The sequence below is a fragment of the Phaenicophaeus curvirostris genome, unplaced genomic scaffold, assembly GCF_032191515.1.
Source record: "Phaenicophaeus curvirostris isolate KB17595 unplaced genomic scaffold, BPBGC_Pcur_1.0 scaffold_330, whole genome shotgun sequence".
Lineage (NCBI taxonomy): Eukaryota > Metazoa > Chordata > Aves > Cuculiformes > Cuculidae > Phaenicophaeus > Phaenicophaeus curvirostris.
In genome coordinates this window covers 1-68,549 of record NW_027206933.1, presented here as the reverse complement: position 1 = coordinate 68,549, position 68,549 = coordinate 1, and the positions used below count along the sequence as shown (strand labels likewise).

The window sequence follows — 68,549 nt, the reverse complement described above, 5'->3', positions numbered from 1 at the left end:
CAGTTCAGTTCAGTGAGCTCCCAGTCCCCCCAGTTCAGTTCAGTGAGCTCCCAGTCCCCCCAGTTCAGCGCAGTGAGCTCCCAGTCCCCCCAGTTCAGCGCGCTGGGCTCCCAGTCCCCCCAGTTCAGTGCAGTGAGCTCCCAGTCCCCCCAGTTCAGTTCAGTGAGCTCCCAGTCCCCCCAGTTCAGTTCAGTGAGCTCCCAGTCCCCCCAGTTCAGCGCGCTGGGCTCCCAGTCCCCCCAGTTCAGTGCAGTGAGCTCCCAGTCCCCCCAGTTCAGTTCAGTGAGCTCCCAGTCCCCCCAGTTCAGCTCAGTGAGCTCCCAGTCCCCCCAGTTCAGCGCAGTGAGCTCCCAGTCCCCCCAGTTCAGCGCAATGAGCTCCCAGTCCCCCCAGTTCAGCGCGCTGGGCTCCCAGTCCCCCCAGTTCAGTGCAGTGAGCTCCCAGTCCCCCCAGTTCAGCGCAGTGAGCTCCCAGTCCCCCCAGTTCAGTTCAGTGAGCTCCCAGTCCCCCCAGTTCAGCGCAGTGAGCTCCCAGTCCCCCCAGTTCAGCGCAGTGAGCTCCCAGTCCCCCCAGTTCAGTTCAGTGAGCTCCCAGTCCCCCCAGTTCAGCGCAGTGAGCTCCCAGTCCCCCCAGTTCAGTTCAGTGAGCTCCCAGTCCCCCCAGTTCAGTTCAGTGAGCTCCCAGTCCCCCCAGTTCAGTTCAGTGAGCTCCCAGTCCCCCCAGTTCAGCGCAGTGAGCTCCCAGTCCCCCCAGTTCAGCGCGCTGGGCTCCCAGTCCCCCCAGTTCAGTTCAGTGAGCTCCCAGTCCCCCCAGTTCAGCGCAATGAGCTCCCAGTCCCCCCAGTTCAGCGCGCTGGGCTCCCAGTCCCCCCAGTTCAGCGCTGAGCCCCCTGTGTCCCCCCCCCCCAGATCTACGAAGACTCCATCGTCCTGCAGTCCGTGTTCACCAGCGTCCGGCAGAAGATCGAGAAGGAGGAGGAGAGCGACGGCGACGACAGCGAGGAGGAGGACGAGGGCGAGGAGGAAGGCTCCGAATCCGAATGTGAGTGGCCGCCGGCGTCCCCCGGCCCCCGCGGGTTTTGGGGGGTTCGGGGGGGGTTCGGGGACGCCGGTGACGCGGTCGTGCCGCCGGCAGCTCGCTCGGTGAAGGTGAAGATCAAGCTGGGGAGGAAGGAGAAGGCGCAGGAGCGGCTCAAGGGCCGGCGGCGCGCGGCACGCGGCTCCCGCGCCAAACCCGTCGTCAGCGACGACGACAGCGACGACGAGCAGGAGGAGGTAACGGGCCCCCCGGCTGCCCCCCGAAACCGCCTCCCGAGCCCCCGAATCCTCCTCGTCCTCCTGCCCCCCAAATCATCCTCCTTCCTCTTCCTCCTGCCCCCCAAATCCTCCTCCTTCCTCCTCCTTCCCCCAAATCCTCCTCCTTCCTCTTCCTCCTGCCCCCCAAATCCTCCTCCTTCCTCCTGCCCCCAAACCCTCCTCCTTCCTCCTCCTGCCCCCCAAATCCTCCTCCTTCCTCCTCCTCCTGCCCCCAAATCCTCCTCCTGCCCCCAAATATACCTCCTTCCTCCTCCTCCTGCCCCCAAATCCTCCTCCTTCCTCTTCCTCCTGCCCCCCAAACCCTCCTTCCTCCTCCTCCTGCCCCCCAAACCCTCCTCCTTCCTCCTCCTCCTGCCCCCAAATCCTCCTCCTGCCCCCAAATATACCTCCTTCCTCCTCCTCCTGCCCCTCAAATCCTCCTCCTTCCTCTTCCTCCTGCCCCTCAAATCCTCCTTCCTCTTCCTCCTGCCCCCCAAATCCTCCTCCTTCCTCCTCCTTCCCCCAAATCCTCCTCCTTCCTCTTCCTCCTGCCCCCCAAATCCTCCTCCTTCCTCCTCCTCCTGCCCCTCAAATCCTCCTCCTGCCCCTCAAATCCTCCTCCTTCCTCCTCCTCCTGCCCCCCAAATCCTCCTCCTTCCTCTTCCTCCTGCCCCCCAAATCCTCCTCCTTCCTCCTCCTTCCCCCAAATCCTCCTCCTTCCTCTTCCTCCTGCCCCCCAAATCCTCCTCCTGCCCCCAAATCCTCCTCCTTCCTCCTCCTCCTTCCCCCAAATCCTCCTCCTTCCTCCTCCTGCCCCCAAATCCTCCTCCTTCCTCCTCCTCCTTCCCCCAAATCCTCCTCCTTCCTCCTCCTGCCCCCAAATCCTCCTCCTTCCTCCTCCTTCCCCCAAATCCTCCTCCTTCCTCCTCCTTCCCCCAAATCCTCCTCCTTCCTCTTCCTCCTACTCCCCAAATCCTCCTCCTTCCTCCTCCTGCCCCCCAAATCCTCCTCCTTCCTCCTCCTTCCCCCAAATCCTCCTCCTTCCTCCTCCTTCCCCCAAATCCTCCTCCCTCCTCCTCCTCCTTCCCCCAAATCCTCCTCCCTCCTCCTCCTCCTGCCCCCAAATCCTCCTCCTTCCTCCTCCTGCCCCCCAAATCCTCCTCCCCCTCCAGCCCCCCAAATCCTCCTCCTGCCCCCCAAATCTCCCTTTTCTCCTCCTCTTGCCCCTCAAATCCTCCTCATGCCCCCCAAATCCTCCCCCTCCTGCCCCCCAAACCTCCCCTTCCTCTTCCTCCTGCCCCCCAAATCCTCCTCCTTCCTCCTCCTGCCCCCCAAATCTCCCCTTTCTCTTCCTCCTGCCCCCCAAATTCTTCTCCTGCCCCCCGAGTCTCCCCTTCCTCCACCTCCCGCCCCCCAAATCCTCCTCCTTCCTCCCCCTCCTACTGCCCAAATCCTCCTCCTGCCCCCCAAATCTCCCTTTTCTCCTCCTCCTGCCCCCCAAAATCTTTTCCAGCCCCTCAAACCTCCCCTACTGCCCCCAAATCCTCCTCCTGCCCCCCAAATCTCCCCTTTCTCCCCCTCCTGCCCCCCAAATCCTCCTCCTGCCCCCCAAATCTCCCCTTTCTCCTCCTCCTGCCCCTCAATCCTCCTCCTGCCCCCCAAATCTCCCCTTTCTCTTCCTCCTGTCCCCCAAATCCTCCTCCTGCCCCCCAAGTCTCCCTTTTCTCCTCCTCCTGCCCCCAAATCCTCCTCCTGCCCCCCAAATCTCCCTTTTCTCCTCTTCCTGCCCCCCAAAATCTTTTCCAGCCCCTCAAACCTCCCCTTCTGCCCCCCAAATCCTCCTTCTGCCCCCCAAATCCTCCTCCTGCCCCCCAAAATCTCCCCTTTCTCCTCCTCCTGCCCCCCAAACCCTCCTCCTCCCTCCCCCTGCTGCCCCCCGAGTCTCCCCGCAGCCCCCCATCTCCCCTCTCCCTCCAGGATCGCTCCGGCAGCGGCACCGAAGAAGACTGAACCCACATTCCAAGGCTCCGGCTCGTCCCCCCACGTGTCCCCCCCCAAGACCCCCAGAACCCCCCGTTTCCCCCGTAGCCGACGCGGCTCCCGGCCCCGTAGATCCCGTCAGCTGTACAAAATCTTCCCTATTTATCCCGACGGGAGCCGTTAGGGGCCCCCCACCCCCCCAAAAAAAGAAAAAATTAAAAACCCCGGCGCCCCCCTCCGCGGCGTCACCGGACGGTGCCGGATCCGGACGGCGCCGCGACTGTCGACGTCACTGGATTTCGAGCAGTAATTAATAAATTAATCCGACGGGAGAAAACGGCTCCCAGGGGTCTCTGGGCACTGGGGGAAGGGGGGGGGGGAGTGGAATTTGGGGGGCCCTGGTTTGGGGTACCCAGTGAATCCCGGCCCCACGGCTTCTCCACATGGTTTGGGGGGGGTCCCTGGTACCATGGGGGGGTTTGGGGGTCCCTGGTTCCCTGCCCCACAGCTTCTCCCCCCATTTTGGGGGTCTCTGGCCCCATGGGGGGGTTTGGGGGTCCCTGGGTCTCTGTCCCACAGCTTCTCCCCCCATTTTGGGGGACCCTTGGCCCCATTAGAGGGTTTGGGGGTCCCTGGTTCCATGTCCCACAGCTTCTCCCCCCATTTTGGGGGGTCTCTGGCCCCGTTGGGGGGTTTGGGGGTCCCTGGTTCCATGTCCCACAGCTTCTCCCCCTATTTTGGGGGGTCTCTGAAACCGTGGGGGGGTTTGGGGGTCCCTGGTTCCCTGCCCCACAGCTTCTCCCCCATTTTGGGGGACCCCTGGAACCGTGGGGGGGTTTGGGGGTCCCTGGCTCTGTGCCTCACAGCTTCTCCCCCATTTTGGGGGGTCCCTGAAACCATGGGGGGGTTTGGGGGTCCCTGGTTCCCTGCCCCATGGCTTCTCCCCCTATTTTGGGGGGTCCCTGGAACCATGGGGGGGTTTGGGGGTCCCTGGTTCCATGTCCCACAGCTTCTCCCCCTATTTTGGGGGGTCCCTGGAACCATGGGGGGGTTTGGGGGTCCCTGGTTCGCTGCCCCACAGCTTCTCCCCCTATTTTGGGGGGTCCCTGGAACCAGGGGGGGTTTTGGGGGGTCCCTGGTTCCCTGTCCCACAGCTTCACCCCATGTCTTAGAGGTTTTGGGGGTCTCTGGCCCCGTGGGGGGGGTGGTTTGGGGGGCTACCAGCCCCATGGGAGGTTTTGGGGGGGTCCCTGCACATCTTAAGGATGACACCGGCCCCATGGGGGGGTTTGGGGGTCCCTGGTTCCCTGCCCCACAGCTTCTCCCCATGTTTTAGGGGGTCCCCAGCCCTATAAGGGTTTTTTTGGGGGGCAACCAGCCCCATGGGGGCTTTTGGGGGGTCCCTGCACATCTCAGGGGGTTCCCTGGCCCCATGGGAGGTTTTGGGGGGCCCCCAGTTCCCTGCCCCACAGGATCTCCTCACGTTTTAGGGGGGTCCCCGGCCCCATGGGGGGGTGGGGGGTCCCTGGTTCCCGGCCCCAGAGCTTCACCCCACGTTTTAGGGGGGTCCCTGGCACCATGAGGGGGGGTTGGGGGACAACTGTCTGTCTGTCAGTCTGTCTGTCTGTGTCCCCGTCCCCCCCCAAATCAGTCTGTCCCTGCAGGTCTCTGTCTGTCTGTCCATCTGTCCCTCTGTCCCAGCAGGTCCCTGTCTGTCTGTCCCTCTGTCCCAGCAGGTGTCTGTCTGTCTGTCTGTCCCAGCAGGTCCCTGTCTGTCTGTCCCCCTGTCCCTCTGTCCCAGCAGGTGTCTGTCTGTCTGTCTGTCCCAGCAGGTCCCTGTCTGTCTGTCCCTCTGTCCCAGCAGGTCCCTGTCTGTCTGTCTGTCTGTCCCTCTGTCCCAGCAGGTCTCTGTCTGTCTGTCCTCCTGTCCCAGCAGGTCCCTGTCTGTCTGTCCCAGCAGGTCCCTGTCCGTCTGTCCCCCCCGTCCCCCTGTCCCAGCAGGTGTCTGTCTGTCCCCCTGTCCCCCTGTCCCAGCAGGTCCCTGTCTGTCTGTCCCCCTGTCCCTCTGTCCCAGCAGGTCCCTGTCCCCCTGTCCCAGCAGGTCCCTGTCTGTCTGTCCCTCTGTCAGTCTGTCCCTGCAGGTCCCTGTCTGTCTGTCCCTCTGTCAGTCTGTCCCTGCAGGTCCCTGTCTGTCTGTCCCCCTGTCCCTCTGTCCCAGCAGGTCCCTGTCTGTCTGTCTGTCCCAGCAGGTCCCTGTCTGTCTGTCTGTCTGTCCCCCTGTCCCAGCAGGTCCCTGTCTGTCTGTCCCTCTGTCAGTCTGTCCCAGCAGGTCCCTGTCTGTCTGTCCCCCCGTCCCCCTGTCCCAGCAGGTCCCTGTCCTCCTGTCCCCCTGTCCCAGCAGGTCCCTGTCTGTCTGTCCCCCTGTCCCTCTGTCCCAGCAGGTCCCTGTCTGTCTGTCTGTCCCCCTGTCCCCCTGTCCCAGCAGGTCCCTGTCTCTCTGTCCGTCCGTCCGTCCCTCGTGCCCCGGCAGCTCCCGCCCCGCCCCTCCCTCCGCTCTGTCCGTCTGTCCGTCCCGCCCCCTCACGCCACTCTGGCCCCGCCCCCGCGCCGCCCTTCGAACGCGGCTTCGCTCGCTCCGACCGAGCGCGATGGGTCCGACCCGACCCGGGACTCGAACCGGGGTCCGAACCGGGACGCGCATCGAGCTGCTGCTGCTGCTGCTGCTGGGGGCGACGGCGGCGACGGGTGAGGGGGGGGGCGAGGGGCGTGAGGGGGGGGGACTGGGTCCTGAACCCCCTAAACCGGGTCCTGAGCCCCTAAACCGGGTCCTGAGCCCCTAAACCGGGTCCTGAGCCCTCCCTAACCAGGTCCTGAGCCCCTAAAAGGGTCCTGAACCCCCTAAACTGGGACCTGAACCACTTAAACCTGGTCCTGACCCCTCCCTAACCGGGTCCTGAGCCCCTAAAAGGGTCCTGAACCCCCTAAACCGGGTCCTGACCCCTCCCTAACCAGGTCCTGAGCCCCTAAAAGGGTCCTGAACCCCCTAAATCGGGTCCTGAGCCCCTAAACTGGGTCCTGAACCCCCTAAACCGGGTCCTGACCCCTCCCTAACCAGGTCCTGAGCCCCTAAACCGGGTCCTGAACCACTCAAACCTGGTCCTGACCACTCCCTAAACCGGGTCCTGCCCCCCCTAAACCGGGTCCTGCCCCCCCTAAACCGGGTCCTGCCCCCCCTAAACCGGGTCCTGCCCCCCCTAAACCGGGTCCTGCCCCCCCTAAACTGGGTCCTGAGCCCCTAAACCGGGTCCTGACCCCTCCCTAACCAGGTCCTGAGCCCCTAAAAGGGTCCTGAACCCCATAAATCGGGTCCTGAGCCCCTAAACTGGGACCTGAACCACTTAAACCGGGTCCTGACCCCTCCCTAACCGGGTCCTGAGCCCCTAAACTGGGTCCTGAGCCCCTAAACCGGGTCCTGAACCACTTAAACCTGGTCCTGCCCCCCCCCAAACCGGGTCCTGCCCCCCCCCTAAACCGGGTCCTGAACCCCCTAAACCGGGTCCTGAACCCCCTAAACCGGGTCCTGCCCCCCTTAAACCCGGTCCTGACCCCTCCCTAACCGGGTCCTGAGCCCCTAAACTGGGTCCTGAACCCCTTAAACCCGGTCCTGACCCCTCCCTAACCGGGTCCTGAGCCCCTAAACTGGGTCCTGAACCCCTTAAACCTGGTCCTGACCCCTCCCTAACCGGGTCCCGAACCCCCTAAACCGGGTCCGGAGCCCCTTAAACCTAGTCCTGACCCCTCCCTGAGCCCCTAAACCGGGTACCTGCCCCCCTAAACCGGGTCCTGAACCCCCTAAACCGGGTCCTGAGCCCCTAAACTGGGTCCTGCCCCCCTTAAACCCGGTCCTGACCCCTCCCTAACCGGGTCCTGAGCCCCTAAACTGGGTCCTGCCCCCCTTAAACCTGGTCCTGACCCCTCCCTAACCGGGTCCCGAACCCCCTAAACCGGGTCCGGAGCCCCTTAAACCTAGTCCTGACCCCTCCCTGAGCCCCTAAACCGGGTCCTGAACCCCTGAACTGCATCCTGAACCCCTTAAACTGGGTCCTGCTCCCCCTAATCCGGAACCTGAGCCCCTAAACTGGGTCCTGCCCCCCTTAAACCTGGTCCTGACCCCTCCCTAACCGGGTCCTGAACCCCCTAAACCGGGTCCTGCCCCCCTAAACTGGATCCTGCCCCCCTAAACCGGGTCCTGAGCCCCTAAACTGGGTCCTGCCCCGCTTAAACCCGGTCCTGACCCCTCCCTAACCGGGTCCTGAACCCCCTAAACCGGCTCCTGAAGCAGGTTCTGCCCCCCTACGTGGGACTCACCCCCCCCAATAGGGTCCAGACTCCCCCATAAGTGGGTCCTGACCCCCCCTATAGGTTCTGAACCCCATAACGGGGTCCCGACCCCCCCCCCCACCCCCCAACAGGTCCTTTCCCCCAGCCGCTCCCCATCCCTGGGGTGATGGGCGGGGGGCGGGGCCTCGGGGGGCGGGGGGCGGGGCCTGTGGGGCGGGGGGGCGGGGCCTGAGCGAGGCTCCGCCCCCAGCGCGGTCCCGGCCACTGGTCATTGGGGGGGGGGCAGATCTTGAGGAGAGGGGCAGATCCTGGTAGAGAGGGGGGGCAGATCCTGGGGGGGGGGGGGCAGATCCTGGGAGGGGGGGGCAGATCCTGGGGGGGGGGGCAGATCTTGAGGAGAGGGGCAGATCCTGGGGGGGGGGGCAGATCCCTGGGGGGGGGGGGCCAGATACTGGGTGGTGGGGCAGATCCTGGGAGGGGGGGGCAGATCTTGAGGAGAGGGGCAGATCTTGAGGAGAGGGGCAGATCCTGGGGGGGGGGGGCAGATCCTGGGTGGTGGGGCAGATCCTGGGGGGGGGGGCAGATCTTGAGGAGAGGGGCAGATCCTGGGAGGGGGGGGCAGATCCTGGGGGGGGGGGCAGATCTTGAGGAGAGGGGCAGATCCTGAGGTGGGGGGCAGATACTGGGAGAGAGGGGGAACAGATACCGGGGAGGGGGGGCAGATCCTGGGGGGGGGGGGGGCAGATACTGGGAGATGGGGCAGATACTGGTAGAGAGCGGGGGCAGATACTGGGAAGTGGGGGGGCAGATCCTGAGGGGGGGGGACAGATACTGGGGGGGGGGGCAGATCCTGAGGAGAGGAGGCAGATACTGAGGGGGGGGGGTGGGCAGATCCTGGGAGGAGGGGCAGATCTTGAGAGTGGGGCAGATCCTGAGGTGGGGGGGCAGATCCTGGTAGAGAGGGGGGGGCAGATACTGGGAAGGGGGTCAGATCCTGGGGGAGGGGGGGCAGATCCTGAGGGGGGGGGCAGATCCTGAGGGGGGGGGCAGCTCCTGAGGTGGGGGGGCAGCTCCTCGTAGAGAGGTGGGGCAGATCCTGAGAAGGGGGGGCAGATACTGGGGGGGGGGGGGGCAGATTGTGGGGGGCAACCAGGCGAGTTAGGGGGTGAGTTTGGGTCGGGGGGTGTCCCCCCACTGACACCCCCCCCCCCCCCGCCCCGTGTTTCCCGCAGGCTCCGGCGAGTGCGGCCGCGGCGCCTTCGGCTGCGGCGACGGCTCCTGCATCCCCGGGGCCTGGGTGTGCGACGGCCGCAGCGAGTGCCCCGACGGCTCCGACGAGGCCCCCGCCAGCTGCGGTGAGCGCGGACGCCGACACGCGTGTGCCACGATCACGCGTGTGCCACGATCACGTGTGTGCTGGGGTGACGTGTGGGCCACGATCACGTGTGTGCTGGGGTGACGCGTGTGCCACGATCACGTGTGTGCTGGGGTGACGCGTGGGCCACGATCACGTGTGTGCTGGGGTGACGCGTGTGCCACGATCACGTGTGTGCTGGGGTGACGCGTGGGCCACGATCACGTGTGTGCTGGGGTGACGCGTGTGCCACGATCACGTGTGTGCTGGGGTGACGCGTGTGCCACGATCACGTGTGCTGGGGTGACGCGTGTGCCACGATCACGCGTGTGCTGGGGTGACGCGTGTGCCACAATCACATGTGCTGGGGTGACGCGTGTGCCACAATCACGTGTGCTGGGGTGATGCGTGTGCCACGATCACGTGTGCTGGGGTGACACGTGTGCCACGATCACGCGTGTGCTGGGGTGACGCGTGTGCCACAATCACATGTGCTGGGGTGACGCGTGGGCCACGATTACATGTGTGCTGGGGTGACGCGTGTGCCACGATCACGTGTGCTGGGGTGACGCGTGTGCCACGATCACGCGTGTGCTGGGGTGACGCGTGTGCCACAATCACGTGTGCTGGGGTGACGCGTGTGCCACGATCACGCGTGTGCTGGGGTGACGCGTGGGCCACGATCACGTGTGCTGGGGTGACGCGTGTGCCACGATCACGCGTGTGCTGGGGTGACGCGTGTGCCACAATCACATGTGCTGGGGTGACGCGTGTGCCACGATTACATGTTTGCTGGGGTGACGCGTGTGTAACGATCACGTGTGCTGGGGTGACGCGTGTGCCACGATCACGCGTGTGCTGGGGTGACGCGTGTGCCACAATCACGTGTGCTGGGGTGACGCGTGTGCCACGATCACGCGTGTGCTGGGGTGACGCGTGTGCCACGATCACGCGTGTGCTGGGGTGACGCGTGTGCCACGATCACGCGTGTGCTGGGGTGACGCGTGGGCCACGATCACGCGTGTGCTGGGGTGACGCGTGGGCCACGATCACGTGTGCTGGGGTGACGCGTGTGCCATGATCACGCGTGTGCTGGGGTGACGCGTGTGCCACGATCACGTGTGCTGGGGTGACGCGTGTGCCATGATCACGCGTGTGCTGGGGTGACGCGTGTGCCACAATCACATGTGCTGGGGTGACGCGTGTGCCACGATCACGCGTGTGCTGGGGTGACGCGTGTGCCACAATCACATGTGCTGGGGTGACGCGTGTGCCACGATTACATGTGTGCTGGGGTGACGCGTGGGCCACGATCACGCGTGTGCTGGGGTGACGCGTGGGCCACGATCACGCGTGTGCTGGGGTGACGCGTGGGCCACGATCACGCGTGTGCTGGGGTGACGCGTGGGCCACGATCACGCGTGTGCTGGGGTGACGCGTGTGCCACGATCACGCGTGTGCTGGGGTGACGCGTGTGCCACGATCACGCGTGTGCTGGGGTGACGCGTGGGCCACGATTACATGTGTGCTAGGGTGACACGTTTGCCAGGATCACACATGTTCCGGGGTGACACGTGTGCTGGGGTGATGCATGTGCCATGATTACATGTGTGCTGGGGTGATGCATGTGCCAGGATCACACATGTGCTGGGGTCACGCGTGTGCCAGGGTGACACGTGTGCCAGGGTGACACGTGTGCCAGGATCACGCCTGTGCCATGATCACGCCTGTGCCATGATCACACACGTGCTGGGATCACGCGTGTGCTGGGGTGATGCATGTAGCAGGATCACGCGTGTGCTGGGGTGACGCGTGTGCTGGGGTGACACGTGTGCTGGGGTGACGCGTGTGTTGGGATCACACATGTGCTGGGGTCATGTGTGTGCCAGGGTGACACGTGTGCCAGGATCACACGTGTGCCGGGGTGACACGTGTGCTGGAGTCATGTGTGTGCCAGGATCATGCATGTGCCAGGGTGACACGTGTGCTGGAGTCACGCGTGTGCTGGGGTGACACGTGTGCTGGAGTCATGCGTGTGCTGGGGTGACACGTGTGCTGGAGTCACGCGTGTGCTGGGGTGACACGTGTGCTGGAGTCACGCGTGTGCCAGGATCATGCATGTGCCGGGGTGACACGTGTGCTGGAGTCACGTGTGTGCTGGGGTGACACGTGTGCTGGAGTCACGCGTGTGCCAGGATCATGCGTGTGCCGGGGTGACACGTGTGCTGGAGTCACGCGTGTGCTGGGGTGACATGTATGCTGGAGTCACGCATGTGCCGGGGTGACACGTGTGCTGGAGTCACGCATGTGCCAGGATCACGCATGTGCTGGGGTGACGCGTGTGCCGGGATCATGTGTGTGCCAAGATCATGCGTGTTCTGGGGTGACGCGTGTTGCCAAGATCACGCGTGTGCCGGGGTGACGCGTGTTCTGGGGCGACGCGTGTTGCCGGGACCACGCGTGCCGTGCCGCGTGTTGCCGCGTGTGCCGCGTGTGCCACGGTTCCCCCTCGCGCCAGGCTCGGTGTCGTGCTCCCCGGAGGAGTTTGGCTGCGGGGGCCGCCGGCTGCGCTGCATCCCCGCGGCCTGGCGCTGCAACGGGCACCGCGACTGCGACGACGGCTCCGACGAGCACGGCTGCCGTGAGCAACGGGGGCACCGCGGGGGGAGCTGGGGTCCACTGGGGGGGCCGTGCTGGGATCCACTGGGATGGCGATACTGGGATGCACTGGACTGGGGCTGCTGGGATGCACTGGGATGCACTGGGTGGGCACTGGTGGGCACTGGGGCTGCACTGGGGCTGCACTGGTGGGCACTGGGGCTGCGCTGGTGGCACTGGTGGGCACTGGGGCTGCACTGGTGGGCACTGGGGCTGCACGGGTGGGCACTGGGGCTGCACGGGTGGGCACGGGTGGGCACTGGGCTTGGGCTGCTGGGATGCACTGGGCTGCACTGGGCTGGGGCTGCTGGGCTGCACTGGGATGCACTGGGCTGGGGCTGCCAGGATGCACTGGGATGCACTGGGTGGGCACTGGTGGGCACTGGGGCTGCACTGGGGCTGCAGTGGTGGCGCTGGTGGGCGCTGGGGCTGCACTGGTGGTCACTGGGTTGGGGCTGGGTCTGCACTGGTGGCACTGGTGGGCACTGGGGCTGCACTGGTGGGCACTGGGTTGGGGCTGGGGCTGCACTGGTGGGCACTGGGGCTGCACTGGTGGGCACTGGTGGGCACTGGTGGGCACGGGTGGGCACTGGGGCTGCACTGGTGGGCACTGGTGGGCACTAGGGCTGCACGGGTGGCACTGGTGGGCACTGGTGGGCACGGGTGGGCACTGGGGCTGCACGGGTGGGCACTGGGGCTGCATGGGTGGCACTGGTGGGCACTGGGGCTGCACTGGGGCTGCACTGGTGGGCACTGGGGCTGCACTGGTGGGTACTGGTGGGCACTGGGGCTGCACGGGTGAGCACGGGTGGGCACTGGGGCTGCACTGGTGGGCACTGGGGCTGCACTGGTGGGCACTGGGGCTGCACGGGTGGGCACTGGGCTTGGGCTGCTGGGATGCACTGGGCTGCACTGGGCTGGGGCTGCTGGGATGCGCTGGGCTGGGGATGCCGGGATGCACTGGGATGCACTGGGTGGGCACTGGTGGGCACTGGGGCTGCACTGGGGCTGCAGTGGTGGTGCTGGTGGGCGCTGGGGCTGCACTGGTGGTCACTGGTGGTCACTGGGTTGGGGCTGGGTCTGCACTGGTGGCACTGGTGGGCACCGGGGCTGCACTGGGGCTGCACGGGTGGCACTGGTGGGCACTGGGGCTGCATGGGTGGGCACAGGTGGGCACTGGTGCTGCACTGGTGGGCACCAGGGCTGCACGGGTGGGCACTGGTGGGCACTAGGGCTGCACGGGTGGCACTGGTGGGCACTGGTGGGCACTGGGGCTGCACAGGTGGGCACTGGTGGGCACTGGGGCTGCACTGGGGCTGCACGGGTGGCACTGGTGGGTACTGGGGCTGCACGGGTGGGCACAGGTGGGCACTGGGGCTGCAAGGGTGGGCACTGGGGGTGCATGGGTGGGCACCAGGGCTGCACGGGTGGGCACTGGTGGGCACTGGGGCTGCACTGGGGCTGCACTGGGGCTGCATGGGTGGCACTGGTGGGCATGGGTCGTCACTGGGTTGGGGCTGGGGCTGCACTGGTGGGCACTAGGGCTGCACGGGTGGGCACTGGTGGGCACTGGTGGGCACTGGTGGGCACTGGTGGGCCCCGGGTCCGACGGGCCGTGCCCCCCAGCTCCGCGCTCGTGCTCCGGGGACGAGCTGCGCTGCGGGGACGGGGGCTGCGTGCCGCTGCGCTTCGCCTGCGACGGGGACCGCGACTGCGCCGACGGGACGGACGAGGCCGCGTGCCCCCCGGCCGCCGCCTGCGGCCCCCACGGCGTCGCCTGCAACGGCTCCGGCTGCGTCCCCCGCCTCTGGGCCTGCGACGGCGACGCCGACTGCGCCGACGGCTCCGACGAGTGGCCCCAGCGCTGCGGGGAGCCCCCCGAGCCCCCCGCCTGCCCCCCGCTGCGCTTCGCCTGCCGCTCCGGGGAGTGCGTCCACGCCCGCTGGAGGTGCGACGGCAGCGCCGACTGCGCCGACGGCTCCGACGAGGACGGATGCGGTGAGAGCGGGGCGGGGGCAATGGGAGACACTGGGGGGACTGGGGGGGACTGGGAGGGACTGGGATGGGGATGCTGGGGTGGACTGGGATGGACTAGAATGGGGATGCTGGGATGGACTGGGATGGACTGGGATGGGGATGCTGGGGTGGACTGGGATGGACTAGGATGGACTTGGCTGGGGATGCTGGGATGGACTGGGATGGACTGGGATGGGGATGCTGGGATGGACTGGGATGGACTAGGGTGGACTGGGATGGGGATGCTGGGATGGACTGGGATGGGGATGCTGGGATGGACTGGGATGGACTAGGGTGGACTGGGATGGGGATGCTGGGATGGAGTGGGATGGGGGTGTTGGGATGGACTGGGATGGACTAGGATGGACTGGGATGGGGATGCTGGGATGGACTGGGATGGGGATGCTGGGATGGACTGGGATGGGGATACTGGGGTGGACTGGGATGGGGATACTGGGGTGGACTGGGATGGACTAGGATGGACTTGGCTGGGGATGCTGGGGTGGGGATGCTGAGATGGACTGGGGTGGGGATGCTGGGATGGACTGGGATGGGCTAGAATGGACTAGAATGGGGATGCTGGGATGGACAGGGATGGGGATGCTGGGGTGGACTGGGATGGGGATGCTGGGATGGACTGGGATGGACTGGGATGGGGATGCTGGGATGGACTGGGATGGGGATACTGGGGTGGACTGGGATGGGGATACTGGGGTGGACTGGGATGGACTAGGATGGACTTGGCTGGGGATGCTGGGGTGGGGATGCTGAGATGGACTGGGGTGGGGATGCTGGGATGGACTGGGATGGGCTAGAATGGACTAGAATGGGGATGCTGGGATGGACAGGGATGGGGATGCTGGGGTGGACTGGGATGGGGATGCTGGGATGGACTGGGATGGACTGGGATGGGGATGCTGGGATGGACTGCAGTGGTCTGGGGTGGGGATACTGGGATGGACAGGGATGGGGATGCTGGGGTGGACTGGGATGGACTAGGATGGACTGGGATGGTGATGCTGGGATGGACTAGAATGGGGATGCTGGGATGGACTGGGGTGGACTGGGGTGGGGGTACTGGGATGAACTGGGGTGGGAACGCTGGGATGGACTGGGATGGACTTGGCTGGGGATGCTGGGATGGACTGCAGTGGTCTGGGGTGGGGATACTGGGATCTACTGGGATGGGGGTGCTGGGATGGACTGGGGTGGGGAAACTGGGATGGATTGGGATGGAGTGGGGTAGGGATACTGGGATGGACTGGGATGGGGGTGCTGGGATGGACTTGGATGGACTGGGATGCGGATGCTGGGATGGACTGGGATGGGGGTGCTGGGATGGACTGGGGTGGGGAAACTGGGATGGATTGGGATGGAGTGGAGTAGGGATACTGGGATGGACTGGGATGGGGGTGCTGGGATGGACTGGGATGGACTGGGATGCGGATGCTGGGATGGACTGGGATGGGGGTGCTGGGATGGACTGGGACGGGGATGCTGGGATGGACTGGGATGGACTGGGATGCGGATGCTGGGATGGACTGGGATGGGGGTGCTGGGATGGACTGGGATGGACTGGGATGCGGATGCTGGGATGGACTGGGATGCGGATGCTGGGATGGACTGGGATGGGGGTGCTGGGATGGACTGGGACGGGTTGCTGGGGTGGACTGGGCTGGGCTGGGGACACTGGGCTGCCCTGGTCCGCCGGCTGACCCCGCCGTGACGGCGCCCTGCGCAGCCGCCGCGGCCTCGTGCGGCCCGGAGCAGTTCGGCTGCGGCGACGGGCGCTGCGTGTCCGCCCTGCGCGTCTGCGACGGGGAAACCGACTGCGCCGACGGCTCCGACGAGGACGGGTGCAACAACGGTACCGGGGGCACCCCCCACCCAGCCAGAGCGTGGCCTCTGGGGTCCCTCCTCCTCTCCTCCTCCATCTCCATCTCCTCCTCCATCTCCATCTCCTCCTCCATCTCCATCTCCTCCATCTCCTTCTCCTCCATCTCCTTCTCCTCCATCTCCTCCATCTCCTTCTCCTCCATCTCCTTCTCCATCTCCTTCTCCTCCATCTCCTTCTCCTCCATCTCCTTCTCCTCCATCTCCATCTCCTTCTCCTCCATCTCCATCTCCTTCTCCTCCATCTCCTCCTCCTCCTCCATCTCCATCTCCTCCTCCTCCATCTCCATCTCCTCCTCCTCCATCTCCTCCTCCAACTCCATCTCCTCCATCTCCTCCTCCATCTCCTCCTCCATCTCCTCCTCCATCTCCATCTCCTCCTCCATCTCCATCTCCTCCATCTCCTCCATCTCCTCCATCTCCTTCTCCTCCATCTCCTTCTCCTCCATCTCCTTCTCCTCCATCTCCTTCTCCTCCATCTCCTTCTCCTTCTCCATCTCCTCCATCTCCTTCTCCATCTCCTCCATCTCCATCTCCTTCTCCTCCTCCTCCATCTCCTCCATCTCCTTCTCCTCCTCCTCCATCTCCTCCATCTCCTTCTCCTCCATCTCCTTCTCCTCCATCTCCTTCTCCTCCATCTCCTTCTCCTCCATCTCCTTCTCCTCCATCTCCTTCTCCTCCATCTCCTCCTTCTCCATCTCCTCCTTCTCCATCTCCTCCTTCTCCATCTCCTCCTCCATCTCCTCCTCCTCCTCCATCTCCTCCTCCTCCATCTCCATCTCCTCCTCCATCTCCTCCTCCTCCTCCATCTCCATCATCTCCATCTCCATCCCCATCCCCGTCTCCTCTTTCTCGTGGGCTCGTGGGTTCCCGCTGGCGTCGTGTCCCCACCCGGCAGGTTTTGGGGTGTCGGGGGGTTCCTGACTCCCCATTTCTCCCCCCCCCCCAGGCACGACGTGCGAGGGTCCCCACTGGTTCCGGTGTCGCTCCGGCGAGTGCGTCCCCATGGAGCGAGTCTGCGACCGGCGCCGCGACTGCCGCGACTGGTCCGATGAGCCCCTCAAGGAGTGCGGTAATGGGGGTGGGGGGGACACCCCAAAAAATCCACCCCCCCTCCCTCAGGGACCCCCAAACGACACCTAACCCCCCCACCCAGGGACCCCTCAGGTGCTCCCAAACCACCCCGGAGACCCACAAACCGACCCCCAAACCACCCCAGGGACCCCCAAACCACCCAGACCCCCCCCCCAGAGACCCCCAAACCACCCCAGAGACCCCCAAAACCACCCAGACCCCCCCCAGAGACCCCCAAACCACCGCAGGGACCCCCAAACCACCCAGACCCCCCCCAAGACCCCCAAAACCACCCAGACCCCCCCCAGGGACCCACAAGCCACCCCCCAAACCACCCCAGGGACCCCCAAACCACCCAGACCCCCCCTAGAGACCCCCAAACCACCCAGCCCCCCCCCAAGAACCCCAAAACCACCCCGACTCTCCCCCAGAGACCCCCAAGCCGCCCCCCCAAACCACCCCAGGGACCCCCAAAACCACCCAGACCCCCCCCAAGACCCCCAAAACCACCCTGTCTCCCCCCCAAGAGACCCCCAAGCCACCCCCAAACCACCCCAGGGACCCCCCACAAAACCTCCAAACCACCCCAGGGACCCTCAAACCACCCCAGGGACCCCCAAACCACCCAGACCCCCCCCCAAGACCCCCAAAGCCACCCAGACCCCCCCCAAGACCCCCAAAACCACCCAGACCCCCCCCAGGGACCCCCAAACCACCCTAGGGACCCCCAAAACCACCCAGACCCCCCCCAGGGACCCACAAGCCACCCCCCAAACCACCCCAGGGACCCCCAAACCACCCAGAACCCCCCCAAGACCCCCAAAACCACCCAGACTTCCCCCCAGAGACCCCCAAACCACCCCCCAAACCACCCCAGGGACCCCCAAAACCACCCAGACCCCCACCCAGAGACCCCCAAACCACCCCAGGGACCCCCAAAACCACCCAAACCCGCCGCCCAGAGACCCCCAAGCCGCCCCCCAAACCACCCCAGGGACCCCCCCCAAAACCTCCAAACCACCCCAGGGACCCTCAAACCACCCCAGGAACCCCCAAAACCACCCAGACACCCCCCCAAAAACCTCCAAACCAACCCAGAGACCCCCAAACCACCCTAGGAACCCCCAAAACCACCCAGACCCCCCCTCAAACCTCCAAACCAACCCAGGTGACCCCCAAAACCACCCAGACCCCCAGACCCCGAAACATCCAAACCAACCCAGGCACCCCCCGAACCACCCAGACCCCCCCAAAAAATCCTCCAAACCAACCCAGGGACCCCCAAAACCACCCAGCCCCACTCCCAGCCCCCCCAACCCCCCCAAGCACCCCCCAAATCCACTCTCCCTGTCCCACCAGTCCCCCCAGGACCCCCCAGTTCCTCTCTCCCTGTCCCACCAGCCCCCACAGACCCCCCCCAGCACCCCCAAACCCCCCCAGCACCCCCCAAATCCCCTCTCACTGTCCCACCAGCCCCCCCCAGGACCCCTCAGTTCCTCTCTCCCTGTCTCACTAGCCCCCCCAAGACCCCCCCAGTTCCCCCAAACCCTCCCAGCACCCCCCAAATCCACTCTCCCTGTCCCACCAGCCCCCCCAGACCCCCCAAGGACCCCCCAAATCCACTCTCCCTGTCCCCCCAGCCCCCCAGGACCCCTGTACACCTCTCAAACACCCCCAGGACCCCCCCAAATCCCCTCTCCCTGTCCCCCCCAGCTCCCCCAGGACCCCCAGCTCCTCTCAAACTGCCCCTAGCTCCCCCCAGACCCCCCAGGACCCCCCCAAATCCCCTCTCCCTGTCCCCCCCAGCTCCCCCAGGACCCCCAGCTCCTCTCAAACTGCCCCTAGCTCCCCCCAGACCCCCCAGGACCCCCCCAGATCCCCTCTCCCTGTCCCCCCCAGCTCCCCCAGGACCCCCAGCTCCTCTCAAACTGCCCCTAGCTCCCCCCAGACCCCCCAGGACCCCCCCAGATCCCCTCTCCCTGTCCCCCCCAGCTCCCCCAGGACCCCCAGCTCCTCTCAAACTGCCCCTAGCTCCCCCCAGACCCCCCAGGACCCCCCCAGATCCCCTCTCCCTGTCCCCCCCAGCTCCCCCAGGACCCCCAGCTCCTCTCAAACTGCCCCTAGCTCCCCCCAGACCCCCCAGGACCCCCCCAAATCCCCTCTCCCTGTCCCCCCCAGGCCCCCCTTGACACCCTCCCCTGGGGGTTTGGGGTCTCTGCCCAGTACCAGGGGGTGCTTGGGGGGTTCCCCCTGATTCATACACCCCCCCCTCACTTTTTTTGCCCCCCCCCCCAGGGGTGAACGAGTGCCTGGAGGGGAACGGGGGCTGCTCCCACCTCTGCCAGGACCTGCCGCTCGGCCGCCGCTGCCTCTGCCCGGGGGGCTTCACCCTGAACCCCGACGGCAGCACCTGCCAGGGTGGGTGCTGAACCCCCCCCCCCCCAAAACCCCCCCCTCCCAGTGACCCCCCCTGATCCCCCCCATGGGACCCCCTGGGCACCCTGATCTGACATTGCAACGTCCTGACCCCCATCATGGGACTCTTGACCCCCCCATGAGACACCCCCCCCCCAACCCCTCTATGGGACCCCTGACCCCCCCATGGGACCCCTGACCCCTCCTGGGACCCCCCCCCATGGGACCCCTTGACCCCCACTGAGACCCTCTTGACCCCCCCTGGGGCTCTTGACCCCCACCCCGAGATCCTTTTGACTTCTCTATGGGACCCCTGACCCCCCATGGGACCCCTTTGACCCCCCATGGGACCCCTTTGACCCCCACCATGGGACCCCTGACCCTTCCTGGGACCCCCTTGAACCCCCTTGGGACCCCCTTGACCCCCCCAAGCCCTTATTACCCCTCTCAGGGACCCCCTGACCCCCACCATGGGACCCCTTGACCCCCAACGGGACCCCTTGACCCCCAGTGGGACCCCTGACCTACCCTGGGACCCCCCAACCCCTCCATGGGACCCCTTGACCCCCCCCAAGCCCCTATTACCCCCCCCAGGACCCTCGTCCCCCTCTCAGGGACCCTCCAACCCCACCATGGGACCCCTGACCCTCCCTGGGACCCCCCCAACCCCTCCATGGGACCCTTGACCCACCCTGGGACCCCCTTAAACCCCCCTGGGACCCCCTTGACCCCCCCAAGCCCCTTTTACCCCCCCCAGGACCCTCATCCCCCTCTCAGGGACCCCCTGACCCCCACCATGGGACCCCTAACCTACCCTGGGACCCCCTTAAACCCCCCTGGGACCCCCTTAACCCCTCATGGGACACCCCCAACCCCTCTATGGGACCCCTTAACCCCCCCCACGGGACCCCCTTGACCCCCCCAAGCCCCTATTACCCCCCCCAGGACCCTCATCCCCCTCTCAGGGAACCCCCAACCCCTCCATGGAACCCCTGACCCACCCTGGGACCCCCTTAAACCCCCCTGGGACCCCCTTGACCCCCCCAAGCCCCTATTACCCCGCCCCCCCCAGGACCCTCATCCCCCTCTCAGGGACCCCCTGACCCCCTCCATGGGACCCCTGACCCACCCTGGGACCCCCCCCAACCCCTCCATAGGACCCTTGACCCTCCCTGGTCCCCCCTTAACCCCCCATGGGACACCCCCAACCCCTCTATGGGACCCCTTAACCCCCCCCACGGGACCCCCTTGACCCCCCCAAGCCCCTTTTACCCCCCACCCCCAGGACCCTCATCCCCCTCTCAGGGACCCCCTGACCCCCTCCATGGGACCCCTGACCCACCCTGGGACCCCCTTAAACCCCCCTGGGACCCCCTTGACCCCCCCCCCAAGCCCCTATTACCCCCCCAGGACCCTCATCCCCCTCTCAGGGACCCCCTGACCCCCACCATGGGACCCCTGACCCACCCTGGGACCCCCTTAACCCCTCATGGGACACCCCCAACCCCTCTATGGGACCCCTTAACCCCCCCCCCGGGACCCCCTTGACCCCCCCAAGCCCCTTTTACCCCCCACCCCCAGGACCCTCATCCCCCTCTCAGGGACCCCCTGACCCCCACCATGGGACCCCTGACCCACCCTGGGACCCCCTTAACCCCCCTGGGACCCCCTTAACCCCTCATGGGACACCCCCAACCCCTCTATGGGACCCTCTTAAACCCCCCTGGGACCCCCTTGACCCCCCCAAGCCCCTATTACCCCTCCCCAGGACCCTCATCCCCCTCTCAGGGACCCCCTGACCCCCACCATGGGACCCCTGACCCACCCTGGGACCCGCTTAACCCCCCTGGGACCCGCTTAACCCCTCATGGGACACCCCCAACCCCTCTATGGGACCCCTTAACCCCCCCCACGGGACCCCCTTGACCCCCCCAAGCCCCTATTACCCCTCCCAGGACCCTCATCCCCCTCTCAGGGAACCCCCAACCCCTCCATGGGACCCCTGACCCTCCCTGGGACCCCCTTAACCCCCCATGGGACACCCCCAACCCCTCCATGGGACCCTCTTAAACCCCCCTGGGACCCCCTTGACCCCCCCCCCAGGACCCTCGTCCCCCTCTCAGGGCCCCCCCTGCCCCCCCAGACATCGACGAGTGCGACGACCCCCGCAGCTGCAGCCAGCGCTGCCGCAACCTCCCCGGCAGCTTCAGCTGCGAGTGCGCTGAGGGGTACACGCTGCACCCCGAAACCGGCGCCTGCCACGCCCCCCGTGAGTGACCCCCCCCTGCTCCCCAATTCTGCTCGGGGGGGGGCGTTGGAGTGGGTTTTGGGGTGCTGGGGGGGTTGGGGGGGTCCTTGGGGGGGTGTTTTGGGGTGCTCGTGTGGATTGAGGGGGGGATAGGGTGGGTTTTGGGGTGCTGGGGGGGTTGGGGGGGTCCTTGGGGGGGTGTTTTGGGGTGCTTGTGTGGATTGAGGGGGGGATAGGGTGGGTTTTGGGGTGCTGGGGGGGTTGGGGTGTCCTTGGGGGGGTGTTTTGGGGTGCTCGTGTGGATTGAGGGGGGGTTAGGGTGGGTTTTGGGGTGCTGGGGGGGTTGGGGGGGTCCTTGGGGGGGTGTTTTGGGGTGCTGATGTGGATTGAGGGGGGGATAGGGTGGGTTTTGGGGTGCTGGGGGGGTTAGGGGGGTCCTTGGGGGGGTGTTTTGGGGTGCTGATGTGGATTGATGGGGGGTTAGGGTGGGTTTTGGGGTGCTGGTGTGGATTGAGGCAGGGGGTAGGGTGGGTTTTGGGGTGTTGGGGTGTCCTTGGGGGGGGTTTTGGGGTGCTCATGTGGATTGAGGGGGGGTTTAGTGTGGGTTTTGGGGTGTTGGGGTGTCCTTGGCGGGGGGTTTTGGGGTGCTTGTGTGGATTGAGGGGGGGTTAGGGTGGGTTTTGGGGTGTTGGGGGGGTCCTTGGAGGGGCTTTTGGGGTGCTTGTGTGGATTGAGGGAGGGGTTAGGATGGGTTTTGGGGTGCTGGGGGGCTTTGGAGAGGGCCGGGGAGCAGTTTTGGGGTGCTGATGTGGATTGAGGGGGGGTCAGGGGGGTTTTTGGGGTGTTGGGGGGGTCCTTGGGGGGGTTTTGAGGTGCTCGTGTGGATTGAGGGGGGGTTAGGGTGGGTTTTGAGGTGCTGGTGCGGATTTGGGGGGGGGGTTGGGGGGGTTTTGGGGTTCCGGTGGGGTCTGGGAGGTGTTGGGGGGAGTTTTGGGGTGCTAGTTGGGTTTGAGAGTAGGTTTTGGGGTGCCAGTGGGTTCTGGGGGGGAGTTTTGGGGTGCCAGTAGGGTTTAGGGTAGGTTTTGGGGTACCAGTGGGGTTTAGGGGGTGTTTAGGGTGGGTTTTGGGGTGCCAGTGGGGTTTGGGCTGATTTTTGGGGTGCTGGTGGGGTTTGGGGTAGATTTTGGGGTGCTGGTGCGGTTTGAGGGTGTTGGGGGTGGTATTTGGGGTGCTGGTGTGGATTGGAGGGGTTTAGGGTTGGTTTTTGGGGTGCCGGTGGGGGTTTAGGGTTGGTTTTTGAGGTGCTGGTGTGGATTGGGGGGGTTAGGTTTGGTTTTTGGGGTGCGGGGGTGGGGGTTGGGGTGGATTTTTGGGGCGCTGGTGGGGTTCGGGGTAGATTTTGGGGCGCTGGTGCGGTTTGAGGGTGTTGGGGGTGGTTTTTGGGGTGCCGTTAGGGTTGGTTATTGGGGTTGCAGGGTGGTTTTTGGGGGTTTCGGGGTGCGTCGCGGTTTTGGGGTTCAGCCTCTCGTGCCGCAGCCCCCCCCGCCGCGCTGCTGGTCTCGACGAGGGATTCGCTGACCCGGCTGCCGCTGCCGGGGTTGGGGGGCGAGGGGCCCCCCCAAATCCTTCTGGCCCCCCTCAAACACGCCGGGGGGCTCGACGCCGACGTCGCCCGCGGAGCCGTGTACTGGGCTGACGCCTCCCAGCACCGCATCTACCGGTGAGGGCACCCCAAAAACACCGGGGGGGGCCCCCCAAAACCCCCACGCCTCCCTAGGAGCCCCCCCAGCCTCCCTAAGGCCCCCCCAAACCTCCCTAGGACCCCCCCCAAGTCATCCTGGGACCCCCCTAAATCACACTGGGAACCCTCAAACCCACCCAGGACCCCCCCAAACCTCCCTAGGACCCCCCCAAACATCCCTAGGACCCCCCTAAATCACACTGGGAACCCCCCAAACCTCCCTAGGACCCCCCCAAACATCCCTAGGACCCCCCAAACCTCCCTAGGACCCCCCCCAAGTCATCCGGGGACCCCCCTAAATCACACTGGGAACCCCCAAACCCACCCAGGACCCCCCCAAACCTCCCTAGGACCCCCCAAGTCATCCCGGGACCCCCCTAAATCACACTGGGAACCCCCAAACCCACCCAGGACCCCCCCAAACCTCCCTAGGACCCCCCCCAAGTCATCCTGGGACCCCTCTAAATCACACTGGGAATCCCCAAACCCACCCAGGAACCCCCCAAACCTCTCTAGGACCCCCCCCCAAACATCCCTAGGACCCCCCCCAGACCTCCCTAGGTCACCTCCCCCCCCCCCAAATCATACTGGAACCCCAAAAACCCACCCCAGGAACCCCCAAAACCCACTTAGGACCCCCCCCTCAAATCATCCTGGGACCCCCAAATTCCCCCCGAGGACCCCCCAAACCACACTGGGGCTCCCAGGACCCCCCCAAACCACTCTAGGACCCCCAGGACCCCCCCAAAACCCACCCTGAGGTCCCCTAACCTCCCCCTCAGTCTCCCCCAAACCACTCTAGGACCCCCAGGACCCCCCCAAACCACTCTAGGACCCCCAGGACCCCCCCAAAACCCACCCTAGGGCCCCCAAATCCCCTCCTAGGATCCCCCCAAACCACAGTGGGGCCCCCAGGACCCCCTAAAACCACTCTAGGACCCCCAGGACCCCCCCAAAACCCACCCTGGGGCCCCCAAATTCCCCCCAGGTCCCCCCCAAAGCCACACTGAGACCCCTAACTCCCCCCGCAGACCACCCTGTGTCGTCCCCCCTCCTCTAGGACCCCCCCAAACCACACTGGGGCCCCCAGGACCCCCTAAAACCACACTGTGACCCCCAGGACCCCCCCAAAACCACTCTAGGACCCCCAGGACCCCCCTAAAACCACTCTAGGACCCTCAGGACCTCCCCCAAAACCACCCTGGGACCCCCAGGACCCCCCGAGACCACTCTAGGACCCCCAGGACCCCCCTGAAACCCACCCTGAGATCCCCTAGCCTCCCCCTCAGTCTCCCCCAAACCACACTGGGACCCCCAGGACCCCCCCAAAACCCGCCCTGGGGCCCCCAAATTCCCCCCAGGTCCCCCCCAAAGCGACACTGAGACCCCCAACTCCCCCCCAGACCACCCTGGTTCCCCCACCCCCCGTCTAGGACCCCCCCAAACCACACTGGGGCCCCCAGGACCCCCTAAAACCACACTGTGGCCCCCAGGACCCCCCCTAAAACCACTCTAGGACCCCCAGGACCCCCCCAAAACCACTCTAGGACCCTCAGTACCTCCCCCAAAACCACCCTGGGACCCCCAGGACCCCCTGAAACCACTCTAGGACCCCCAGGACCCCTCCAAAACCCACCCTGGGGCCCCCAGGACCCCCTAAAACCACTCTAGGACCCCCAGGACCCCCCCAAAACCACACTGAGACGCCCAGGACCCCCCAAAAACCATCCTGGGGCCCCCAGAACCCCCCTAAACCACTCTAGGACCCCCAGGACCCCCCCAAAACCCACCCTAGGGCCCCCAAATCCCCTCCTAGGACCCCCTCAAACCACCCTGGGGCCCCCAGGACCACCCTAAAACCACTCTAGGACCCCCAGGACCCCCCCAAAACCACACTGAGACCCCCAGGACCCCCCAAAAACCATCCTGGGGCCCCCAGAACCCCCCTAAACCACTCTAGGACCCCCAGGACCCCCCCAAAACCCACCCTAGGGCCCCCAAATCCCCTCCTAAGACCCCCTCAAACCACCCTGGGGCCCCCAGGACCCCCCTAAAACCACTCTAGGACCCCCAGGACCCCCCAAAACCACACTGAGACCCCCAGGACCCCCCAAAAACCATCCTGGGACCCCCAGAACCCCCCTAAACCACTCTAGGACCCCCAGGACCCCCCCAAAACCCACCCTAGGGCCCCCAAATCCCCTCCTAGGACCCCCTCAAACCACCCTGGGGCCCCCAGGACCACCCTAAAACCACTCTAGGACCCCCAGGACCCCCCGAAAACCACTCTAGGACCCTCAGGACCTCCCCCAAAACCACCCTGGGACCCCCAGGACCCCCCGAGACCACTCTAGGACCCCCAGGACCCCCCCAAATCCCCGTCTAGGACCCCCCCCCCCGGTGCGGTTAACCCCTCGGTTGCCGCAGGTGGTGGCTGGGGAGCCGGGGGGAGCCGGAGCCGGTGCTGGGCACGGGGCCGTGGGTGCCGGACGGCGTGGCCGTCGACTGGATCCACGGGAACGTGTACTGGACGGAGTCGCGGGGCGGGGGCATCGGCGTGGCCAGCGCCGACGGAAAACGCCGGAAAACCCTCCTGCGCCAGCGCGGCAGCGTCCCCCACGGCATCGCCCTCGACCCCCTGCACGGGTACCCCAGGGGGATAACCCGCGGGATAACGATGGGAATGTGGGATAACGGGAATGTGGGATGATGGGATTGGGGAGTGGGATAATGGGATGATGGGATGATGGGATAATGGGATTGAGGTGGGATAATGGGAATATGGGATGATGGGAATATGGGATGATGGGAATGTGGGATGATGGGAATGTGGGATGATGGGAATGTGGGATGATGGGAATATGGGATGATGGGAATGTGGGATGATGGGAATGTGGGATGATGGGAATATGGGATAACGGGAATGTGGGATGATGGGATTGGGGAGTGGGATAATGGGATGATGGGATGATGGGATAATGGGATTGAGGTGGGATAATGGGAATATGGGATGATGGGAATATGGGATAATGGGAATATGGGATGATGGGAATATGGGATAATGGGAATGTGGGATGATGGGAATGTGGGATGATGGGAATATGGGATGATGGGAATGTGGGATGATGGGAATGTGGGATGATGGGAATATGGGATAACGGGAATGTGGGATGATGGGATTGGGGAGTGGGATAATGGGATGATGGGATGATGGGATAATGGGATAGGGAGTGGGATGAGATAATGGGATAATGGGATTTGGGAGTGGGATGGGATAATGGGATAAAATGGGATGATGGGAATATGGGATGATGGGAAAATGGGATGATGGGATTGGGGTGGGATAATGGGATAATGGGATTGGGATGGGGTAATGGGAATATGGGATAATGGGAAAATGGGATAATGGGATTGGGGAGTGGGATAATGGGATGATGAGAAAGTGGGATAATGGGAATATGGGATGATGGGAAGGTGGGATAATGGGATAATGGGATTGGGGAGTGGGATGGGATAATGGGAATATGGGATGATGGGATAATGGGATTGGGGAGTGGGATGGGATAATGGGAATATGGGATGATGGGAAAATGGGATGATGGGATTGGGGTGGGATAATGGGATGATGGGAATATGGGGTAATGGGATTGAGGTGGGATGATGGGAATATGGGATGATGGGATTGGGAGTGTGATGGGATAATGGGATAATGGGATTGGGATGGGGTAATGGGAATATGGGATAATGGGAAAATGGGATAATGGGATTGGGGAGTGGGATAATGGGATGATGAGAAAGTGGGATAATGGGAATATGGGATGATGGGATAATGGGATTGGAGAGTGGGATGGGATAATGGGAATATGGGATGATGGGAAGGTGGGATAATGGGATAATGGGATTGGGGAGTGGGATGGGATAATGGGATTGGGGAGTGGGATGGGATAATGGGAATATGGGATGATGGGAAAGTGGGATAATGGGAATATGGGATGATGGGATAATGGGATTGGGGAGTGGGATGGGATAATGGGAATATGGGATGATGGGAAAATGGGATGATGGGATTGGGGTGGGATAATGGGATGATGGGAAAATAGGATAATGGGATTGGGAGTGGGATGGGATAATGGGATTGGGATTGGGAGTGGGATGGGATAGTGGGATAATGGGATTGGGATGGGGTAATTGGAATATGGGATAATGGGAAAATGGGATAACAGGTTTGGGAGTGGGATAATGGGAATACGGGATAATGGGGTTGAGAGTAGGATGGGAAAGTGGGATAATGGAATAATGGGATTGGGGAGTGGGAAAATGAGATAATGGGATTGGGAGTGGGATGGATAATGGGAAAAAGGGATAATGGGGTCAGGGAGTGGGATGGGAAAATGGGATAATGGGATTGGGGAGTGGGCTGGGATAATGGGATCGGGATCAGGGATCGGGATGGGCTAAGGGGGTGAGGAGCGGCGCCGCGCTCCCTCCCAGTTACATGTACTGGTCGGACTGGGGCGCCAGCCCCCGGATCGCCAAGAGCGGGATGGACGGCTCCGAGCCCTCCGCGCTGGTCACCGAGGGCGTCGAGTGGCCCAGCGGGATCGCGCTGGGTGAGCCCCCGCCGGCCCCCTCCCAGTACATCCCAGTACATCCCAGTGGGGTCCCGGTCCGTCCCAGTACAGCCCAGTGTGTCCTGATGCATCCCGGTGTGTCCGGGTGCATCCCAAGGTGCCTGGTGGGTCCCCACTGCATCCCAGTGGATCCCAGTGGATCCCAGTGTCCAGTGCATCCCAAGGTGCCCTGGTGGGTCCCAGTACATCCCAGTGTCCCTCTGTATCCCACCGTGTCCAGTGGATCCCAGTACCTCCCAGTGCGTCCCAGTGGATCCCAGTATCCTGGTAGATCCTAGTGTGTCCCAGTACAACCCAGTACGTCCCAATGGATCCCAGTGTCCCTGTGTATCCCAGTACCTCCCAGTATGCCTGGTGGATCCCAGTGTCCCTGTGGTTCCTGGTGTGCCTGGTGGATCCCAGTGTGTCCCAGTATGCCTGGTGGATCCCAGTGTGCCCAGTGGATCCCAGTACCTCCCAGTATGCCTGGTGGATCCCAGTGTCGCTGTGGTTCCCGGTGTGTCTGGTGGATCCCAGTACCTCCCAGCATCTCCCAGTATGTCTGGTAGATCCCAGTGTGTCTGGGGGGATCCCAGTACCTCCCACTATGCCTGGTGGATCCCAGTGTCCCTGTGATTCCCAGTGTGTCTGGTGGATCCCAGTACCTCCCCGTATGCCTGGTGGATCCCAGTGTGTCTGGCTTGGATCCCAGTACCTCCCAGTATGCCTGGTGGATCCCAGTACCTCCCAGTACCTCCCAGTATGCCTGGTGGATCCCAGTGTGTCCGGTTGATCCCAGTACCTCCCAGTATGCCTGGTGGATCCCAGTGGATCCCAGTGCCTCCCAGTATGCCTGGTGGATCCCAGTGTGTCCAGTGCATCCCAGTACCTCCCAGTATCTCCCAGTGTGCCTGGTGGATCCCAGTGTGTCCGGTTGATCCCAGTATCTCCCAGTATGTCTGGTGGATCCCAGTGTGTCCAGTGCATCCCAGTACCTCCCAGTATCTCCCAGTATGCCTGGTGGATCCCAGCGTTGCTGTGGATCCCAGTACCTCCCAGAACCTCCCAGTATCTCCCAGTGTGCCTGGTGGATCCCAGTGTGTCCAGTGGATCCCAGTGCAATCCCAAGTACCTCCTCCAGTATGCCTGGTGGATCCCAATGTGCCCAGTGCATCCCAGTACCTCCCAGCATCTCCCAGTATGCCTGGTGGATCCCAGTGTGTCTGGTGGATCCCAGTACCTCCAGTATCTCCCAGTGTGCCTGGTGGATCCCAGTGTGTCCGGTGGATCCCAGTGGATCCCAGTGTGTCTGGTGCATCCCAGTACCTCCCAGTATCTCCCAGTGTGCCCGGTGGATCCCAGTACCTCCCAGTACCTCCCAGTATGCCTGATGGATCCCAGTGCGTCCGGTGGATCCCGCTGTGCCGGTGGATCCCAGTCCCCTGCTGCCCCCAGTGCCCCCCGTGCCCCCCAGTGACCCCAGTCCCCCCAGACGTGGCGGCGCAGCGGCTGTACTGGGCGGACTCGCGGCTCCACGCGCTCTCGGCCGTGGACGTGGACGGGCGCCGGCGCCGGACGCTGCTGGCGGACGCCTCCAAGCTCCCGCACCCCTCGGCCCTCGCCGTCTTCCAGGTCAGAGACCCCCCCTGTCCCCCCCCATTCTCACTGACACCCCAATGTCCCCCCATCCCCCCCCCCATTGACACAGGACACCCCCATGTCCCCCTGTGTCCCCCCCCAATCTCACTGGACACCCCAATGTCCCCCCATGTCCCCCCCCCCCCCATTCCCACAGGACACCCCAATGTGCCCCTGTGTCCCCCTATGTCCCCCTTGTCCCCCACAGGACACCCCCATGTCCCCCCCCCTGTCCTCCCATGTCCCCCCAACTCCCGCCAGGACACCCGTGTCCCCCCCATTCTCACTGGACACCCCCATGTCCCCCATGTCCCCCCCCAATTGACACAGGACACCCCAATGTGCCTCCCTGTCCCCCTTGTCCCCACAGGACACCCCCATGTCCCCCCCCATGTCCCTCCATGTCCCCCCCATTCCCACAGACACCCCCCTGTCCCCCCCATTCTCCCAGACACCCCCATGTCCCCCTGTGTCCCCCCCCCATTCTCACTGGACACCCCCATGTCTCCCCATGTCCCCCCCCCCCATTGACACAGGACACCCCCATGTCCACCTGTGTCCCCCCGTCCCCCCCCCCATTCCCGCAGGACACCCCAATGTTCCCCCTCCAGTTGAAACAGGACACCCCAATGTGCCCCCCCTGTCCCCCCTTGTCCCCCTTGTCCCCACAGGACACCCCTGTGTCCCCCATGTCCCCCCCTGTCCCCCCAGGACACTCCTGTGTCCCCCCAATCCCCACAGGACACCTCCCCATGTCCCCCCTGTCCCCACGGGACACCCCACATCCCCCTTGTCCCCCTCGTGTCCCCCCATGTCCCTGTGTCCCCCTGTCCCCCCATGTTCCCATCCCTCATGTGTCCCCCCGTGACCCCCTGTGTCCCCCTGTCCCCCCATCCCCCTGTGTCCCCCCGTGTCCCCCTGTGTCCCCCCTGTGTCCCCGTGACCCCTGTGTCCCCCTGTGTCCCCCCATCCCCCCTGTGTCCCCCCGTGTCCCCCTGTGTCCCCATGTTCCCGTATGTTCCCGTCCCCTCATGTGTCCCCCCATCCCCCGTGTCCCCCCATCCCTCCCTGTCCCCCCCATGTCCCCCGTCCCCCCATCCCCCTGTGTCCCCCTGTCCCCCCGTCCCCCCATGTCCCCCCATCCCCCCGTGTCCCCCCATCCCCCTGTGTCCCCCTGTCCCCCTGTCCCCCCGTGTCCCCCTGTCCCCCCAGGTCACGCCCATCCCCTGTGTCCCCCCATCCCTCCCTGTCCCCCCCATGTCCCCCTGTCCCCCCATCCCCCCGTGTCCCCCTGTCCCCCCATGTCCCCCTGCCCCCCCCATCCCCCTGTGTCCCCCTGTCCCCGTGTGCCCCTGCCCCCCCTGTCCCCCCGTGTCCCCCTGTCCCCCCATGTCCCCCTGTCCCCCCATCCCCCTGTGTCCCCCTGTGTCCCCCTGTCCCCGTGTCCCTCTGTCCCCCCGTGTCCCCCCGTCCCCCCATGTCCCCCTGTCCCCCCCATCCCCCTGTGTCCCCCTGTGTCCCCCTGTCCCCGTGTCCCCCCGTCCCCCCATGTCCCCCTGTCCCCCCATCCCCCCGTGTCCCCCCGTCCCCCCATGTCCCCCTGTCCCACCCATCCCCCTGTGTCCCCCTGTGTCCCCCTGTCCCCGTGTCCCCCCGTCCCCCCATGTCCCCCTGTCCCACCCATCCCCCTGTGTCCCCCTGTGTCCCCCTGTCCCCGTGTCCCCCCGTCCCCCCATGTCCCCCTGTCCCCCCCATCCCCCTGTGTCCCCCTGTGTCCCCCTGTCCCCGTGTCCCCCCGTCCCCCCATGTCCCCCTGTCCCCCCATCCCCCCATCCCCCCGTGTCCCCCCGTCCCCCCATGTCCCCCTGTCCCACCCATCCCCCTGTGTCCCCCTGTCCCCGTGTCCCCCCGTCCCCCCATGTCCCCCTGTCCCCCCATCCCCCCGTGTCCCCCTGTCCCCCCATGTCCCCCTGTCCCCCCCATACCCCTGTGTCCCCCTGTCCCCGTGTCCCCCTGCCCACCCTGTCCCCCCGTGTCCCCCTGTCCCCCCATGTCCCCCTGTCCCCCCCCATCCCCCTGTGTCCCCCTGTGTCCCCCCGTGTCCCCCTGTGTCCCCCTGTCCCCCTGTGTCCCCCTGTGTCCCCCTGTCCCCCCATCCCCCCCTGTGTCCCCCTGTCCCCGCGTCCCCCCGTCCCCCCGGGTCACCCCCGTCCGCCGTGTCCCCCCCAGGACTCTCTCTTCTGGACGGACGCTCTGGGGCGCTGGGTGGGCAGTGTGGGGACGCGGGCGAGCGCCGAGCCCCGCACCGAGGTGGGGGGGCTGCCCGCCCCCCAGGGGCTCGTCCTGATGCACCCGCTGCGCCAGCCCCCAGGTACGGACCCCCCCGCCCCGGCCTCGTCCCGATCCCCTTCCCGATCCCCTTCCCGATCCTGATCCCGATCCTGATCCAAATCCTCACCCTGATCCCAGTCCTAATCCCAATCCCACTCCTGATCCCAATCCTGAGTCTCATCCTGATCCCATTCCTAATCCCAATCCCATTCCTGTTCCCAATCCTGATCCAAATCCTCACCCTGATCCCACTCCTGATCCCCTTCCCAATCTCATTCCTGATCCCAATCCTCATCCTCATCCTCATCCTGATCCCAATCCTGATCCTAAATCCTCACCCTGATCCCAGTCCTAATCCCGATCCCATTCCTGATCCCAATCCTGAGTCTCATCCTGATCCCATTCCTAATCCCGATCCCATTCCTGTTCCCAATCCTGATCCCAATCCTCACCCTGATCCCATTCCTGATCCCCTCCTTAATCCCAATCCCATTCCTGATCCCAATCCTGATCCCATTCCTAATCCTCATTTCTAATCCTGTTCCTGATCCTGCTCACAATCCTCACCCTGATCCCATTCCTAATCCCATTCCTGATCCCAATCCCACTCCTGATCCCAATCCTCAGCCTGATACCATTCCTGATCCTCTTCTTAATCCCAATCCCATTCCTGACCCCAATCCTGATCCCAATCCCCACCCTGATCCCATTCCTAATCCTCATTTCTAATCCTGTTCCTGATCCTGCTCACAATCCTCACTCTGATCCCATTCCTAATCCCCATTCCTGATCCCAATCCCACTCCTGATCCCAATCCTCACCCTGATCCCATTCCTGATCCCCTTCCTAATCCCAATCCCCTTCCTGACCCCAATCCTGCTCACAATCCTCACTCTGATCCCATTCCTGTTCCCAATCCCATTCCTAATCCCAATCCTGATCCCAATCCCACTCCTGATACCAATTCTGATCCCGATCGCCACCCTGATCCCATTCCTAATCCCATTCCTGATCTCAATCCTATTCCTGACCCTCACCCTGATCCTATTGCTGGGTCCAGCCCTGTTCAATGTCTTCATCAATGATCTGGATGAAGGCATCGAGTGCACCCTGAGCAAGTTTGTGGACGACACTAAGCTGGGTGGAAGTGTCGATCTGCTGGAGGGTCGGGAGGCTCTGCAAAGGGATCTGAACAGGCTGGACCGCTGGGCTGAGTCCAATGGGATGAGGTTTAACAAGGCCAAATGCCGGGTCCTGCACTTGGGGCACAACAACCCTATGCAGTGCTACAGACTGGGAGAAGTCTGTCTAGAAAGCTGCCTGGAGGAGAGGGACCTGGGTGTGTTGGTTGACAGCCGACTGAATATGAGCCAGCAGTGGCCCAGGTGGCCAAGAAGGCCAATGGCATCTTGGCTTGTATCAGAAACGGCGTGACCAGCAGGTCCAGGGAGGTTATCCTCCCTCTGTACTCGGCACTGGTGAGACCGCTCCTCGAATCCTGTGTTCAGTTCTGGGCCCCTCACCACAAGAAGGATGTTGAGGCTCTGGAGAGAGTCCAGAGAAGAGCAACAAAGCTGGTGAAAGGGCTGGAGAACAGGCCTTATGAGGAGCGGCTGAGAGAGCTGGGGTTGTTTAGCCTGGAGAAGAGGAGGCTGAGGGGTGACCTCATTGCTCTCTACAACTACTTGAAAGGACGTTGTAGAGAGGAGGGTGCTGGCCTCTTCTCCCAAGTGACAGGGGACAGGACAAGAGGGAATGGCTTTAAGCTCCGCCAGGGGAGGTTTAGGCTAGACGTTAGGAAAAAATTCTTTACAGAAAGGGTCATTGGGCACTGGAACAGGCTGCCCAGGGAGGTGGTTGAGTCACCTTCCCTGGAGGTGTTTAAGGCACGGGTGGACGAGGTGCTGAGGGATATGGTTTAGTGTTTGGTAGGAACGGTTGGACTCGGTGATCCGGTGGGTCTCTTCCAACCTGGTTATTCTGTGATTCTGTGATTCTATTGCTAATCCTGACCCATTCCTGTTCCCAATCCTGATCCCAATCCTCACCCTGATCCTAATTTTGATCCCATTCCTAATCCCAATCCCATTCCTGTTCCCAATCCTGATCCCAATCCCATTCCTAATCCCAATCCTGATCCCAATCCCCACCCTGATCCCACTCCTGACCCCAATCCTCACCCTGATCCCATTCCTGATCCCACTCCTGTTCCCAATCCTGCTCCCGATCCCCGCCCTGACCCCATTCCTATAATCCCTGTTTCTAATCCCAATCCCAATCCCGTTCCCGTTCCCGGGTGACCCCTCTGGGTGCAGCCCCCCCGCGCTGCCCCCCCGGCGCCTGCTCCTACCTGTGCCTGGCGGCCCCCGGCCCCCCCGGCTTCTCCTGCGCCTGCGCCGACCGGCACCAACTGCGCCCCGACGGAGCCTGCGCCCCAGGTACCCCCCGAACCCCACAGCCCGAACCCCCACACCCCCCGAACCCCCACACCCCCCGAACCCCCGCAGCCTGCACCCCCGAACCCCCACACCCCCCGAACCCCCACAGCCTGAACCCCTGAACCCCCAGATCCTGCACCCCCGAACCCCCACAGCCCGAACCCCCGAACCCCCACACTCCCGAACCCCCACAGCCTGAACCCCCGAACCCCCACACCCCCCGAACCCCCACAGCCTGAACCCCCGAACCCCCACACCCCCCGAACCCCCACAGTCTGCACCCCCGAACCCCCACAGCCCCCGAACCCCCACAGCCTGAACCCCCAAACCCCCAGATCCTGCACCCCCGAACCCCCACAGCCCAAACCCCCGAACCCCCACACCCCCCGAACCCCCACAGCCTGCACCCCTGAACCCCCAGATCCTGCACCCCCGAACCCCCACACCCCCCGAACCCCCACAGCCTGCACCCCTGAACCCCCAGATCCTGCACCCCTGAACCCCCACAGCCTGAACCCCCGAACCCCCACACCCCCCGAACCCCCACAGCCTGCACCCCTGAACCCCCACACCCCCCGAACCCCCACAGCCTGAACCCCCGAACCCCCACACCCCCCGAACCCCCACAGCCTGCACCCCTGAACCCCCAGATCCTGCACCCCTGAACCCCCACAGCCTGAACCCCCAAACCCCCACACCCCCCGAACCCCCACAGCCTGCACCCCTGAACCCCCAGATCCTGCACCCCCGCAGCCTGCACCCCCGAACCCCCACACCCCCCGAACCCCCACAGCCTGAACCCCCGAACCCCCACACCCCCCGAACCCCCACAGCCCGAACCCCTGAACCCCCACACCCCCCGAACCCCCAGATCCTGCACCCCCGAACCCCCACACCCCCCGAACCCCACAGCCCGAACCCCCAAACCCCCACACCCCCCGAACCCCCACAGCCTGAACCCCCGAACCCCCACACCCCCTGAACCCCCACAGCCTGAACCCCTGAACCCCCACACCCCCCGAACCCCCACAGCCCGAACCCCCGAACCCCCACACCCCCCGAACCCCCACAGCCTGAATCCCCGAACCCCCACACCCCCCGAACCCCCACAGCCTGCACCCCCGAACCCCCACACCCCCCGAACCCCCACAGCCTGAACCCCTGAACCCCCAGATCCTGCACCCCCGAACCCCCACACCCCCCGAACCCCCACAGCCTGCACCCCTGAACCCCCACACCATGAACCCCCTGAACCCCCACATGCTGAACCCCCCGAACCCCCACACCATGAACCCCCACAGCCTGAACCCCTGAACCCCCACAGCCTGCACCCCCGAACCCCCACACCCCCCGAACCCCCACAGCCTGCACCCCCGAACCCCCACACCCCCCAAACCCCCAGATCCTGCACCCCTGAACCCCCAGATCCTGCACCCCCGAACCCCCACAGCCCCCGAACCCCCACAGCCTGAACCCCTGAACCCCCAGATCCTGCACCCCCGAACCCCCACAGCCTGAACCCCCGAACCCCCAGATCCTGCACCCCCGAACCACCGCAGCCTGCACCCCTGAACCCCCACACCATGAACCCCCTGAACCCCCACACCATGAACCCCCACAGCCTGAACCCCTGAACCCCCACAGCCTGAACCCCCAAACCCCCACACCCCCCGAACCCCCACAGCCTGCACCCCTGAACCCCCAGATCCTGCACCCCTGAACCCCCAGATCCTTCACCCCCGAACCCCCACAGCCTGCACCCCGAATCCCCACAGCCCGCACCTCCCCAAACCCCCAAATCCTGCACCCCCTAAATTCTCAGATCCTGCATTCACTAAACCCCCAGATCCTGACGCCCTCAACCCCCCAGATCCTGAACCCCCCGAACCCCCACATCCTGCACCCCCCGAACCCCCACATCCTGCACCCCCGAACCCCCACCCCCTGAACCCCCGAACCCCCACAGCCTGCACCCCCTAAACTCCTAGATCCTGAACCCCCAAATCCTGCACCCCTAAACTCTCAGATCCTGAACCCCCAAACCCCCAGATTCTGAACCCCCTAAACTCCCAGATGCTGACCCCCCCGAGCCCCCAGATCCTGCACCCCCAAACCCCCAAATCCTGCACCCCCGAACCCCCAGATCCTGAACCCCCAAACCCCGACCCCCCTATACCCTCAAATCCTGCCCCCCCTAAACTCCCTGAACTCCCAACCCCCACCCCTGCCCCCCCAGCCCCCCCAAACCCCCCACAACAACCCCCCCCCGCACCCCAAACCCCCTCAGCACCCCAAAACGTGCCCCCCAACTCCCCCCCCCCAACCCCCCTCTCTCTCCCCCCAGACCCCTCGGCCCCAGCCCCGATGGACGCAGCCTCCGGCACCACCAGTAACTCCAGTAACTCCAGCAACTCCAGTAACTCCAGTAACTCCAGTAACTCCAGTAACTCCAGTAACTCCAGTAACTCCAGTAACTCCAGTAACTCCAGTAACTCCAGCACCAGCCTTGCTGGCAACTCCACTACAGGTACTGGCCCCACAGCTCTGCTCTGCCCCACATCCCACCCCAGGGCTCATCCAGCCCCACATCCCAGCCCCACATCCCACCCCAGGGCTCATCCAGCCCCACATCCCAGCCCCACATCCCACCCCACGGCTCATCCAGCCCCATATCCAGCCCCACATCCCACCCCACGGCTCATCCAGCCCCATATCCAGCCCCACATCCCACCCCACGGCTCATCCAGCCCCACATCCCACCCCACGGCTCATCCAGCCCCATATCCAGCCCCACATCCCACCCCACGGCTCATCCAGCCCCACATCCCACCCCACGGCTCATCCAGCCCCATATCCCAGCCCCACATCCCACCCCACGGCTCATCCAGCCCCATATCCCACCCCATGGCTCATCCAGCCCCATATCCCAGCCCCACATCCCACCCCACGGCTCATCCAGCCCCACATCCCAGCCCCACATCCCACCCCACGGCTCCTCCAGCCCCATATCCAGCCCCATATCCCACCCCATGGCTCATCCAGCCCCATATCCCACCCCACATCCCACCCCACGGCTCATCCAGCCCCACATCCAGCCCCACGGCTCATCCAGCCCCATATCCCAGCCCCACATCCCACCCCACGGCTCATCCAGCCCCATATCCCACCCCACATCCCACCCCATGGCTCATCCAGCCCCATATCCCACCCCACATCCCACCCCATGGCTCATCCAGCCCCACATCCCAAGCCCCACATCCCCCCCCACATCCCCCCCACGTCCCCCTCTCCCGCAGGCCCCACAGGCGCCGTGGGGAGTCGGACGGGGCTGAGGGCGCTCGCGGTCGTCCTGGCTGTGGGTAGGTTTGGGGGGACCCAAAATTTGGGGGGGGGGGTGTCCCAGTATGGGGGGGATCTTAGAATGGGGGGGATTTGGGGGTCAGAATGAGGGGGGGTCCCAAAATGGGCGGGCGTGGAGGTCAGAAGCAGGGGGGTCCTAAAAGGGGGGATGGGGGTCAGACGGGGGGTCCCAGGATGGGGGGGGGGGGGGTCCAAAAGGGGAGGATGGGGGGATCCCAAACTGGGGGGAGATGGGGTTCAGAATGGGGGGGGGTCCCAGAATGGGTGGGGGGTCCAAACTGGGAGGAGATGGGGGTCAGAGTGGGGGGGTCCCAGGATTGGGGGGATCCCAAACTGGGGGGAGACGGGGATCAGAATGGGGGGGTCCCAGAATGGGGTGGGGGGGTTCAAAATGGAGATGGGGGTCAGAGTGGGGGGGTCCCAGGATGGGGGGATCCCAAACTGGGAGGAGATGGGGGTCAGAATGGGGGGGTCCCAGAAAGGGGGGGGGTTCCAAAAGGGGAGATGGGGGTCAGAATGGGGGGGTCCCAGGATGGGGGGGGGTCCAAAAGGGGAGGATGGGGGGATCCCAAACTGGGGGGAGATGGGGTTCAGAATGGGGGGGGTCCCAGGATGGAGGGGGAGGGGGTTCCAAAAGGGGGGGATCTGGGGGGTCAGACGAGGGGGGGGGTCTCGTGGCCGCCCCCTGACGCGTGTCCCCGCAGCGCTGGTGCTGCTGGGGGGGGCGCTGGGGGCCCGCGGGCTCTGGCAGAGCTGGCGTCGCCGCAGCACAAACTCCATCAGCTTCGGGAACCCCGTCTACCAGAAATGGGGAGAGGGGGCAGCCCTGGGCTGGGGAGGGGGGCTCGGCCGCCCCACGGTGAGGAGGGGGCCCGGGAGGGGGGCTATGGGGCTGGAGAGGGGGGCTATGGGGCTGGGGGGGGCTGGGGAGGGGGCTGTGGGGCTGGAGAGGGGGGGCTATGGGGCTGGGGGGGCTGGGGAGGGGGGTATGGGGCTGGAGAGGGGGCTATGGGGCTGGGGGGGGCTGGAGAGGGGGGCTATGGGGCTGGGGGGGCTGGGGAGGGGGGTATGGGGCTGGAGAGGGGGCTATGGGGCTGGGGGGGCTGGGGAGAGGGCTATGGGGCTGGGGAAGGAGGCTATGAGGCTGGGGGGGGCTGGGGAGGGGGGTATGGGGCTGGAGAGGGGGGCTATGGGGCTGGGGGGGCTGGGGAGGGGGCTATGGGGGGCTGGAGAGGGGGGCTATGGGGCTGGGGGGGGCTGGGGAGGGGGGTATGGGGCTGGGGGGGGAGGGGGCTGTGGGGCTGGAAAGGGGGGCTATGGGACTGGGGATCCAGGGGGGGCTATGGGACTGGAGAGGGGGGCTCTGGGGCAGGAAGGGGGGTCTATGGGGCTGGGGAGGGGGCTATGGGGCTGGGGGATCCGGGGGGGGCTATGGGGCTGGAGAGGGAGCTATGGGGCTGGGGGGGGGCTGGGGAGGGGGCTATGGGGCTGGAGAGGGGGGCTATGGGGCAGGGGATCTATGGGGAGGGGGATCTATGGGGAGAGGGATCTATGGGGTGGGGGATCTATGGGGAGGGGGATGTATGGGGTGAGGGATCTATGGGGCTGGGGATCTATGGGGAGGGGGATCTATGGGGTGAGGGATCTATGGGGCAGGGGATCTATGGGGCAGGGCTCTCACTCCACTTCTCCCCCCCCCCCCAGCACCAACCTGTGAGCCTGGAGGACGACGTGGCCTGAGGCTTTGGGGGGGGGGGAGGGGTGTTGGGGAGGCAGCTCTGCCCCACACGCGTGTCCCTGCGCCCGCACGCGTGACCAGCCCGGTGCCACGTGGGGCCGCACGTGATCACGTGGCCTACACGTGATCGTATGGGGCCCATACATGATCATATGGGGCCATACGTGATCATATGGGGCCATACGTGATCATATGGGGCCATACGTGATCACATGTGGCCCACGCTTAATCATATGGGGCCATACGTGATCACATGTAGCCCATACGTGATCATATGGGGCCATACATGATCATATGGGGCCATACGTGATCACATGTAGCCCATACGTGATCATATGGGGCCATACATGATCATATGGGGCCCATATGTGATCACATGTGGCCCCTACATGGTCATATGGGGCCATACGTGAACATACGTGGCCATACGTGATCATATGTGGCCGCGTACATGGCCGCACACAGTTACATGTGGCCATATGTGACCATACGTGGCCATACGGGATGATACGTGGCTATACGTGATCATACGTGGCTATACGTGATCATACGTGGCTATACGTGGCCATACGTGATCATGCACGGCCATACATGATGATTTGTGGCCATACGTGATCATATGTTGTCACACACATAGTTCATATGTGTCCATATGTGATCATACGTGGTCACACACAGTTCATATGTGATGATACGTGGCCATATGTGATCATATGTGTCCATATGTGATCATACGTGGTCACACACGGTTCATACGTGATGATACGTGGCCATATGTGATCATATGTGTCCATATGTGATCATACGTGGTCACACATGGTTCATACGTGATGATACGTGGCCATATGTGATCATATATGGCCACACATGGTTCATATGTGATGATACGTGGCCATATGTGATGATACGTGGCCATATGTGATCATACATGGTCACACATGGTTCATACGTGATGATACGTGGCCATACGTGATCATATATGGCCATAGGTGACCATACGTGGTCACACATGGTTCATACGTGATGATACGTGGCCGTACGTGATGATACGTGGCCATAGGTGATCATACATGGTCACACACGGTTCATATGTGATGATACGTGGCCATACATGATCACACATGGCCATAGGTGACCATACGTGGTCACACATGGTTCATACGTGATGATACGTGACCATACATGATCATATATGGCCACCATACGTGGTCACACACGGTTCATACGTGATGATACGTGGCCGTACGTGATCATATGTGGCCATAGGTGACCATACGTGGTCACACATGGTCCATACGTGATGATACGTGGCCATACGTGATCATATATGGCCATAGGTGACCATACGTGGTCACACACGGTTCATACGTGATGATACGTGACCATACATGATCACACGTGGCCATAGGTGACCATACGTGGTCACACACGGTCCATACGTGATGATACGTGGCCATACGTGATCATATGTGGCCATAGGTGACCATACGTGGTCACACACGGTTCATACGTGATGATACGTGACCATACATGATCACACGTGGCCATAGGTGACCATACGTGGTCACACACGGTCCATACGTGATGATACGTGGCCATACGTGATCATATGTGGCCATAGGTGACCATACGTGGTCACACACTGTTCATACATGATGATACGTGACCATACATGATCATATATGGCCACAGGTGACCATACGTGGTCACACACGGTCCATACGTGATGATACGTGGCCGTACGTGCTCATACACGTCTCTTCGTGATCACACGTGATCACACGTGGCCACGCGTGTCGAGCGCCACCTTGGGCTGCCCCGCGCGCCCACACACGCTTACGGGTGGCCACGACGTGGTGGGTGTGTCCCCGTGTCACCCTGTCCCCATGTCACGTGTGTCCCCACGTCACGCCGTGTGTCCTCGTGTCGTGTGTCCCCGTGTCACATGTCCCCATGTCCTGCCATGTCCCCATGTCATGTGTCCCCACATCCTGCTCTGTCCCTATGTCACGTGTGTCCTCATGTCGCGTGTCCCCATGTTGTGTGTCCCCATGTCATGACGTGTGTCCCCATGTCCCGCTGTCTGTCCCTGTCACGTGTGTCCCCGTGTCGCGTGTCCCCATGTCCCACTGTCTGTCCCTGTGTCACGTGTGTCCCCATGTTGCGTGTCCCTATGTCACGTGTCTCCATGTCCTGCTGTGTCCCCATGTCATGTATGTCCGTGTCACGTGTCCCCATGTCGTGTGTCCCCATGTCCTGCCGTGTCCCCATGTCCTGCCGTGTCCCCTTGTCACATGTGTTCCCATATCACATGTCCCTGTGTTACATGTCCCCATGTCATGACTGTCCCCACGTCCTGCTGTCTGTCCCTGTGTCACGTGGCCCCATGTCCTACCATGTCCCCATGTCATGATGTGTCCCCCCACGTCCTGCTGTCTGTCCCCATGTCACGTATGTCCCTGTGTCACGTGTCCCCATGTCCTGCCGTGTCCCCATGTCCTGCCGTGTCCCCATGTCCCGCTGTCTGTCCCCATGTCACGCGTGTCTCCATGTCACGTGTCCCCATGTCCCCATGACATGACGTGTGTCCCCATGTCCCACTGTCTGTCCCCGTGTCACGTGTTCCCATGTCACGTGTGTCCCCATGTCCTGCCATGTCCCCATGTGTCCCCATGTCCTGCTGTCTGTCCCCGTGTCACATGTCCCCGTGTCACGCGTGTCCCCGTGTCACATGTCCCCATGTCACGCGTGTCCCCGTGTCACATGTCCCTGTGTCACATGTCCCTGTGTCACGTCCCCGTGTCACATGTCCCCGTGTCACATGTCCCCGTGTCACGCGTGTCCCCGTGTCACATGTCCCCGTGTCACATGTCCCCGTGTCACATGTCCCCGTGTCACGCGTGTCCCCGTGTCACATGTCCCTGTGTCACATGTCCCCGTGTCATGCGTGTCCCTGTGTCACATGTCCCCGTGTCACATGTCCCCATGTCCCGTGTGTCCCCGTGTCGCGTGTCCCCATCTTTTTTTAAACCAAAAACTGTGAATGCGCCCCACAAGTGGCCTTTGCGGGGGGGGGGGGGGTGTCCCTCCGGGGGGGTCCCTCCCTCCCCGCAGCCCCCCGGCTCTCGGCACACGCTAAATACACACTATTTATTTTTTTTCCACCCGTCCCGGCTCTTTCTTTCCCCCCCCGGGACCCCCTGGACCCCCCCCGGGGACCCCCCGGGCCGTGGGTCACGGAGCTGCTGTTATTGGGGGGGGGGGGGGTGTTCAGCATCACGGGACGTCACGGGACGTCACGGCCCCGGCGAGTCTGGGGGGGGGGGGGAGGGGGGGGAGGGGGGGGGAAAAGCCCACGTGTGTCGCACACGCGTGTGCAAGGAGCCCCTGTCCCCCTCCCACCCCCACCCCCGGGCCCCATTTTCTCCTCATTGCCCCCCAGGTCCCCCCTTTCCCAGCCTGTTTGTGACCCCCAAGTCCCCCCCCTTCCCTCTGTGCCCCCCAGGTCCCCCCTGTGCCCCCCAAGTTCCCCCCCTCCCCCTGTGCCCCCCAAGTCCCCCCATCTCCCTTGTGACCCCCAAGTCTCTCAGTGCCCCCCAAGTCCCCCATGTCTCTCTGTGCCCCCCAAGTTCCCCCCTCCTTCCCCCCGCGACCCCCCAGTCCCCCCCATCTCTCAGTGACCCCCAAATCCTCCCCCTTCCCCTGCGCCCCCAAGTCTCTCAGTGACCCCCAAGTCCCCCCATCCCTCAGTGACCCCCAAATCCTCCCCCTTCCCCCTGCACCCCCCATCTCTCTGTGCCCCCCAAGTCTCTCAGTGCCCCCCAAGTCCCCCCATCTCCCCTGCGCCCCCCAAGTTCCCCCTTCCCCCTGTGCCCCCAAGTCCCCCCATCTCCCTTGTGACGCCCAAGTCCCCCCATCTCTCTGTGCCCCCCAAGTCTCTCAGTGCCCCCCAAGTCCCCCCCATCTCCCCTGTGCCCCTCAAGTCCCCCCCATCTTTCAGTGACCCCCAAATCCTCCTCCTTCCCCCTGCACCCCCCATCTCTCTGTGCCCCCCAAGTCCCCCCTTCCCCCTGTGCCCCCCAAGTCTCTCAGTGACCCCCAAGTCCCCCCATCTCCCCTGTGCCCCCCAAGTCCCCCCATCTCCCCTGTGCCCCCCAAGTCCCCCCATCTCCCTGTGCCCCCCCAAGTCTCTCAGTGACCCCCCCAGTGTCCCCCGTGCCCCCCAAGTTCCCGGTGGCAGCGCCGGGGACACCCGACCCGGGTCTAGGGACACCGGAGCCGATACCGGAGCCGGATCCAGGGGGTTGGTGGTGGCACCAGAGCTGATGCCGGAGCCAGATACGGAGATGCCGGAGCCGGTGTCGGAGCCGGTGCCGGCGATGCCAGAGCTGACACTGGTGCCGGTGCCGGAATCGATGGCGGAGACGCTGGAGCTGATGCCGGAGGCGCCATCGGTGCCGGAGCTGATGCCGGAGCCGCCATCGGTGCCAAAGCCAATGCTGGAGGCGCCATCGGTGCCGAAGCCAATGCTGGAGCCACCATCGGTGCCGGAGCCGATGCCGGAGCCACCATCGGTGCCGGAGCCGCCATCGGTGCCGAAGCCAATACTGGAGCCACCATCGGTGCCGGAGCCGATGCCGGAGCCGCCATCGGTGCCGGAGCTGATGCCGGAGCTGCCATCGGTGCCAAAGCCAATGCTGGAGGCGCCATCGGTGCCGGAGCCAATACTGGAGCCACCATCGGTGCCGGAGCCGATGCCGGAGCCGCCATCGGTGCCGGAGCTGATGCCGGAGCTGCCATCGGTGCCGGAGCCACCGAGCCGGTGGCATCCGCAGGGGCAGCCGCAGCGACATCGGCATCGGCAGCCGTCCCCGCGCCGCAGCCGGGCCAGGAGCAACCGCTTCTCCTCCTGCAGCCGCTCCAGGCTCCGGCGCAGCTCCGGCAGCGCCCGCGCCTGCTCCTCCAGCTCCCGCAGCCGCCCCAGCGCCGCCGCCATCTGCTCCCGCACCGCCCGCAGCGGCCACGACGGCGGCAGCGCCGGCTCCAGCGGGGTCACCGGCGAGCCCGGCGCTGGCATCCGCGGGGCCGGCGCTGGCCCCGGGGCCATCGTCGGCGTCGCCGACACCATCGGTGTCATTGATCCCATCCCTGGCGTCACCAATCTCATCGTTGGCGTCATTGATCCCATCGTTGACATCACTGATTCCATTGTTGGTGTCACCGATCCCTTCGTTGGCGTCACCGACTCCATCGTTGGCATCACCGATCCCATTATTGGCATCGGTGACCCCATCATTGGTGTCACCGACCCCATCGATGTCATTGATCCCATTGTTGGTGTCACTGATCCCATCGTTGGCGTCATTGATCCCTTCATTGGCGTCACCGACCCCATTGGTGTCATTGATGCCATTTTTGGTGTCACTGATCCCATCATTGGCGTCACCGACTCCATTGTTGGCGTCACTGACCCCATTGGTGTCATTGATCCCATCGCTGGCACCACCGATTCCATCATTGGCATCACTGACTCCATCATTGGCGTCACCGATCCCATTATTGGCGTCAGTGACCCCATTGTTGGTGTCACCAACCCCATTGGTGTCATTGATCCCATCGCTGGCGCCACCGACTCCATCATTGGCATCACTGACTCCATCGTTGGCGCCACCGATCCCTTTGTTGGCGTCACCGACTCCATTGTTGGCGTCACCAATTCCATCGTTGACGTCAGTGACCCCATCGATGTCATTGATCCCATCGTTGGCGTCACCGATCCCATCGTTGGCATCGCCGCTCCCTTCGTTGGCGTCACTGACTCCATCGTTGGCGTCACCGACTCCATCGTTGGCGTCACCGATCCCATCGATGTCGTTGATCCCATCGTTGGTGTCACCGATCCCACCGTTGGCGTCAGTGACCCCATCGATGCCCTCGATCCCATCGCTGGGATGGCTCCCTGGTCGTCCAGGCTGCGCCGCGGGGCCCTCTCGCCGTGGGGCGGGGGGTGCTGGGCGGCCCAGGACGCGCGGTGGCGCCGGCGGCTCAGGGGCACGCGCCGCAGCGTCAGGCCCTGCTCGATGGCCTCCACGTAGCCCAGGAAGCCCAGGTCCAGGCGGAAGCCGTACGCCGTCTCCGGGGAATAGCGCGCCGAGCCCGGCCCCCGCCCTGCGCCCACACAGCCCCTCGCGACAACCGTCGGCACCCACAGACCCACTGGGACCCCCCCCCGGGACCCACAGCCCCTATAGGGACCAGGGACCCTCTATGAGACCCCCCACCCAGGACCTCCAACCCCTAAGGGACCAGGGACCCTCTATAGAATCCCCTCCATTGGGACCCCAGCCCCTAAGGGACCAGGGACTCTCCATAAGATCCTCTCCATTAGGACCCCAGCCCCTATAGGGACCAGGAACCCTCTATGGGACCCCCACCAGGACCTCCAACCCCTAAGGGACCAGGGACCCTCTATAGGATCTTCTCCATTGGGACTCCAGCCCCTATAGGTGCCAGGGACCCTCTATGAGACCCCCCACCCAGGACCTCCAACCCCTAAGGGACCAGAGACCCTCTATAGAATCCCCTCCATTGGGACCCCAGCCCCTAAGGGACCAGGGACCCTCCATAAGATCCTCTCCATTAGGACCCACAGCCCCTATGGGGACCACGGACCCTCTATGGGACCCTCCTGAGAACCTCCAACTCCTAAGGGACCAGAGACCCTCCACAGGACCCCCTCCATTGGGACCCCAGCCCCTATAGGGACCAGGGACCCTCTATGGGACCCCCCCCGAGAACCTCCAACCCCTAAGGGACCAGGGACCCTCTATAGGATCCTCTCCAATGGGACCCCAGCCCCTAAGGGACCAGAGACCCTCTATGGGACCCCCCACCCAGGACCTCCAACCCCTAAGGGACCAGAGACCCTCTATAGAATCCCCTCCATTGGGACCCCAGCCCCTAAGGGACCAGGGACCCTCTATAAGATCCTCTCCATTGGGACCCCAGCCCCTATAGGGACCAGGGACCCTCTATGGGACCCCCCCAAGGACCTCCAACCCCTAAGGGACCAGGGACCCTCTATAGGATCCCCTCCATTGGGACTCCAGCCCCTATAGGTGCCAGGGACCCTCTATGGGACCCCCCCCCAGGACCTCCAACCCCTAAGGGACCAGGGACCCTCTATAGGGTCCTCTCCATAGGGACCCCAGCCCCTATAGGTGCCAGAGACCCTCTATGAGACCCCCCACCCAGCACCTCCAACCTCTAAGGGACCAGGGACCCTCTATACAATCTCCTCCATTGGGACCCCAGCTCCTATAGGTGCTAGGGACCCTATATGAGACCCCCCCCAGTACCTCCAACCCCTAAGGGGACCAGAGACCCCCCCCCCACCATGGGACCCAGGGACCCCCTAACATGGGAATCCCAACTCCTATAGGACCAGGGACACCCCATGGGACCCCAAGGACCTCCCCCCATGGGACCCCCCCCCCCATGGGACCAGGGCCCCCCCAGACTCACCTGGCAGGGTGTCCGTGGGCAGCACCTGGGCCATGGCCGCCCCGGGCTGGGGGGGACGCGGGTCAGGGGGGGCACGACAGAACCCCCCCCAGCACCCCGGGGGGACAGGAGGGGCAGCTGGAGGGGTGAGGGGGCAGTTAGGGGGCAGCTAGGGGGGTGATGGGGGCAGTTGGGGGGCAGTTGAGAGGCAGCTGCGGGGTGACAGGGCAGTTGGGGGGCAGCTGGGGGGCAACTGAGGGGTGAGGGGGGCAGCTGGGGGGCAGCTGGGGGGTGATGGGGGCAGTTGGGGGGCAGCTGAGGGGCAGCTGAAGGGTGATGGGGCAGTTGGGGGGCAGCTGGGGGGTGATGGGGGCAGTTGGGGGGCAGCTGAGTGGCAGCTGAGGGGTGACAGGGCAGTTGGGGGGCAGCTGGAGGGCAACTGAGGGGTGAGGGGGGCAGCTGGGGGGTGATGGGGGCAGCTGAGTGGCAGCTGAGGGGTGACGGGGGCAGTTGGGGGGCAGCTGTGGCGTGATGGGGGCAGTTGGGGGGCAGCTGAGTGGCAGCTGAGGGGTGATGGGGCAGTTGGGGGGCAGCTGGGGGGTGATGGGGCAGTTGGGGGGCAGCTGGGGGGTGATGGGGGCAGTTGGGGGGCAGCTGAGGGGCAGCTGAGGGGTGATGGGGGCAGTTGGGTGGCAGCTGGGGGGACGAGGGGGCAGTTGGGGGCAGTTGGGGGGCAGCTGAGGGGTGATGGGGCAGTTGGGGGGCAGCTGGGGGGTGATGGGGCAGTTGGGGGGCAGCTGGGGGGTGATGGGGGCAGTTGGGGGGCAGCTGAGGGGCAGCTGAGGGGTGATGGGGGCAGTTGGGTGGCAGCTGGGGGGACGAGGGGGCAGTTGGGGGCAGTTGGGGGGCAGCTGAGGGGTGATGGGGCAGTTGGGGGGCAGCTGGGGGGTGATGGGGCAGTTGGGGGGCAGCTGGGGGGTGATGGGGGCAGTTGGGGGGCAGCTGAGGGGCAGCTGAGGGGTGATGGGGGCAGTTGGGTGGCAGCTGGGGGGACGAGGGGGCAGTTGGGGGCAGTTGGGGGGCAGCTGGGGGGTGATGGGGCAGTTGGGGGGCAGCTGGGGGGTGATGGGGGCAGTTGGGGGGCAGCTGAGGGGCAGCTGAGGGGTGATGGGGGCAGTTGGGGGGCAGCTGGGGGGACGAGGGGGCAGTTGGGGGCAGTTGGGGGGCAGCTGGGGGGTGATGGGGGCAGTTGGGGGGCAGCTGGGGGGTGACAGGGGCAGCTGGGGGGTGATGGGGGCAGCTGGGGGGTGATGGGGGGCAGCTGGGGGGTGATGGGGGCAGTTGGGGGGCAGCTGGGGAGTGATGGGGGCAGTTGGGGGGCAGCTGGGGGGCAGCTGGGGGGTGATGGGGGCAGTTGGGGGGTGATGGGGGCAGTTGGGGGGCAGCTGTGGCATGATGGGGGCAGCTGGGGGGCAGCTGGGGGGTGATGGGGGCAGTTGGGGGGCAGCTGTGGCGTGATGGGGGCAGTTGGGGGGCAGCTGAGGGGCAGCTGATGGGTGATGGGGCAGCTGGGGGGCAGCTGGGGGGTGATGGGGGCAGCTGGGGGGTGACGGGGGCAGCTGGGGGGCAGCTGGGGGGTGACGGGGGCAGTTGGGGGGCAGCTGGGGGGTGACAGGGGCAGCTGGGGGGCAGCTGAGGGGTGACGGGGGCGGTTGGGGGGCAGCTGGGGGGGTGACAGGGGCAGTTGGGGGGCAGCTGGGGGGGGTGACAGGGGCAGCTGGGGGGCAGCTGAGGGGTGATGGGGCAGTTGGGGGGCAGCTGAGGGGTGACGGGGGCGGTTGGGGGGCAGCTGGGGGGGTGACAGGGGCAGTTGGGGGGCAGCTGAGGGGTGACGGGGGCGGTTGGGGGGCAGCTGGGGGCTCGCAGCGTAGGGCCCAGTGAGGGTCCCAGGCTGGGGGGGTGCGGGGGCTGCGGCCGTGGGGCAGATGGGGGGCAGCTATGGGGCGGTGAGGTGCACTGGGGCGGCTGTGGAGCCACTATGGGGTGGCCGTGGGGTGGTGTGGGGCAGCCGTGGGGCAGCTATGGGGCGGTGAGGTGCAGTGGGGCGGCTGGGGGGCTGCTGGGGGGCAACTATAGGGCTGGTGTGGGGCAGCTGTGGGCTGTGGGGCGGCCGTGGGGCAGCCGTGGGGCAGCTATGGGCCGTGGGGCAGCCGTGGGGCAGTGTGGGGTGGCCGTGGGGCAGCTACGGGCCGTGGGGTGGCCGTGGGGCGGTGTGGGGCAGCTATGGGTTGTGGGGCAGCTGTGGGGCGGCCGTGGGGTGGCCGTGGGGCGGTGTCGCTCCCCCTGCGGAGCCCCCGCGCTGCAGCTGGAAACGATCAGGGAGCCACGCGGCTCCCACGCCCCACGGCGCAGCGGGACCCGCCGAGCCCCACACCCCACAGCCCACACCCCACAGCCCACAGCCCCATATCCCCACACCCCACAGCCCACGCCCCATATCCCACACCCCACAGCCCACACCCCACAGCCCCATATCCCACAGCCCCACACCCCACAGCCTCATATCCTACAGCCCCACAGCCTCATATCCTACAGCCCCACAGCCCCACACCCCGCAGACCCACAGCCCACAGCCCCACAGCCCCATATCCCACACCCCCACAGCCCACAGCCCCACAGCCCCATATCCTACAGCCCCACAGCCCCACATCCCACACCCCACACCCCACAGCCCCATATCCCCACACCCCACACCCCACAGCCCCATATCCCACACCCCATATCCCACAGCCCCACATCCCACAAACCCATATCCCACAGACCCATATCCCACACCCACATCCCATAGCCCCACACCCCACAGCCCCCCAGCCCCACAGCCCACACCCCACAGCCCCATATCCCACAGCCCCACACCCCACACCCCACAGCCCCATATCCCATATCCCATACCCCACACCCCACAGCCCCACAGCCCACAGCCCCACAGCCCCACGGCCCCCTGTCCCACACCCCACGGCCCCATATCCCACAGCCCACGGCCCCACATCCCACAGCCCACGGCCCCACATCCCACAGACCCATATCCCACAGACCCATATCCCACAGACCCACATCCCCATATCCCACACCCCCACACCCCACGCCCCACAACCCCACAGCCCCATATCCTACAGCCCCACAGCCCCACATCCCACACCCCACAGCCCCCTATCCCACACCCCACAGCCCCACAACCCCACATCCCACAGCCCCACACTCCACAGCCCACGGCCCCTATCCCACAGCCCCATATCCCACACCCCACATCCCACAGCCCCACATCCCACAGCCCCACATCCCACAGCCCCACATCCCACAGCCCCATATCCCATATCCCACAGCCCCACATCCCACATCCCACAGCCACATATCCCACAGCCCCACATCCCATATCCCACAGCCCCACATCCCACAGCCCCACATCCCACAGCCCCTATCCCACAGCCCCACATCCCACACCCCACATCCCACACCCCACATCCCACAGCCCCACATCCCACACCCCACATCCCACACCCCACATCCCACAGCCCCACATCCCACAGCCCATATCCCACAGCCCACATCCCACAGCCCCATATCCCACAGACCCACATCCCACACCCCACAGCCCCATATCCCATATCCCACAGCCCCCTATCCCACACCCCACATCCCACAGCCACATATCCCACACCCCACATCCCACAGCCCCATAACCCACAGCCCCATATCCCACATCCCACAGCCCCACATCCCACAGCCCCCACAGCCCACAGCCCCCACAGCCCCCACAGAATGCACAGAACCCACATCGCCCCACGGCCTGCAGCCCCACAGACCCCCACGGACCCCACAGCCTTGCACCCCACACCGCCCCACGGCCCCACAGCTCCATCGCCCCACAGACCCCACAGACTCACGGCCCCATCACCCCACGTCACCCCACGTCACTCCGTGGCTCCACAGCCCCCCACGCCCCACAGCCCCATTGCCCCCCAGCCCCACAGACCCCACAGAGCCCCCACATCGCCCCACGGACCCCATAGAGTCCCCCATCGCCCCACAGCTCCATCACCCCACAGTGCTGTGGGCCCCAAAGACCTCATATCACCCCATAGAGCCCCCCATCGCCCCACAGACCCCACAGAGCCCCCCATCACCCCCCATCCTCATTACCCCATAGAGCCCCCCATCGCCCCCCAGCCCCATCACCCCACAGACCCCATGGAGTCCCCCATCGCCCCATCGCCCCCCAGACCCCATAGAGCCCCCTATCCCCCCCATCACCCCACAGACCCCAAGAGCCCCCCATCATCCCCCAGCCCCATCACCCCATAGAGCCCCCCATTGCCCCACAGACCCCATAGAGCCCCCCATCGCCCCCCAGCCCCATCACCCCATAGAGCCCCCCATCGCCCCCCAGACCCCATAGAGCCCCCCATCGCCCCACAGCCCCACAGACCCCATAGAGCCCCCCATCGCCCCCCAGACCCCATAGAGCCCCCCATAGCCCCACAGACCCCATAGAGCCCCCCATCGCCCCCCAGACCCCATAGAGCCCCCCATAGCCCCACAGACCCCATAGAGCCCCCCATCGTCCCCCAGCCCCATCACCCCATAGAGCCCCCCATCGCCCCCCAGACCCCATAGAGCCCCCCATAGCCCCACAGACCCCATAGAGCCCCCCATCGCCCCCCAGACCCCATAGAGCCCCCCATAGCCCCACAGACCCCATAGAGCCCCCCATCGCCCCCCAGACCCCATAGAGCCCCCCATAGCCCCACAGACCCCATAGAGCCCCCCATCGCCCCCCAGCCCCATCACCCCATAGAGCTCCCCATCGCCCCCCAGACCCCATAGAGCCCCCCATCGCCCCACAGCCCCACAGACCCCATAGAGCCCCCCATCGCCCCCCAGCCCCCACAGAGCCCCCCATCGCCCCCCAGCCCTATCACCCCATAGAGCCCCCCAGCTCCATCACCCCATAGAGCCCCCTATCACCCCACAGAACCCACAGAGCCCCCATCGCCCCCCAGCCCCATAATCCCCCCACCTCACCCCGTTGCTGTCGCTGCTCCGGAGCCGCCCGAGCCGACGACACCGCGTCTGGCCACGCCCCCTACGAGTGGCCACGCCCCCTATCGGTGACCACGCCCCCTCCAAGTGACCACGCCCCCTCCAGCCAGACACGGCACACCTCTGCCCGCCCCTTTCTTCCCGCCCTCACAGCCTATTGGCTGCCAGTCACCTCCTGGCCACGCCCCTTTCTTCCCGCCCTCAGAACCCATTTGCTGTTGTTCCCTGTCAATCACCCGCTAGCCACGCCCACTTCCCCTCGCCCTTTCTACCCATTGGCCGCCAATCACCGCTCTGGGCCCGCCCCTTTCTTCCCGCCCTCACTCCTCATTGGCTGCCAATCAGGTCCTGGCCCCGCCCCTTTCTTCCCGCCCTCTCTCCCCATTGGCTGTTATTCCCTGCCAATCACCGCTCCGGCCCCGCCCCTTCTTCCCGCCCTTTCTCCCTAATGGCCTTTATTCTCTGTCAATCACCGCTCTGGCCCCGCCCCCTTTCTTCCCGCCCTCTCTCCCCATTGGCCGCCGCTCTCTGCCCGTCACCCCCCTCTCCTCCCGCCCCCTCTCTCCCCATTGGCCGCCGCCCTCCCCTAGCCCCGCCCCTTCCCGCCGTCCTCCCCTCCCATTGGCCTCCTCCCGCCTCGGGCCCCGCCCCCCTCTCTCGCCATTGGCCCCCCCCCGCGCTCCCAGCGTGCCCCGCGCGCGGCGAGCAGCGCGGCCTGGTCGGTCCCGCCGCCATGTCCGAGTTCAGCCCCGCCGGGCCGCCTCCCGCCGCCGCCGGGCCGCCCGGAGGGGCCCCCCCCGCCGCCCCCAGCGCCTCCGCCGGGGGGGGGCCAGCGGGAGGAGGAGCAGCAGCAGCAGGAGGAGGAGGTGGTGGAGGCGGCGGCGGCGGCGGGGGGGGGTGGGGGCGCCGCGGGGCCGCCGCCTGCGGGAGGAGGAGGAGGAGGCGGAGGAGGAGGAGGAGGAGGCGGCGGCGGGTCGGCGGGCGGCGCCATCCGCAAAGACGCCTTCGCCGACGCGGTGCAGCGAGCCCGGCAGGTGAGGGGGGGGGCGGGGAGGGCGGGAGGAGGAGCAGCCGGGGTCCCCCTGTCCCCTTCCCCTCCACCCCGCCCCCGGTAAGGTCCCGCCCCCCCAAGTCCCCTTAACCCCCGAATGCCCCTTAACCCCTCCTCCCCGTTCCCCCTTAACCCCCCTCCCCGTTCCCCTTTAACCCCCCCCCCGTTCCCCTTTAACCCCCCCCCCCGTTCCCCTTTAACACCCCCCCCCCGTTCCTATTTAAACCCCCCCCTTTAACCCCCCTTCCATTCCCCTTTAACCCTCTTATTTGGGGGTTCTATACACCTAGTGGGGTCCCTGGAGTGGTTGGGGGTGGTTCTTCTCTTTTTGGGGGGCTCCTGGAGTGGTTGGGGGGGATTCTTCTCTTTTTGGGGGGCTCCTGGAGTGGTTGGGGGAGGCTCCCCTCTTATTTGGGGCCCCGTTGCTGGTGGAAGGAGCTGTTGGAATGGTTTTGAGGGGTTCCCTTTTTATTTGGGGGCTCTATACAGGTAGGGGGGGTCCTGGAGTGGTTTGGGGGGGTCATTTTCTTTTTGGAGTGCTCCTAGAGTGGTTTGGGGGGGGTCTTGACTTATTGAGGGGCCTTTTTTACTGGTGGAGGTGGTATTGGAATGGTTTTGGGGGGCTCTCGTCTTATTTGGGGGTTCTATGCAGGTAGTGGGGGTCCTGGAGTGGTTTATTAGGGGGGCTCCTGGAGTCGTTTTGGGGGGTCCTGGCTTATTGAGGGGTCCCTTTGCTAGTGGAGGGGGGGCTATTGGAATGGTTTTGGGGGAATCTCCTCTTATTTGGGGGGTCTATACAGGTAGTGGGGGTCCTGGAGTGGTTGGGGGGGGTCCTCCTCTTTTTGAGGGGCTCCTGGAGTGGTTTTGGGGGGGCTCCTGGCTTATTGAGGGGCCCCTTTGCTGGTTGGGGTGGCTATTGGAATGGTTTTGGGGGGCTCTCCTCTTATTTGAGGGATCTGTACGGGTAATGGGGGTCTTGGAGTGATTGGGGGGGGCTTTTTTCTATTTGGGGTGCTCCTAGAGTAGTTTTGGGGTGTCTTGGTTTATTGAGGCGCCTCTTTGCTGGTGAGGGGGGCTATTGGAATGGTTTTTGGGGGGGTCCTTTCTTATTTGGGGGTTCTATACAGGTAGTGGGGGTCTTAGAGTGGTTGGGGGGTGTCCTTCTCTTTTTGGGGGGTTCTGGTTTGGATTTGGGGGCGGGGGCAGCTTACTGGGGGGCTTCTGCTGTGGTGAGGAGCTCATAGAGGGAATTCGGGGGGGCCCTGTGACCTTCTGGGACTCAGAAGGAGGTTTTGGGGGGGCCCTCGCTGTGCTGTGAGGCTGAAGGATGGGATTTTGGGGGGGCTCCCCTATGGCTCAGGGGTTTTGGGGGGAGGTGCTGTGGTTTGGGGCTCAAAGGGAGGCTTTGGGGGGCCCTCTATGTCCCTGTGGGGCTCAGGAAGGGGTTTTGGGGGGGCACTAAGACACTAAGGGGCTTGTGAGGGAGTTTTGGGGGGGCCCCTGCTGTGCTTTGGGGCTGAAGGATGTGAATTTGGGGGGCCCTGCTGTGGTTTGGGGCTCATAGAGAGGTTTTGGGGGGGCCTCTGTGACCCAGTGGGGCTCATGAGGGGATTTTGGGGGACCTTGCTATGGGGCGGTGTTGATGGATGGGATTTTGGGGGGGCCCTGCTGTGGTTTGGGGCTCATAGAGAGGTTTTGGGGGGGCCTCCGTGACCCAGTGGGGCTCATGAGGGGATTTTGGGGGACCCTGCTATGGGGAGGGGTTGGTGGATGTGATTTTGGGGGGCCTTGCTGTGATTTGGGGCTCATCGAGGGGTTTTTGGGGGGGCCCCGCGACGCTGTGATACTCCTGGGGAGGTTTGGGGGGGACCTGGTTGGGGTTTGGGGCTCATCGAGGTGTTTTGGGGGGCCCCGGTTGGGGTTTGGGGCTCATCGAGGGGGTTTGGGGTTCATTGAGGGGTTTTGGGGGGCCCCCATGACGCTATGGGTCTCCTGAGGAGGTTTTTGGGGGGTCCTGATTGGGGTTTGGGGCTCATCGAGTGCTTTTGGGGGGGTCCTGTGATTCAGGGGGGTTTTGGGGTCCCCCCAGTTTGAGGCCCATGGGGAGATTTGAGGATCCCCTTGTGATTTGAGAGAGACCATGGGCTTTTTTGGGGTCCCCTGTGATTCCGGAGGAGCCTTGATGAGTTTTTGGGGTTCCCTTGTGATTTGGGAGGGGGGGTCTTGATGGGTTTTTAGGGTCCCCTCGTTTAGGACCCAAGGGGAGATTTTGGGGTCCCCTTGTGATTTAGGGGGGCTGCGAGGGGGAGGTTGGGGCCCGCTTGTGATTTGGGGGGGGGTGGAGCCCTTGGGGAGGTTTTGGGGTGCCCCCCGTGGCACTATGGGGGGGGTCCCCGTTTTTGGGGTCCCCCCTGGACACCCCCTCTTCCCATTTTTTCAGATAGCAGCAAAGATTGGGGGGGACGCGGGCACGACGGTGAACAACGCGCCCCCCGACTTCGGCTTCGGGGGGCAGAAACGGCAGCTGGAGGACGGCGGTAAGGGGGGGGGAACCCCAAAATCGAGGGGGGGGGCACCCCCAAACCCAGCAAGTGCGTTTGGGGGAGCCCCTAACGATGCTTCCCCACCCCCCACCCCCCCCAGATCAGCCTGAGAGCAAAAAGCTGGCGACACAGGGAGACTGTGAGTACCAAGGGGGGTTTTGGGGGGCTGGGGGGGTTTGGGGGGGCCGAGGAGGGGGATGTTGGGGTGCTGGGGGGGTTTGGGGGGGCTGGAGGAGGGGTCTACACCCCATAACGGGGTTCGGTTCCCCCCCCAGCGCTGCCGAGCCAGCTGGGACCCATCCACCCCCCGCCCCGGTGAGTTTGGGGGGGCAAGGGGAATGTGGGGGGGCATCAGGGATCCTGAGGGGGGTTTGGGGGTGCAGGGGCAGTTTGGGGGGGGCAAGGGGAATTTGGGGGGCTAGGGGTGGTGAAGGATCTTGGGGGATCTTGGGGAGGTTTGGGGGTGCAAGGGGAATTTGGGGGGCTGTGGCGGGGAGGGGGTCAGGGATTCTGGGGAGGTTTGGGGGTGCAAGGGGAATTTGGGGGGCTGGGGGGAGGTCAGGAATCCTGGGGGGGGCTTGGGGAGGTACAGGGGCAGTTTGGGGGTGCAAGGGGAATTTGAGGGGCTTGGGGGGGGGAGGTCAGGAATCCTGAGAGGGGTTTGGGGGGTGGGGTGGGCAGAGGAGTTTGGGGGTCCTGGAGGGGGTTTGGGGGTGCAGGGGCATATGGGGGGGGGGGCGCAGAGAGGTTTTGGGGTGCCCTGAACCCCCGCCCCGTGTCACACAGGTCAACGGTGACAGAGGAGTACCGGGTCCCCGACGGCATGGTGGGACTGAGTGAGTGGGGGGGGGGAGAAGGGATTTTGGGGTGCAGGGGGGTGTATTTTGGGGTGCGGGGGGGTTCGGGGGTGGGGGTGGGGCTGAAGAAGGGATTTGGGGCGCAGAGGGGCTTGTTTTGGGGCAGAAGGGGGGTGTTTTGGGGTGCAGGGGGGTGTTTTGGGGTGTGAGAGGGGTGTTTCAGGGTGCAGGGAGGGTTGTTTTGGGGTGCAGCCCCCCCAAATGTTGCTTTTCCCCCCCCCCCCTCAGTCATCGGGCGCGGGGGGGAGCAGATCAACAAGATCCAGCAGGACTCGGGGTGCAAAGTGCAGATCTCACCAGGTATGAGGGGGGGAACCCCAAGATCCGACCTCCCTGGGAACCCCAATTTCCCCACTCCGAGGGCTGGGGGGGACCCCAATATCTGACCCCACCCCCCACCCCCAGGGACCCCAATCTCCCCTCTCCAAGGGCTGAGGGGGACCCCAATATCTGACCCCCCTCTCTGGGGACCCCTATTTCCCCCACATCCCCGATCTGGGGGGACCCCAACATCCACCCCCCCGCCCCGGGGACCCCAATTTCCCCCCCCCCAGGGCACCCCAATTTCCTCACCCCCAAAAAATTGGGGGGGGTTCAATGATCTCCAGCCCCTCTGGGGGGTCCTGGTCTCCCCTTCTGGGGTGTGGGGAGTTAATTAGTTGATAAGTTGATGATAATTCACTAATTAGGGGTAATTAGGTAGTTAGTTGAGGTTAATTCAGGGTAGTTTAATTAGGGGTGGTGTTAATTTGAGGGGGGGTGCTTAATTGTGGGGGGTTAATTCTGGGTGCAATTAATTGAGAGTTAATCTAATTAAGAGCACGTAATTGGAAAGGTAATTTAATTGGGGATGTTATTGGGGATTAATTAGGCTTAATTGAGTTGGGGGGTGTAATTAATTGTAGGGAACAATCTAATTTTGGGGTGAAATATAATTGGGGGTAGTAATTAATTTAGGGGATTTAGTTTGAGTGAGTTTATATAGTTAATTAGAGGGTGTAATTAGGGGATAATCAGTTTGGTGAAGTTAATTAAGGGGTTTAATCTGGTTGGGGTAATTTAGAGTATATATAATTTAATTTGGGGGTTAATGTAATTAGGGGGTTAATCTAATTATGGGGGGGTGCAATTAGTTGGGGGGTAGTTTAATTGAAGAATGTAGTTAATGGGGGAATCTAATTAGGGGGGTTTGAACTGATTAAGGGGAAGTTAAGGTGGTTGACTTAATTATCAGGTTTAATTAAGGGGGGTTTAATCTAATTAAGAAGAGGTTAATCTAATTAGTGGGGTTTAATCTAATTGGGGGGGGGTATTAATTCTGGGGTCCAAGCCCCCACTTGCCTATGTCAGGGAGGGTATCTAATTAAGGGGGGGTTAACTTAATTAAGGGGGGGTTAACTTAATTAAGGGGGGTTAATCTAATTAAGGGGGGGTTAATTCTGGGGTCCCAGTCTCCACTTTCCTGAGTTGAGGGGGGGTCAGGCCCCCCCATTCCTCCCTCTGGGGGGGTGGTCCCTGTTTGGGGGTTCAGGCCCCCCCAGTTTCTCCCTCTGGGGGGGGTCCGACCCTGTTTGGGGGTTCAGGGCCCCCCAGTTTCTCTCTCTGGGGGGGTCAGACCCTGTTTGGGGGTTCAGAGCCCCCCAGTTTCTCTCTCTGGGGGGGTCGGACCCTGTTTGGGGGTTCAGGGCCCCCCAGTTTCTCCCCTTCGGGGGGTTCAGGCCCCCATTTTGGGGTTCAGGGCCCCCCGTTTCTCCCCGGGAGGGGGTCAGGCCCCAGTTTTGGGGTTCAGGGCCGCCCCTGTTTCTCCCCTGGGGGGGTCCAGGTCCCCGTTTTGGGGGTTCAGGCCCCCCCTGACCCCCCCTTTTTCCCCGCAGACAGTGGCGGGCTGCCGGAGCGCAGCGTCTCCCTCACGGGGTCCCCCGAGGCCGTGCAGTGAGTAGGACCCCCCCAAAACTCCCCCCATGACCCCCCAAAACCCCTATAGCCCCCCCCAAACCCTGCCGTGCCCCCCCCAAACCATCTTGAACCCCCCTATAGCTCCCCCTAAACCCCTCCCCAGGCCACCTATAGCCCCCCAAATCCCCTGTAGCCCCCCCAAACCCCCCATGGTCCCCCCACAACCCCTCCCAAGCCCCCCAAAATCACTTCCCAAATCCCCTGTAGGCCCCCCAAATCCCCTGTTGCCCCCCCAAACCATCCTGTATGCCTTCCAATGTCCTTGTAGCTCCCCCAAATCCCCTGTAGCCCCCCCCAAACATCCTTATAAACCCCCAAAACATGCTGTATGCCTTCAAATCCCATGTAGCCCCCCCAAAATCTCCTATAGTCCCCCCAAAACATTCTCGCAGCCCCCCCAAACCATCCTGTATGCCTTCAAATCCCATGTAGCCCCCCAAAACGTTCTAATAGCCCCCCCAAACCATCCTGTATGCCTTCAAATCCCGTGTACCCCCCAAAACGTTCTCATAGCCCCCCGCAACCATCCTGTATACCTTCAAATGTCCTCAGAGCCCCCTCAAATTCCCCTGCAGCCCCCCCAAACCATTTTGTATGTCTTCAAATTCCTCCGTAGCCCCCCCAAATCTCCTGTAGCCCCCCCAATATTCTCATAGCCCCCCCAAACCATCTTGTATTCCTTCAAATGTCCTTGTAGCTTCCTCAAATTCTCTTGTAGCCCCCCCAAACCTTCTCATAGCCCCCCCAAACCATTCTCTATTCCTTCAAATGTCCTTGTAGCTCCCTTAAATTCTCTTGTAGCCCCCCCAAACATTCTCATAGCCCCCCCAAACCATCCTGTATTCCTTCAAATGTCCTTGTAGCTCCCTCAAATTCTCTTGTAGCCCCCCCAAACATTCTTGTAGCCCCCCCAAACCATTCTGTATTCCTTCAAATGTCCTTGTAGCTCCCTCAAATTCTCTTGTAGCCCCCCCAGACATTCTTGTAGCCCCCCCAAATCATCCTGTATGCCTTCAAATGTCCTTGTAGCTCCCTCAAATTCTCTTGTAGCCCCCCCAAACATTCTCATAGCCCCCCCAAACCATTCTGTATTCCTTCAAATGTCCTTGTAGCTCCCTCAAATTCTCTTGTAGCCCCCCCAGACATTCTCATAGCCCCCCCAAACCATCCCGTATACCTTCAAATGTCCTTGTAGCTCCCTCAAATTTTCTTGTAGCCCCCCCAAACATTCTCATAGCCCCCCCAAACCATTCTCTATTCCTTCAAATGTCCTTGTAGCTCCCTTAAATTCTCTTGTAGCCCCCCAAACATTCTTACAGCCCCCCCAACCATCCCGTATGCCTTCAAATGTCCTTGTAGCTCTCTCAAATTCTCTTGTAGCCCCCCCAAACATTCTCATAGCCCCCCCAAACCATTCTGTATTCCTTCAAATGTCCTTGTAGCTCCCTCAAATTCTCTTGTAGCCCCCCCAGACATTCTCATAGCCCCCCCAAACCATCCCGTATACCTTCAAATGTCCTTGTAGCTCCCTCAAATTCTCTTGTAGCCCCCCCAAACATTCTCATAGCCCCCCCAAACCATCCTGTATACATTCAAATGTTCTTGTAGCCCCCCCAACCATCCCGTATGCCTTCAAATGTCCTTGTAGCTTCCTCAAATTCTCTTGTAGCCCCCCCAAACATTCTCATAGCCCCCCCAAACCATCCTGTATTCCTTCAAATGTCCTTGTAGCTCCCTCAAATTCTCTTGTAGCCCCGCCAAACATTCTTGTAGCCCCCCCAGACATTCTTGTAGCCCCCCCAAACCATCCTGTGTTCCTTCAAATGTCCTTGTAGCGCTCTCAAATTCTCTTGTAGCCCCTCCAAACATTCTTATAGCCCCCCCAAACCATCCTGTATTCCTTCAAATGTCCTTGTAGCTCCCTCAAATTCTTTTGTAGCCCCGCCAAACATTCTTGTAGCCCCCCCAGACATTCTTGTAGCCCCCCCCAAACCATTTTGTATTCCTTCAAATGTCCTTGTAGCTCCCTCAAATTCTTTTGTAGCCCCGCCAAACATTCTTGTAGCCCCCCCAGACATTCTTGTAGCCCCCCCCAAACCATCCTGTATTCCTTCAAATGTTCTTGTAGCTTCCTCAAATTCTCTTGTAGCCCCCCCAAACATTCTCATAGTCCCCCCAAACCATCCTGTATGCCTTCTAATGTCCTCGTAGCCCCCTCCAGTTCCCCTGTAGGCCCCCTAAACCTCCTCAACCTCTCCCGTAGCCCCCCCAAACCCTCACCGTGACCCCCCCTAACACCCCCCCAAACCCCAGGAAGGCCAAGGTGCTGCTGGACGACATCGTGTCGCGGGGGCGGGGGGGGCCGCCGGGGCAGTTCCACGACAACGCCAACGGCCAGAACGGGACAGTGCAGGAGATCATGATCCCGGCCGGCAAAGCCGGGCTCGTCATCGGCAAGGGCGGCGAGACCATCAAACAGCTCCAGGTACCCCAAAACCCGCACCCTTAACCCCCCCCCCTTTTTGGGGTGCCCCCCCCCTTCCACCTCCTCAAACTCGCCTCGTTTTCTAGGAACGAGCAGGGGTGAAGATGATCCTGATCCAGGATGGGTCCCAAAACACCAATGTGGACAAGCCCCTGCGGATTATCGGGGACCCCTACAAGGTCCAGGTGAGCCCCCCTAAAATCTTGCACCCCAAAAACCTCTCCTGTGCCTCAAAACTGACCCCCACCGTGCCCCACAACTGTCCCCCGGCCCCCCCAAACTGACCCCTGATGTGCTAACTCCCCCTGCAACACAAATGCACCCCAAACCCACCCCCAATTGCCCCAGAACACCCCAAACCCACCCCAACTGCCCCCAGAACACCCCAAACCCACCCTCCTGCACCCCAAACCCACCCCGACTGCCCCCAAAACACCCCAAACCCACTCTCCTGCACCCCAAACCCACCCCAACTGCCCCCAAAACACCCCAAACCCACCCTCCTGCACCCCAAACCCACCCCGACTGCCCCCAAAACACCCCAAACCCACTCTCCTGTAGCCCAAACCCACCCCAACTGCCCCCAAAACACCCCAAACCCACCCTCCTGCACCCCAAACACACCCCAACTGCCTCCAGAACACCCCAAACCCACCTCAATTGCCCCCAGACCACCCCAAACCCACCCTCCTGCACCCCAAACCCACCCCAACTGCCCCCAAAACACCCCAAACCCACCCTCCTGTACCCCAAACCCAACCCGACTGCCCCCAAAACACCCCAAACCCACTCTCCTGTACCCCAAACCCACCCCAACTGCCCCCAAAACACCCCAAACCCACCTTCCTGCACCCCAAACTCCCTCAATTGCCCTCAAACCCACCCTCCTGCACCCCAACCCCACCCCAACTGCCCCCAAAACACCCCAAACCCACCCTCCTGCACCCCAAACCCACCCCAGTTGGCCCCATAACACCCCAACTCCACCCCAACTGCCCTCAAAACACCCCAAACCCACCTTCCTGCACCCCAACCCCACCCCAACTGCCTCCAAAACACCCCAAACCCACCCTCCTGCACCCCAAACCCACCCCAGTTGGCCCCATAACACCCCAACTCCACCCCAACTGCCCTCAAAACACCCCAAACCCACCTTCCTGCACCCCAAACCCACCCCCAATTGCCCCAAAACACCCCAAACCCACCCCAACTGCCCCCAAAACACCCCAAACCCACCCCAATTGCCCCAAAAACACTCTAAACCCACCCTCCTGCACCCAAAACCCACCCCAACTTCCCCCAGAACACCCCAAACCCACCCTCCTGCACCCCAAACCCACCCCAATTGGCCCCAAAAACACCCCAAACCCACCCCAACTGCCCCCAAAACACCCCAAACCCACCCTCCTGCACCCCAAACTGCCCCCAAAACACCTTCCTGCCTCCCAAACCCACCCCAATTGCCCCAAAAACACCCCAAACCCACCCTCCTGCCCCCCAAACCTCCTCCAAACCACCTTTCTGCCCCCCAAACCCCCTGAATTGCCCCCCAAACCCCCTGGATTGCCCCCCAAACCCCTTCCCGCCCCCTAAACTGCCCCCCCAATTGCCCCCTGTGCTCCCAAATCAACCTTCTGCGTGCTGAGTCACCCTGAATCACCTTCCCAGCCCCCCAAATAACCCCCTAGCCCCCCCAAATAACCCCCCCGCCCCCCAAAATCTCGCAGCAAGCCTGCGAGATGGTGCTGGACATCCTGCGGGAGCGCGACCAGGGCGGCTTCGGTGACCGCAACGAATACGGTTCTCGCCTCGGCGGCGGCATCGATGTGAGTTCCTCCCCTCCCAGCACCCCCAAAATCACCCCCTGGGGGCCCCCCAACTTCCTCCTGACCCCCACTTCAGGTGCCGGTGCCGCGGCATTCGGTCGGCGTCGTTATCGGCCGCAGCGGGGAGATGATTAAGAAGATCCAGAACGACGCCGGCGTGCGAATACAGTTTAAACAAGGTTTGAGGGGGGCCTAGTTTTAATTTAAATGGGGGGAGAGGATTTGGGGTGCCCCCCCCCCAAGTCTTAAATATGTTTTGTTGATGTAGATGACGGGACGGGGCCGGAGAAAATCGCTCACATCATGGGCCCCCCCGAACGCTGCGAGCACGCCGCCCGCATCATCAACGACCTCCTGCAGAGCCTGCGGGTAGGGGGGGGGCCGCGGCGGGGCGCCCCGAAAAGGGGGTGACGGCCTCCCCCCCCCCTCCCCTGACGCCTCCCTTCCCCCCGCAGAGCGGCCCCCCCGGCCCCCCGGGACCGGGGATGCCTCCTGGGGGGCGGGGGCGCGGGAGGGGTGCGGGCACTTGGGGCCCCCCCGGGGGTGAAATGACCTTCTCCATCCCCACCCATAAATGCGGGTTGGTCATCGGCAGAGGTGAGCACCCCAAAAAATAAATAAACGACACAACCCAGAGCCCCCACCCCTCAAAATCCCCCAAAACCCCTTCCCCTGGCGCTGCCCCCCCCCCCCCAAAAAACCTCCTCGCAGGCGGGGAGAACGTCAAGGCCATCAACCAGCAGACGGGGGCCTTCGTCGAGATCTCCCGCCAGCTGCCCCCCAACGGGGACCCCAACTTCAAGCTCTTCGTCATCCGAGGCTCCCCGCAACAGATCGACCACGCCAAGCAGCTCATCGAGGAGAAAATCGAGGTTTGGGGGGGGAGGAACGGGGCACCCTGAATCCTCTCCCTGCACCCCAAATCCTCTCGCTGCGCTCCAAACTTCCCCCCTGCCCCTCGAAATGCCCCCGTTGTGCTCCAAACTGCCCCCTCGCACCCAAAACCGCCCCAAAGAATTAACCAAGCCAAGCTCATTGAGGGGAAAATTGAGGTTTCGGGGGACCAGGGCGCCCCAAAATCCCCCCTGCACCCCAAACCCCCCCTTTGTGCCCCTCCTCTGTGCCCCAAACTTCCTACCCGCACCCCAAACCGCCCCTTTTATACCCCAAACTGCTCTCTCGCACCCAAAACTGCCCCAAAGAATCGACCACGCCAAGGTCATTAAGGAGAAAATTGAGATTTGGGGGGGCCAGGGCACCCCAAAACCCCCCTCTGCACCTCAAAACCCTGCCCTGCACCCCAAACCTTCTACCTGCACCCCAAAACACTCTTTTTATACCCCAAACTGCTCCCTCGCACCCAAAACTGCCCCAAAGAATCAACCACGCCAAGGTCATTGAGGAGAAAATTGAGATTTAGGGGGGCCGGGGCACCCTAAAAGTCTCCCTGCACCCCCAAAATGACCCCACTGCCCCAAAGCGTCCCCTCTGCAACCCGAAGTGCTTTCTTGTCTCCAAGAGAACCCAAACCGCCCCCCAAAATGCCCCCCCTGACCCCCAAATAACCCCCTCATGCCCCTGAATCCCCCCCAAACTGCCCCCCACCCCCTGAATCCCCCTCTCACACCCCAAATTGCCCCCCAAATCCCTCCCAAACTGCCCCCCCACCCCAAATTGCCCCCCGAATCCCTCCCAAACTGCCCCCCCACACCCCAAATTGCCCCCCGAACCCCCCCCCAAGTGACCCCCCCACTCTCCGCAGGGCCCGCTCTGCCCCGTGGGGCCGGGACCGGGGCCGGGGGGCCCCCCAGGACCCGCGGGCCCCATGGGGCCCTTCAACCCGGGGCCCTTCAACCAGGGCCCCCCCGGCGCCCCCCCGCAGTGAGTGGGGGGCATTTTTTTTGGGGGGGGGGAAGCAATTTGGGGGGCTCACAGTGGGTGTTTGGGGGGCAGGGGGGTTTCAGGGTGCAGTGTGGGGTGTGGGGGATAGTTTGGGGGGGGCATTCAGGGGGTAGGGAATAGTTTGGGGGTCCAGGAGGGTTTGAGGGAGCAGTTTGAAACTTGGGGGGGGGGCATTTATGGGGGGGTGCAGGGGGCAGTTTGAAGCTGGGGGGCATTTATGGGGGGTTTTGGGGGGCAGTTTGAAGCGGGGGGGGGCATTTACAGGGGCTTGGAGTGCAGGGGGGCCACCTTGGGGTTTGGGGGGGACAGTTTGGGGCATGGGGGGGTGTCTTGAGGGTGCTGGAGGGTTTAGGGGTGTGGGGGGGTTCTTTGGGGTACATTGTGGGTCTTTGGGATGTGGGGGGGACTTTAGGATATAGAGGGGATTTGGGGGGTGCAGGGGGGTTCTTTGGGGGTGCAGGGGGGGGGTCTTTGGGGTGCAGAGGGTGTTGGGGGGCGCTTTAGGGCTGGGGGGGGCTTTTACACCAGGGGGTTGGGGTGCGAGGGGGGTTTGGGGACCATGGAGGGGGGGTTGGGGGTGCAGTTTGGGTCTGCGAGGGGTCTTTTCTGGCAGGGGGGTTGGGGTGTAGAGGGGATTTGGGGGGTGCAGGGGGTTCTTTGATGTTCAAGGGGGTGTTTTTTGGGGTGCAGGGGGTGTTTGGGGGGGGCAATTTGAGTCTGGGGGGATGTTTTTATGTTGGGGGGGGTTCAAGGGTGGTGGGGGGGACAGAGTTCTTTGAGGCACAGGGTGGTTTCTTATGACCCGTAGGGGGTTTTGGGGGGGCTCTATATGACATAAGGGGGGTTTTGGGGTGCCGCGACCCCCCCTAACCCTCTGTCCCGCAGCCCCGGCGCCCCCCCCCCCGCACCAATACCCCCCCCAGGGCTGGGGCAACACTTACCCGCAGTGGCAGCCGCCGGCGCCCCACGACCCCAGTGAGTACCAGAAACACCCCCTTTTCCTTCTACAAACTTTTATTTTTTTGGGGTGTCCGCCCCGTTTTTTTTTTTTTTTTTTATTTTCGGAGCCCCCCTCCCCTCACGCTGGCGGTTTTGGGGCCCCCCCCAGGCAAAGCGGCGGCGGCGGCGGACCCCAACGCCGCCTGGGCCGCCTACTACTCGCACTACTACCAGCAGCCGCCGGGGCCCGTGCCGGGGCAGCCCCCCGCCCCCGCCGCGCCCCCCGTCCAGGGGGAGCCCCCCCAGCCCCCCCCCCGCCGGACAGCCCGACTACACCAAGGCCTGGGAGGAGTACTATAAGAAAATAGGTGAGTTTTTGGGGGGGGGGGTCCCCCGCCGTGAGGAGCTCAGAGGGCACCAGGGAGCCCCAAAATCATCCTGACCCCCCCCTGCTCCCCCCACCAAGGTGACCGTGACCCCCCCCACAAGACCCCAAAACTGATTGTAGGGACACTCAAACTGACCCTGACCCCCCCACAAGACCCCAAAACTGACTGTAGGGACTCTCAAACTGACCCTGACCCCCCCACAAGACCCCAAAACTGACTGTAGGGACTTTCAAACTGACCCTGGGCCCCCCCCAACCTCCCCCCCACCAGGGACCCCAAAAGTGACCTTGACTTCCACAGGATCCCAAAACTTGACTGCCGGGACCCCCCCAAACCGACCCTGACCCCTCCCAAACTGACCGTGCCCCCCCACAGGAACTCTCCCAACTGACCCTGACCCCCCCCTCCAGGACCCCAAAACTGACTGTAGGGACTCTCAAACTGACCCTGGGCCCCCCCCAACCTCCCCCCCACCAGGGACCCCAAAAGTGACCTTGACTTCCCCAGGATCCCAAAACTTGACTGCCGGGACCCCCCCCAAACTGATCTGACCCCTCCCAAACTGACCGTGCCCCCCCCCACCCCCAGGGACCCCCAAATTAGACTTGACCCCCCCAGGACCCCCAGGCTGAGTGCTGGGACCCCTAAACTGACCCTGATACCTCCTCTCTGAACCCCCAAACTGAGTGCAGGGACCCCCAAACTGACCATGCCCCCCACAGGAACTCTCCAAACTGACCCTGACCGCCCCCCCCAGGGACCCCCAAATTAAACTTGACCCCTCCCAGGATCCCCAAGCTGAGTGCTGGGACCCCTAAACTGACCGGGACCCCCCCCCAAGCTGGGTGCTGGGACCCCTAAACTGACTGTGACACCCCCAGGGACCCCCAAACTGACCCTGATACCCCCCCTCTGAACCCCAAAACTGACCATGCCCCCCACAGGAACCCTCCAAACTGACTCTGATCCCCCCCCGGGACCCCCAAATTAGACTTGACCCCCCCCACGACCCCCAAACTGAGTGCTGGGACCCCCAAACTGACCCTGACGCCCGCTCCAGGGACCCCAAACTGACCCTGATAACCCCTCTCTGCACCCCCAAACTGACCACGACTCCCCTCCAGAACCCTAAAATGATCCTGACCCCCCCCAAGTGACCATGGCGCCCCCCCCCCGGACCCCCAAACTGACTGCAAGGACCCCCGAACTGCCCATGACCGTCCCCAGGGCCCCCCAAACTGAACCTGAGCCCCTCCCTGGACCCCCCAGTCCCCCTCCTTTGAACCCCCCGGCCCCCAAACCCCTCTCTGGAGCCCCCAGCCCCCCAATTTGAAGCCCCCTGCCCCCCCCCCCCAGGCCAACAGCCGCAGCAGCCGGGGGCGCCCCCCCAGCAGGATTACACCAAGGCGTGGGAGGAATACTACAAGAAACAAGGTAAGACACGCGCTCCCCCCTCCCCAAATTCTCACTCTCTGGGGTGCGGGGCGGGGCTGGGGTCCCCAGGCCCCTCACGGACCCCCCCACTTCTTCCTCCCAGCGGCCCAGGTGGCGACGGGGGGCGGCCCTGGAGCCCCCCCGGGCCCCCAACCCGACTACAGCGCGGCCTGGGCTGAGTACTACCGCCAACAGGCGGCCTATTACGGGCAAGCGCCGGGGGCTGCCGGGCCCGCGCCCCCCCCCCACGCAGCAGGGACAGCAGGTAAACCCCCCCCCCCACCCCCTCGGGGACCCCCAAACCCCTCCAGGAACCCCCAAACCTTCCCAGGACCACCCCCCACCCCCTCCCAAAACCAACACCCTGGGAGCACCCAGGGGGCCATGGGAACCTCTGAGACAACCCCCCACATCCGTAGGAAAATCTGGGACAACCCCCCCCAATCCATGAGAAAACCTGTCCCCCCCCCCCACATCCATGGGAAACACTGAACCCCCCCCCGATATCTGTTGGAAACTCTGGGACACTGCACCCCCCCCCCCCCCCAACATCCATGGGAACATCTGGGACCCCCTCCTCCCATCCATGAGAAACTCTAGGATTCCCCCCCCCCCGAAATCCATGGGAATCTCTATGACACCCCCCCCGCACATACTCTGGGATCCCCCCTTGATATCCATGGGGACCCCCCCACATCTATGGGATCCCCCCACCACCGGCACCCTATGGGAGCCTCTCTGGGGGACACACACCCTCTCCCTCCAAATCCATGGGACCCCCCTGGACCCCTCCCCCATCTATGGGACCATCTGGGACACACCCCCCCCCCCCCATCTATGGGAACCCCCGAACACTCTCCCTATCCATGGGAACCCGCCCCTAGACCCCCCCACCCCCAAAAATCCCTAGGAGTGGCTCCCCTCTTAACGCTTTTTTGCACCCCCTTTTTCCTTCCTCTCCCCCCCTTTTCCTTCCTCTCCCCCACCTTTTCCTTCCTCCCCCCCCTTTTCCTTCCTCTCCCCCCTTTTTCTCCCTCTCCCCCCCTTTTTCTCCCTCTCCCCCCCCCTTTTTCTCCCTCTCCCCCCCCCTTTTTCTCCCTCTCCCCCCCCTTTTTCTCCCTCTCCCCTCCCCTTTTTCTCCCTCTCCCCCCCCTTTTTCTCCCTCTCCCCCCCCTTTTCCCCCCCCTCTTCCCCCCCCCTTTTTCTCCCTCTTCCCCCCCCCTTTTTCTCCCTCTCCCCCCCCTTTTCTCCCTCTTCCCCCCCCTCCTTTTTCTTCCCCTATTTCCCCTTCCCCCCTTTTTACCCCCCCCCCAATATTTCCCCCCCCCCCAGGCTCAGTGAATCCGAATGTGAACCCCCCCGTCCAACACCCCCTTTTGTTTTTGGCGAGCGGCCGGGACGAGCGGCCCCCCCATTTCCCCCCCCCCAGACCCC

At 64.0% G+C, this 68,549-nt stretch overlaps 4 protein-coding genes across 8 annotated transcripts in view; 3 read left to right on the top strand and 1 right to left on the bottom strand.

Moving 5' to 3' along the window:
- SMARCA4 (SWI/SNF related BAF chromatin remodeling complex subunit ATPase 4) overlaps window positions 1-3,402 on the top strand; it is a 51,737-nt gene extending 48,335 nt beyond the window's left edge. For all 5 annotated transcript variants that reach the window (XM_069882781.1, XM_069882776.1, XM_069882779.1 and 2 more), the window contains 3 exons: window positions 909-1,041; window positions 1,135-1,274; window positions 3,273-3,402. In XM_069882781.1, coding sequence (XP_069738882.1) covers window positions 909-1,041; window positions 1,135-1,274; window positions 3,273-3,305 — 306 coding nt within the window. In that variant the 3' untranslated portion in view covers window positions 3,306-3,402. The remainder of the gene's footprint in view (window positions 1-908; window positions 1,042-1,134; window positions 1,275-3,272) is intronic.
- Window positions 3,403-5,923: 2,521 nt separating this feature from the next.
- Window positions 5,924-39,147, top strand: LOC138734951 (low-density lipoprotein receptor-like). The gene is made up of 18 exons (XM_069882775.1): window positions 5,924-6,020; window positions 8,849-8,971; window positions 11,489-11,611; window positions 13,255-13,626; window positions 15,386-15,511; window positions 16,487-16,609; window positions 18,907-19,029; window positions 21,170-21,295; window positions 22,811-22,994; window positions 25,443-25,661; window positions 27,507-27,625; window positions 29,118-29,257; window positions 31,493-31,634; window positions 33,910-34,032; window positions 36,377-36,559; window positions 37,329-37,391; window positions 38,097-38,251; window positions 39,097-39,147. The coding sequence occupies exons 1-18, from the start codon at window positions 5,924-5,926 to the stop codon at window positions 39,130-39,132; spliced, it is 2,577 nt and encodes an 858-aa protein (XP_069738876.1). The 3' UTR covers window positions 39,133-39,147.
- A 3,269-nt stretch (window positions 39,148-42,416) lies between these two features.
- Window positions 42,417-51,766, bottom strand: LOC138734950 (uncharacterized). The gene is made up of 4 exons (XM_069882774.1): window positions 51,716-51,766; window positions 46,655-46,700; window positions 43,350-45,298; window positions 42,417-42,443 (listed from the first exon to the last, which is right to left on the bottom strand). The coding sequence occupies exons 2-4, from the start codon at window positions 46,686-46,688 to the stop codon at window positions 42,417-42,419; spliced, it is 2,010 nt and encodes a 669-aa protein (XP_069738875.1). The 5' UTR covers window positions 46,689-46,700; window positions 51,716-51,766.
- A 415-nt stretch (window positions 51,767-52,181) lies between these two features.
- On the top strand, window positions 52,182-68,542 carry KHSRP (KH-type splicing regulatory protein; the record flags this gene model as incomplete). The annotated part of the gene is given in 23 exon segments (XM_069882773.1): window positions 52,182-52,250; window positions 52,324-52,767; window positions 55,225-55,321; window positions 55,428-55,466; window positions 55,603-55,642; window positions 56,114-56,163; window positions 56,413-56,484; window positions 58,059-58,116; window positions 60,454-60,625; window positions 60,712-60,810; window positions 62,353-62,451; window positions 62,528-62,630; window positions 62,720-62,820; window positions 62,907-63,048; window positions 63,163-63,323; window positions 64,214-64,332; window positions 65,239-65,250; window positions 65,252-65,328; window positions 65,462-65,594; window positions 65,596-65,660; window positions 67,038-67,115; window positions 67,219-67,380; window positions 68,448-68,542. Coding segments are annotated over 23 exon segments (2,487 nt in total), but the record flags the coding sequence as incomplete, so codon positions are not given.
- Window positions 68,543-68,549: the final 7 nt, after the last annotated feature.

Excerpts from the sequence above, each read along its gene's own strand:
- LOC138734951 (XM_069882775.1), top strand. The coding sequence starts at position 5,924 with ATGGGTCCGACCCGACCCGGGACTCGAACCGGGGTCCGAACCGGGACG. Across the intron at positions 11,612-13,254 it reads CTCCGACGAGCACGGCTGCC|CTCCGCGCTCGTGCTCCGGG; the intron begins GTGAGCAACGGG and ends CGTGCCCCCCAG. Across the intron at positions 15,512-16,486 it reads CGAGGACGGGTGCAACAACG|GCACGACGTGCGAGGGTCCC; the intron begins GTACCGGGGGCA and ends CCCCCCCCCCAG.
- LOC138734950 (XM_069882774.1), bottom strand. The coding sequence starts at position 46,688 with ATGGCCCAGGTGCTGCCCACGGACACCCTGCCAG. Across the intron at positions 45,299-46,654 it reads GCCCACGGACACCCTGCCAG|GGCGGGGGCCGGGCTCGGCG; the intron begins GTGAGTCTGGGG and ends GTGTGGGCGCAG. Across the intron at positions 42,444-43,349 it reads TGCCACCGGGAACTTGGGGG|ACTCGCCGGGGCCGTGACGT; the intron begins GCACGGGGGACA and ends CCCCCCCCCCAG.